This window comes from Hyperoodon ampullatus, assembly GCF_949752795.1.
Source record: "Hyperoodon ampullatus genome assembly, chromosome: 20".
Taxonomy (NCBI): domain Eukaryota; kingdom Metazoa; phylum Chordata; class Mammalia; order Artiodactyla; family Ziphiidae; genus Hyperoodon; species Hyperoodon ampullatus.
In genome coordinates this window covers 24677246-24746969 of record NC_136933.1, presented here as the reverse complement: position 1 = coordinate 24746969, position 69724 = coordinate 24677246, and the positions used below count along the sequence as shown (strand labels likewise).

Below are 69724 nucleotides of genomic sequence, written 5' to 3'. Positions count from 1 at the left end.
CAGTGTCGCTCAAGGTCATGGGCTCAAGACTGGGCTGGGTCTGGAGGGAGACGGTCATTACCCCCATAGTTGCTTGGCAGCGTTTGTGAGGTGAATTAGCAGCTTCAGCTGATGATCTGCATCACAGGTGTCCAGCTTCACTGGCACGACGCCTCACTTCCTCGTCACCAACCTCAGAGGAAAATGCCTGAGCTGGCTGGGCCTCGTGACTCTTCATTTCTATTACTTTTGAAGCACAATGAAAGAACACGGAAAAGAAGCTTAAACTCATTCTAATGATAATAACCCACCTATAACCATCACAGTAACAGCAGGAACTCTGCTCTGTACTTTGAAAGCAGGCCCTCGGGGCCTAGGCCTCTCGGAAACACTGAGAAATGCTTCTGCTGTTCTGTTCACCTCTCTTCCCTTCACTCAGATAATTCCTCTTGCCCCGATGGAAGCCACAGCTTGCTTGAAGCTCCCTGAAACTTCTTCCTCCCCTCCCCTCCTCTTCACCCTCCCGGAAGGGACACATTAAATTACCACGGCCTTTCTTTCATGTGCAAGCTTGACCACCACTGAGGGAAGCAGCCCTAAGGCTGGGGTGGAGGAAGAAAGGTGTGATCCATGCCATAACTTTCTGGGCTTCACTTTACTGACTGTCCCCACCCAGTCCCAACCTAAAAGGATGAAGGAGGAGAGATGGGTAAAGGCAGGATCCTACATGTGGCAGTTTGGAAACATGGCCCCCAGTCCTCTGATACTCCTTCTATCACTAGGTGGCATCTCTGGCCTCTACTCTTGAACTTGAGCCTGGCAACTATTTAACCAATAGAATACAGTGGATGCAAGATAATCACGGTGTCAGTTTGGGGCCCAGGCCTTAAGAAACTGGTAACTTCCACTTCTTGTCTCTTGGCAACCAGCCAGCAGACTGGTTGAGAAAGGCCAAGCCGATGGTAGAGAGGCCCGCGGGGACAGGAACCAAGCCCCCAAGCTCTCAACCAACAGCCAACGCCAACTATCCAGCTATGTGCGAAAGCCATCTTGTAAGTGGATCCTCAGCCCCCTGACGTGCCCCAGCTGATACCTCGTGGAGCCGAGAAGAGGCTTCTCCCATGCCCTCGTTCCTGTCCAAATTGCAGACCTGATCTGCCACATCCGTTTTTCAGACAGCAGTAAATAACTGGAGCGCCAGGGTTCCAGCCTTCCTTGGGGGAGCCCAGGGAGGGATGCTGACCCTCCCCAAGCCCCCTCCAAGTGGCCCCCGGGTCTGCCTCTCACACGAGGATTAAGGGTCTGTGAAATGGGGTCCCAACTGCCAGCCCAGCACTGAACACCCTTCACACACTTTCCAACCCTCTCTCCCCTACAAGCCCCGCGGCATGTAGGGGATACATGTATCCTCTGAGCTTGGGAATCTACCCAGTACTCAAGATCCTTAGCAAAGATCCTTCTAACAGTAAAAATAAATGCGGATCAAGAACTCGTCACCTGGACTTCCCTGGTGGTGCAGTGGTTAAGAATCCGCCTGCCAATGCAGGGGACACGGGTTCAAGCCCTGGTCCGGGAAGATCCAACATGCCATTGCGGAGCAATTAAGCCCGCGAGCCACAACTACTGAGCCCGCGAGCCACAACTACTGAAGGCTGCGTGCCTAGAACCCATGCTCCGCAACGAGAGAAGCCACTGCAGTGAGAAGCCTGTGCACCATAACCAAGAGTAGCCCCCGCTCGCCACAATTAGAGAAAGCCCGCGTGCAGCAAAGAAGACCCAACGCAAACAAAAAAAAAAAAAAACAAAAAAAAAACCCGTCCCCTTGTCCAGCAGGCCCAAGTCTTTACCCCCTGCTGGAGTGGGGCCTTTTGTGGGCTCCCTTCCACAAGTCTGCAGAGTGCTGCGCGCAAGTGGATCCCAGAAAGGGGGGGCGCATTGGGGGGGCAGGTCTAGGAGGGGTGGGGCCTGGGAGGGCAGAGCCTGGGAGGAAGCCCAAGGGAGGTAAGTCTCAGGAGCCATGGGGGGACCCAAGGGGAGAAGGAGATAGGGGTGATCAGTATCAAACAAAAACTAAACATAAACTAAATCAGGGTGGATTTGAGTAAATAGGAGGGAGGAAGTCAAGGCCGCGCTCACAGCCAAATCCATCCCGCTTGTTGAGAAGGGGAAGCGATGGGCAACATGTAGCTAAAGGGGCAGTGGAGGGCCGATAGGGACCCCTTGTTTCTAGCGTGGTTTGGTTTTGAAGAGGGAAGTGGCTAAGCAAGTTTATTCAAGAGAGCAGACCAGGGGAAGAGTTGACCCCTAAGGCCTGGCTGCTCCCTGGGGAGGTGCAAGGGGATGGTACCTGAACTCAAAATGCAGGGGAAGCCCATCGGCGGTGCCAGTGAGCAACGAGGAGATGCTGGGGCCCGAGGGCCTAACCAAGGGGGAAAGGGCGTGCACGAGCCCACTCGGCTCTTTCCGTACAGGAGGGGCTGCGGGCCAGGAGCTGGAAGGGTGGAGCCCGGCGCCGGCCTTGACGTTGCGTTTGCACGCTCTGACACCGATGGTCTTTTACAGACCAATAAAAATAGCATTTTCCAAGTAAAAACATCATTTCTAAATATGCTTTTATTCCTTCTTTATAGAAAAGGGAGAAAACCGCGACTGTCCACACTGAAAATGGCTTTGGGAGGAGGGTTGGCCTCACTCCTCTTCGGAGTCACCTCTGCGTGTTGCCCACTTCGGACCCGCCATCCCGGCTCCTCGAGCGCCACCCAGTGGCCTCAGGGAGGAACATCCCGCGAGCTCAGCGCGGCTCGGGCTAAAACAGCCCTTTGAATTCCGAAGGCGTTTTTCCTGCCAAAGCAAACCTCCGTGTGTCACAACTACTGGAAAAGCAATCCTGAGAAACAAAGCCCTGAGTTTTTTTATAGCAGCAGTGGAAACCGGACCCCATTTCCTTCCTCCAGGATTAGGGCCTCATTGATGCTGGTGGAATAGGTCATTTTGTTTCAGGGTTGACCCGCAGCCATCCGTACTCAGAGAGTGAGAGAGGAGAATTACTTTCGCTCTCCCAGAGATCTTATCAAAGGTTTTTCTGTTCGGATTACCAAACCGTTACAAAGAACTCTCTTAGAGATGTTCCTTTGACTTTTCTTTTTTTTCTTTAAGGTTTTGTTTTTTAATAACATTGAGCCAGAATTTCCCTTCCCTGCGTGGTTGAGAGCAAGTGGGTTTGGGGGCGTGTAGTGGGTGACACTTGAGTGTCTTTCTGTGCCCTCCTGTAGGGGAAACAGCGTCCCTGTTCTCCACCAAGGTACCTTGCCTTCTAGCTGCGGTGACCAAGTGGATCTATACAGTGAGTGCTATGAAATGAATTCAACTTCTCATAAAGGAATTCGGGAGAAACCACTTCAAAATAAAGGCTTAGCCAAATTCAAAACTGAAAAGTCCATAACCAATGATTATGCAAAGTAGGATGGAGGGGGGCAGTCCCTTCCAGGTGGTTCCCAGCACCACCTGAATAGCTGTGAGTAATTGAGTTATTTACCCCTTTAAGGCTTGATGTCCCCTGCAAAATGGTGATAACAGTAATACCAACTTCGTAGGATTATTGTGAGGTGTTTTTGTTTGTTGTTGTTTGTTTTTTGCGGTACGCAGGCCACTGTTGTGGCCTCTCCCGTTGTGGAGCACAGGCTCCGGACGTGCAGGTTCAGCCACTCCGCGGCATGTGGCATCTTCCCGGACCGGGGCCCGAACCCGTGTTCCCTGCATCGGCAGGCGGACTCTCAACCACTGCACCACCAGGGAAGCCCAATTGTGAGTTTTAATGAGATAATATATAGCTAATGGTTATGAATTTTACTCTAAAACAAGTAGTAAAAAAAATGCATTTTGAAGTTACTAAGTCATATTAAGTCAGCTTGCCTGTGTGATGAGATATTCAATCTCAGTCATGTTTGGGTCTCCTCCCATCTCTAGGGTCACACAAGAATCACTGGCATATCTGTAGTGTCCAAAAAACCAAAGTTGGGCCTCCAGCCCTTGTCCATCAGGGGTCACTGCCAAGATGCACGTTGTGCCCAAGCCAGCCTGGTCCCTAAAGACGGTCATTCAGCCCTCTGAATGTAGGGTCTGGCCTCCTTAGGGACTCCTCTGAAGGGTTCAGAATATGCCACCCAAAAATATGACACTCTATTTTGAGCAGAAGGAAGTTGAGAATCAAGAAATACAGGAAGAGTCCTTTGCCCTCCTCTTAACTGCCCAAAAGCAGGGTGTAGATTTCCCTTTGTGACAGTGGCATAAATGTCCCCCCCTCCTGTACCAGGATGAGGAGAGCAACCTTTATCACAGGAGGCAGAGGGCCAGCACCATGATGAGTTTGCATAACAACCTTACTAAAAAAAACCCTTTCATTTCTTTCCTAGTTCACCTTCCCACAACTTGTTATCCCTCAAAGCCCAAATCCCTTTCTTTTGTCTAGTCACCTCACAATTTATCTCCCTTTGTTAAAATGGTATATAAGCGCCCAAATCTAACCACTTCTTTGGGTTTTTTACTTCTTTTCTGTGAAGCCTTGGGCACGTAAAATTAGAAATCGTTTTTCAGCTGTATGCATTTTCTCCTGTTAACCTGTCTTTTGTCAGCTTAATTCACGGGCCTGAGTCACTGAATCTAAGAGGGTAGGGTAACCTCCCAATCAGCAGGTACACATACTCAAGCTACTCCCATCTTAAATTTAAAAGCTGCCTGGACCCCATGACTCTCTCCAGCTTCCTCTCTCTTCTCTCCTTCACAGCCAAATATCTTCTGAAGTTACTCCACTATTTGAGTCTACCTCTATCACACCACCAAAACTACTTTTGCTAAGCTAGCCAATGGTTCCCGTCTCTAAATCCATTAATACTAGTATTCCTCTTACTTGATGTCTCCACACTGTTTACCTAAAACAATAAAACAGCCAGTTACTTTCCCAGCAAAATGGGTTTACTCGGGAACAGCAAAGAATTGCAATTCAGAACACGCAAAACCATGCAAACGATAGACAAGTCCAGAGACAAAAGGAGACGAGGGCTGTTTCATAGACGAGGAGACGGAGTCCATTGGAGGAAACTGGGAGTTTGAGGTGTACTGGTTTTTCATTGGCTGATTGTGGCAGCCTCTCATTGGCTAGGCTGTTGCTGGGCGAGGAGAAATTCATCCTCCTGCTGGGTAGTAAAGTAGTGGCCTTCTTCCTGTTGGAGGTGCAAAGGTACGTCTCTTCCTGTTGGGTCTACAATTGACCCTGAGTGGTAGGGCATGAGAGCGCTCCCTGCTGGCCGCCCCTCTCCAGTGTAAATGAAGTTTCTCTTTATTAATTTTCACAACAGCTTGTGACACAGGGGACTATTCCCTTCTTAAAACATCCTCATCTTCGACTTTCAGGACACACATCTTATCACCACTGTGATTGGACTGATGTGTGACCTCATTCATTGCTTGATGTAAACATTTTCCCTTCATTCTAATGCTCACAAGTCAAGCCAGAACCTTGGCCGTGACATTGACTAGAGCATTCGCTGTACACAAACCTCTGTACTCCCCATGCAGACCTTCCTCCCAAGTGTTTCCCTGAGCCTCTGGGGCTTCTAGAATCCCTTTCAGGAGCAGGGCCACCCCCTTCAGGTTGCTCCTTGGGGAAGCCATTTTCCAGAACCGCCAGCCTGCCAATGGAATTTGTATTGGATTTCTTGAGATACATGTAGCAGCAGTTTCCATACATTTGTTTCCACTTGGAGGGGAAAACCTAATCGCGTGGTGTTAAGAGAATTCAGTCACTCGTGGCCTAAACCTCAGCGTGGGGAGCGGTGGTGGATTGTTCTCAGCTGATTAGATCTCTGCTCTCCTCTGACGGGGGCAGTGGTGGGAGGAGAGCCTTAGGTATCACTCTGACATGGTCTCTGTGCTTCTTTCCTTCTGGGCTTGCTTCCCTGTGGGATCCCCCGGGAGCAAACTGTCTCTTCTCCCAGCACATACTGGTCCTTGCATGAGAGCTTGAGGGCTCTGCCCTGTTGATCTGGCTCCACCTGGATCTCACGGGTCTGTGAAGAACTAGCTGATGCCTTTCCTCCTTTTGCAACTGAACGGTCCACCCCTTCAGCCTCATGTGGACCATGGTGGCTGGGGGCACTTCAGCATTCCTCTCTTTCTCTCTCCTTGTGGAACTTTTTGGATTCCTCTAAGGTCTGTGAGAGACAAGGGGTGTGTGTGTGTGTGTGTGTGTTGGGGGAGGAGGAGGGAATTGTATAGTTAATTACCGGAGCTATAAAAGGCCTTCTCTAGGCTCATTTCTTCTCTTATAAAGGCCAACCCACACTGGGCACTAGTGGGCTGTCTTCTCCCAAAGGTCCAGGCAGAGCCAACACTTCCTCCTCCCCACTCAGCCCCACCCTCACTGGTTTTCACAAGTTCCCTTCTCGCCTTTTCTCTCTGAATTCTCCCTCCCTCCAGTCCGGGAATTGGTCTGCATATGGTGAGGCGGCTTTTTTTTTTTTTTTTTTTCTAGTAGAATATATGCTATCATTCTTAACTCTGTGGTCCGTGGTCTATTCCCCAAATCTTCATATGCAAAGTCAACCTTTTAAGAAAGAAAAGAAAAGAAAAGAAAAGAAAAAAAAGACATGCATCTTTTCAGTAAAGCAGCTGGCTTTTGCAAATAACAAATACTCCAGCTTTCAGACCGTAATGCTTTTATTATAACTTTAACAATTAATTTTGAAATTCAGGCTCTCTTTGCACTCCCTTCAAGGCAGTGAAGCCTTGGGTGGAAGGCTACAGGGCAAAAAGAAAAAAAGTGAGAAAATTCTTGGATTAAAATGTACAAATATCATCTAGGTACGTAATCTTAGATTCTTTTACTTGCTACCTCCCCCTTCTCTCGCCAAAGAATTCATGAAAGGAAAAACCATGAAATTTCTCCAGTCTTTTAAAGTGCCAGGTTTAGGACGTGGAAGCAACCTAAGGGTCCATCGACAGATGAATGAATAAAGAAGATGTGGCACATATATACAATGGAATATTACTCAGCCATAAAGAGGAATGAAATTGAGTTATTTGTAGTGAGGTGGATGGACCTAGAGTCTGTCCTACAGAGTGAAGTAAGTCAGAAAGAGAAAAACGAATACCGTATGCTAACACATATATATGGAATCTAAAAAAAAAATGGTTCTGAAAAACCTAGGGGCAGGACAGGAATAAAGACGCAGATGTAGAGAATGGACTTGAGGACACGGGGACGGGGAAGGGTCAGCTGGGACGAAGTGAGAGAGTGGCATGGACATATATACACTATCAAATGTAAAACAGATAGCTAGTGGGAAGCAGCCACATAGCACGGGGAGATCAGCTTGGTGCTTTGTGACCACCTAGGGGGGTGGGATAGGGAGGGTAGGAGGGAGACGCAAGAGGGAGGGGATATGGGGATATTTTTATAAATATAGCTGATTCACTGTTATACAGCAGAAACTAACACAACACTGTAAAGCAATTATACTCCAATAAAGATGTTAAAAAATAAATAAATAAAGTGCCAGGTTTCCACTTCTTTTCACCCCTCTAAAGTTTCGGGGAAAAAGAGGAAAGAAGAGAAAAACTAGAAGCAAAATCCTAAGCTTAAAAAATTTCTCTGTGCCTCTGTTTTTATGCACTTTCATTGGGCACGACAGGAAAATGGGCTCTACTATTTTCACATAATAGTTGAATTTTGCTTGTTCCAGCATGTATATAAATTACCTGGCTTTTTTGTTAATCCCATCTAAGTGACCATTCCTTTTTTTTCCTTGTTTGATTATTCTGATTTATTTTAAAATTAGAATCCACATTGAGAGGAAAATTTTTTTATTTCCTAATTTATCATTCTTGTCACTTATATGTGACAAGAATGATAAATTATAAGTATCACTTATTTTAACTTATTATTACATTTTATTAATCATAAAATACCCAAATACCTAATATTGGAAACATAACAATAAGCAAGCCGGCAGCTATGTCTTAAGTGTGGACATTCTAAAATGGAAAAAATGCAAAGAAAAATACAGCTCTAAGAGGGGAAGTTTGGGGGCGTGGAAACAAACGCACTTTTCCAAGCCGCCTACTGGATATCCGTCCAGCTAGGGGGTTACAGTTTGTTAATTTAAGGAAATACGACGGAGACCGAAGGTACTGGCGCAGCGTTTATGTTACTGACCAAAAATCCACCCTAAAGGAAGCAGTACTGCCCGGGATGAACTGCGGAAACCAAACCCAAGTCTGCGGGGTCAGGAATAGTTTCAAAGACTGGGCTCCACGAGGCAACATCGAACTGGATTAAACGTTATCATTTACCTTTATTATTAGTATAATACTTTTAAGCTAATATACACCTGCACATTCCTAAATGCACAGAGACCGGACGGCCTCAGAATGCCTCGCTTGCCTACATTCGAGTTTCTGCATAATCAGAAAAAATGGAGGCGATCTTTGTTTACTTTGGCCCCGCTCGAAACCAGCGTCCTCAGGCCGAGGCTCCCAGACCTCGCGGCCGGAAGGCGGCCCACCCGCCCCACCTGCCCCACCCGGCCGCCCCGCAGCCCGCTGTCCTCCGCCGTCCCCCGGAGTAGCGGACCCGGCGCGGGAGGGAGGCGACCGGAGCGCGTGGCGTCACAAAGCCCACTCGGGACGCTGGGGCCGACGCCGAAGCCGAGAACGCCCGGGGCAAAGCCCCCTCCTCTCGCCCCGCCTCCCCTACCCCCGCCGCAGGGGCCGCAGCGTCGCGGCGGTTCGGGCGCCGCAAAGCGTCCTGGGAGAGCCGGCTCGCGCCGGAAGGACGCGCGGGCGCTCGGCGGCAGCGAGGTTATAAAAGGGAAGGAGCCGGCGGCGGGCGGAAGTGGGCGGTTTAGCTGCTCCCGGCGCTGTTGTTTGGTGTTTGCGCTTCTCGAGGGGCGTTCTCTGGTGGGCCGCCGGTGCAGGCCGCAGTGACAGGGCCGCTCGCCCCGCAACCCCCAGCCTCGGCGCAGCGTCCGATCGCGACTTCCGCGAGCCGCAGGCCCAACATGGCGCAGGAGGTGTCGGAGTACCTGAGCCAGAACCCGCGGGTGGCCGCCTGGGTGGAGACGCTGCGCTCTGACGGCGAGACCGACAAACACTGGCGCCACCGCCGCGAGTTCCTGCTCCGCAACGCCGGGGACCTGGCCCCCGCCGGCGGCGCTGCCTCCGCTCACCCGGAGGAGGCCGCCGACGCCGAGAGCGGGACCCGCAGTCGGCAGCTGCAGCAGCTCATCTCCTTTTCCATGGCCTGGGCCAACCACGTCTTCCTCGGGTGCCGGTGAGTGAGCCGGCGTCCCTGAGCTGCTCTCGCGGTTTTGTCCGGAGCTTTCGGCGGGAGGGGAAGTGGTGGAAGCGCGGGAATCCGCGGGACAGGCTGCCCTCTAAGGGCGAGAAGGGCGTCTCTGCCATGGTTAACAGTCTGGAGGTGCCCCCGTTGGGTGGGGAGCTGGCGGTGGAGTTGTTGGCGATGAGCTCACAACGCTCTTGGGGGAGAGGGGCACTGAGTCTAAATTAGGTTTGTACGAAGGGACCCCGCCTCCCAGACCCCGGGCGTTTGTTTACGGCGTTCCAGGAAACACGGTTCCTGGCGGTTGATTCCGTTTCTTGATTACAACCAGGAAATGCAGTTCCTGTGGCCTGTTTTCGTACCCCAGAGGTGGCAGCTTAGCAAAAACACTTCCTAAAGTGTCTTTCCCTTCCTTTTTTCAGGTACCCTCAAAAAGTTATGGATAAAATACTTAGTATGGCTGAAGGCATCAAAGTGACAGATGCTCCAATCCATACAACAAGAGACGAACTGGTTGCCAAGGTGAAGAAAAGAGGGATATCGAGTAGCAATGGTTAGCAGATCATAGATGTGAACATACATAGGAGTTTAGAACTTAAATTTGATGTTATTAGGAATTATCGTTATTACTAAGTTTTTAACAAGTTAGAATTTATATAATGTTATTAATCAAATTGGAATGTTAAACCTAAATTACGTGTCTCTGTGTTTTAGGCTTTGAATTTGATGGTTTCCTTTGACGTCTGTGAGATTTTGAAGTGTGAAATATTGTCTATGCTGTTGATTTTTTAATATTAGAAATTATTGAGGGCACTTCCCTGGCGGTCCAGTGATGAAGACACTGCGCTTCCACTGCAGGGGGCACGGGTTCGAGCCCTAGTCAGGGAACTAAGACCCACATGCCCTGTGGGGCGGCCAAAAAACAAAAAAATAACAAAAAATTTTAAAAATAAAAAGATTATTGATGTTATTCAACGCTGTTTTAAGAAATTAATGAAGTTATTCCACACTTTTTAAAGAATCTACAAATCCTGAAATGTTTTCACCTTGTGCCTGTATTTTAATATGTGTATCTGTCTTGTAGATCTTCATCTGATATGTATGAGGTAGGCTGAGTCACATACGTGTTTTCGTTTTTTTCAGAAGGGTTAGGAGAGCCAACAAAAAAACGAGCCACAGAAGGAAAAAGCAGTTCTGCAGCTGAGCAAGATCACGTGAAAATTCCTGCCAAAACAGAGCGTGCGTCAGCTCAGCAGGAAAGCAGTTCCGCGTGTTCGGGATCAACCACCAAATCAGAGAGTAGTGGGAACTCAGCTCGGAGCTCTGGCGCCCTGAGTCAGAACAGCCCCGCAGGTGATGGAGAGCGCTCTGTTTCCAGCCAAAGCAGCAGCAGCATTCCCTCCCAGGTAACAGCGGTAGGGTGTGGAAAAGCTTCTGAACCAGAAGCTCCAGATAAACATGGGTCAGCGTCGTTTGTTTCTTCGTTGTTGAAATCCAGTGTGAATAGTCACGTGACCCAGTCCACTGATTCCAGACAACAAAGTGGATCCCCGAAAAAGAGTGCTTTGGAAGGCTCTTCAGTCTCAGCCTCTCAAAGCATCTCAGAGATTGAGGTGCCCTTGTTGGGCTCCTCAGGAAGCTCAGAAGTAGAGTTGCCACTGTTGTCTTCTAAACCCAGTTCAGAGACAGCTTCAAGTGGGTTAACTGCCAAAGCTAGTTCAGAGGCAAGTGTTTCATCATCAGTTCCTAAAAACAGTTCCTCATCAGGCACATCTTTACTAACCCCCAAGAGCACCACCTCAGCAAACACGATGCTGACTTCCAAAAGCACTTCACAGGTGGCCGCATCACTGTTAGCTTCCAAGAACAGCTCCCAGACCAGCGGCTCTCTGGTTTCCAAAAGCACTTCCATAGCAAGTGTGTCCCAGCTGGCTTCTAAGAGTAGCTCTCAGACCAGCACGTCCCAGCTGCCTTCTAAGAGTACTGCGCAGGCGAGCGAGAGTTCTGTCAAATTCTCTTGTTGCAAGTTAACCAATGAAGATGTGAAACAGAAGCAGCCTTTTTTCAATAGACTGTACAAAACGGTGGCATGGAAGTTGGTGGCCGTTGGTGGCTTTAGTCCCAGCGTGAATCACGGAGAGCTCCTAAACGCAGCTGTCGAGGCTCTGAAAGCAACGCTGGATGTGGTTTTCGTCCCGCTAAAGGAACTGGCAGATCTGCCTCAAAACAAGAGCTCTCAAGAAAGTATTGTTTGTGAACTGAGATGTAAGTCTGTGTATTTGGGCACTGGCTGTGGAAAAAGCAAAGAAAACGCAAAAGCAGTTGCATCAAGAGAAGCCTTGAAGTTATTTCTCAAGAAAAAGGTGGTGGTAAAAATATGTAAAAGGAAATACAGAGGCAGTGAAATCGAAGACTTAGTACTCCTCGATGAAGAGTCAAGGCCTGTAAACCTGCCTCCAGCATTAAAACATCCTCAAGAATTACTGTAATATGTCCAAAATGTCACTGTGTACAATATCTGGTATTTGAAGAGAAAAACTGGCTTACTTTTGTATAATATGAAACACAGGCTTTCACAAATTTTGTATTGCTTTTTTCCAGTTTTGCAGAAAATTTACTTTCTAGTTCTCTTCACACAGTGGAAGTTGTAAATAATTTGTGAATGACAGTATACATTAAAAGGTTTATGAATTAACAGCATACCAGTATGCTGTTTTATTTGCTGAAAAAAATACTGTCTTCTATTTTTAATGACACATTAGGTACGATGTGTAGTTCTGTAGTCTTAAAATTTTTGTACTACTTTGAATTTGGTGAAAATGTATTAAGTTGTCTACCATGCTTTTTTTTTTTTTTTTCTAGCTGAATAAACTTTCACATCAGAGAAAAGGGGACCATAGTAATTGTCTGAAAGTCTGTGAAACTTAAGGTTTTAAGAATGTTGCCTATAATGTTGAACATGTCTGTTAAAGAATAAAAGAGAAAATAGTTGCCTCAGACTATTTTTATGAGAAGCTGTAAGCATTTTTTAGATATAAAGCAGTGTTAAATACTTAAGGTTATTTTATTCTGAAGTTGTTTGAAGTTCACCATGATTTTGACCTCTGCAGAGTCTTTAAGTGGGTTAATTTATGTTTTGAGGTAAAGTACAATTTACACTTTTTCTTAAGGACGTAAATGTGGGTTTCTATATTGAGCATATTTTGTGACTACTACTACTAACAGATTGATTTGTTTAGATATTAAACGCTTTAAGCTGTTTTACCTTTTCAAGAAGTTGTGGTTTTTCTATCCCCCTCCCCCCGTAGTCAGAACCAATTCCTGCGAATAGGCTTCCTGTCACCTGTCACTAGTCGTTTTAAGTTGCAACTAGGTAATTTTTCATAGCTGATACACAGCTTTTTACGGGTAGACAAGTTAACAGTTTGCAAATCTAGAACTGGGTGGGTTTTTTGTTTACAAAACCTCATAGAAGAACACTGGGCAGAATAAGAGAAGCCAAGCTCAGCTCTTTAATGAGCCTGTTCAGTTGAATTACATTTGTTGGTTAAGAAATGAAATCTTGCTTCTGTGTCTTAGGTGATTCGGACTGTACTATTCTTTGTGGCCTTTTTCTGGCTTTCTAGTTGCTGCACTTTGAGCAGTGATGGCGATAACGTACTGAGAAAAACCAGGAAATGGCCTTGCATGTGGCAGTTGTATTGGAGTAGGAAAATTGGACATAAGTAGTAAAATTTAAGTCATGAAGTTATTTCTATTTTATATTCTAGAAATAATAGAGGATACTTTATATACTTGAATTGAGATAATTGTTTTTATTTCACTAGGTAACTTTTTAAAAAGTTTATTTTTGAGCATGTTAAATTGGATACCAAAGTTTAAAATCCATATTATGTAAATGGGTTGCCTTTATATAATATATTGTGAGGAGAAATAACATGAGTGTTGTGAAAGCAGTTTTAATTACCTCAGTTTCCTCAGCCTTGGAATGTGTATTTTGTGGGACAACGATTGCAAGAAAAGTAAGAATAAATTTCTGTAATGTATCTAATTAGGTGGTTTAGTAATTTCCTGAGTTGGCTAAATTTCCTAAATTTCAAGTTAATATAAAAATTACTGAAAATATTTTAAATCACAGTAAACTTCTTATATGGTGGAATTGCAGGAAGCTGCTTAATGTAAAAACAAACATCTAATTAATAAACATTTTCTATAACTATTAAAAGCGTATAATCAGAATTTAAAGAACCCTTGATTTAAGAGAAATGCATATTTTACAATTCTTCAAAATAGTGTAGTGCAGAAGAAAACAAGCGTTGGAATCTTGAGATAGAATCTTGGCTCTTCCTCTTTAAGCATGTAACTGGAAGTTTAACCCTTTAACTTTATCTGTAAAATAGAAGAGCTGCCTCAGCTGTGAGGATCAAACAAGATAATACATGCAAAGTACATAGCACAGTTGAGGACCTGCTTATATATGTATTCTCATTTTCTCAGAACCTGATGAGTAACTATTGTCATTCGGTCCATTTTTCAGATGAAGAAACTGAAAAAGTAATTTGGTCAAAGATCAAATTCAAGCCCATATCTGATTCCAGAGTCCAAGCTCTTACTATGTTTTATTGCTTATTACCTTTCTCACTTCTCTAAGTGATAACATTTCTGAAAATACCCCTCAGACTGGTTTCCTACTAGTTTTAAGTGACCACATTCCAAAGGCTCCTTTCCTTGAACTGAGTCACATAAGGAGATCTAATGTGTGTACTGCTTCTCCTTAGTATTTGCACGTCTCGAATATTCTTGTCTAGGGAATTATCCCATATGGGTGCAGTTGAAGTTTGTTAAAATGATTTGAAATCAAGTTGACTGAATAGGATATTGAGAGAGGAAATATTGATTTTTCTTCTAAATCAATGAGGTGAATGGTATTGTTAATGAGTTTTCAACCCGAATTTTTGGGGCCTGCCACTGCTGCCATTGGCTGGGATAATTGTCATGAGGATATGTGTAATTCCAAGGCTTTTGGTATGTGTTATCAAAAGCATGATCCATTTTAAATTAGGTAAAAAGGGGCCGTCGTTTTCCCTGCCAAGGACAGCTTTTCTTGGTACGGATTTCTCCTTCCTCTTTGGATTCCTGAGCGATGTCAGTGAGGAAGTAACCAAGGCAAGCAGCAACTGGGAACCAGGTCAGTCTTAAATTTGTGTTATTACTAGTTGAAGGGGAATTTGTAGGCTTTGTCTTAAAAAATGGTGCTGAAGCCCTATATCGACTCACTGCCTAGACACTGGCAAATCTATGGGTATCTGTTTAAGCACGACTTAAAAATAACTTGTGTGGTTGATGATTAAAGAAATTCTTCGTAGCTTTCTACCGTTTAAACAAAAACATAAATTGAGGGTTGTCAAGCCATTAATGTTCCTACTCCCTCTCTGCAAAAAAAAAATTAATAGAAATTTCAGTGAATGTAGCTTAGTTGCTATCCAGCTAGAACATTCCTTTTTCCTTTTCTTCCCTATTACCAGCTTTACTCTATCCATTTTTCTATTCTGTTCTTTAGAAAGACTACTGCAGGAAGATCATTATCTAAAAATCCTAATTTTTAAAGTTCTCTTTATCTGTTCCTTTGTGGTTTATACAGCAAGAAAAGTAGTGTAGTTAGTGGACAAGGTCCCAAACAAAATTGACTAACTTGGAAGGCGGGGGGGAAAGGTAATACTAAACAGGAAAGTGTAGATACAGGGTATTCTTTTTAGTAAAAGCTAGAGATTTCATGTGCCAGTCCTTAACACAAAGCAAGCAAATACTTTTTGTGATCTTGAAACTCTCACGAGTAGAATCAGAATCCTCCTTGGAAGTCATTAGGAACAACCAAACTAACAGCATAAACAGCAAGTATGTGGAGTTATAAAACTGTACCATGATAGGAAGTGGAACTATTATACATAATGCACATACAACTTGAAAAGGAGTGTAAAGACAAAGGCACCAAAGGATCATCACCTAGTGTTTTCCTTATGACTGTTTTCATGTTGGTCAGTTTACCAGGGCTCAGACATGGAAATGATAAAACCCGAACTCTGAATATGTGATCAGTGGTTTTCAAACTTTCTGTTAGTCATATTTCTTCAAAGAAAAATGGAGCCCTGTGTGTGTAAAACAGAGAGGAGCAGACCTACTTTGAAAGAGGGCAGCCACACCACATCGATGGATTCCTCTACCTTCCTTTCTCAATTCCTTGGCACCTCCTTGGACTGGACAGAAGGGGGTTTAGCAACTGTGAGGCCTGGTGTAGATGCCAGCTTCCTTCTGCAACTGGTATTAGAGTGATGTAAGGCAGAAAGTTACCAATTTACTAAATGGAATTCATCTGTTTTAAAGTAATATGCCATATTAGAATTTGCAATTAGTAGGGACTCAGGTCAGGCTTAAGGGACCATCATGCAAATTAACATTTAGATAACACCAAAAATAGCTACCATTTCTTACTTATTGTGAACTATCATTGCAGAAATCCATATATAAAGTCCAGTAATTATTAAATGCCCACATAATGATTACCTAGGTCAAAAAACAAAATAGCAGCAGTACAAGAACTCACCATGTGGGTAGCTGTCATTTATTGGGTGCCTACAATATACTGATGCTTTATGTACGTCTTACTTAAGCCTCCTTACCCTTAGGTGGGTTGGTATTGTTGATCCTATTTCACAGATGAGAAAACATGACCATTTTGACTTGTTTCCCTCAAATCACAGAACAAGTAAATGTTGACGTAGGGACTCAAATCCAGCGTTCTAGAAGACTAAACAATGACTTGGTTCTAATTTAGGGCACTGAATGTGGATGCCAATGAGACATGCTGGCCCATGGTATTTGTTTATGTACTAGAAAATAGTGTAATCACACTTGGAGGAAAATTTGAGACATTTTATTTAACAATTTAAATTAGGAAGTTTGTAAAGAAGTAAACTTTAAGGGAAGTTGCTCAAATGTATCTGAAAAAATCGTTGGAAAATATTTTCTAGACATTATTTGTAGAATTTTAAAGGGACAATCTATCTGCAGAGGCAGTGGTATAATCAATGATGTAACCAATGGTTGAAACAAATTATAAACCTAATGAATCCTGTCTCATTACTCTTCACCATTTGTATATTATTAAATACTTTTCTACACTAGCTGAGGAAAAAAAAATGGTTCTCATGAAATAAAAACTTATAGAGGGGCTTCCCTGGTGGCGCAGTGGTTGAGAGTCCGCCTGCCGATGCAGGGGACACGGGTTCGTGCCCCGGTCTGGGAAGATCCCACATGCCGCGGAGTGGCTGGGTCCGTGAGCCATGGCCGCTGAGCCTGCGCTCCACAACGGGAGAGGCCACAACAGTGAGAGGCCCGCGTACTGTAAAAAAAAAAAAAAAAAAAAACCAAAACTCATAGAGGTCCACAGAGGCATCTCTAGTTTGTCATACCTTTGTGGACTGTCATGGATTACTTAACGAGGGAGTTACACACATGCCCAATAACCTGCAATTTGGAAATCAATATGGGATAAAGTATGTGCACCTCTGTCCTCGTTTTTCATTTCAAAATATTGAATGCGATTAACAAGAGAAATATAATAAAGGTAAATAAGAATACTATTCTGAAAATACTCATTCCTTTACCTTGAAATTCACATTCTCTGGCAGTCATTCTGCCGTTATGGCTCATATAGGGAAGGAGAGAAGGATAATGTGACTTTAGGGAAGTCCACGCAGGGATAGCAAGGAAAGAAAAGTGCACCGTTCCAGCCCTAGCAGATTCTGCGGAGGGTAAAGCAGGGAAGCGGGCATTCCAGGCGAGTGGGTCCTGACCTCGACAGCATGAACTTTGCGTGTGTCCATATTGCAGCGGTGGGAGTAATGACAGTTCCCGTGTAATGAGCCTCCTCATCTATCCCTTGACTGTAATCAAAGAATGCATCCTTCCTTAGGAGGGTCTGAGAGATTGAAACAAAGAGGGCTTGAGCAAGAAATCCTGAAGGCATCGAGACCTTGAACCCAAAGCTGCTGAGCTGCACAGCACGGGGCAGCACTCACATGGGATACCGTGGATGTCATTCAGTGCACTGATGTCCTTGGGGTTGCAGAACAAGGTGGCCCTTTTGGGGATCCCTGAGATTGCTGTACGAGTAAACTTCGAAAAATCTTACTTTAAAAAAGTAATTTGAAATAAATACTGGTGGCTTTTATGAAGCATGGATAGCATAAAAGTTCTAACAAACTGTTAATTGGTGGTACCTATGCTAAAGGTACTTGATAAAGCTCGGGGCACTATTTATACTTGGTCAGGCATTACTTTACCCAACACATTCTTCTAGGGGAGGAATTATTTCGAGACAGTAGCCTAAAATCAAATCATACCAGGTGAAGCACAGCTGCTTGGGTTCTGGTAAAGATTTCTTTTTCTCTGTTCACAACCTCTGTTCCTCTGTTCACAGGAACTAAGCAGATGAAGACTAAACGTTGGCTCAAGTATGGAATAAAACAGGGTCGTCTTTGCGTTCTTTCCTTAATTACCCCAAGTTTTCTTCTGAACATTCTGTGTAAACCCAATGGCTCTTGCTCAGTTTCCCTTTGATATTTCTTTCTTTGCTTCATTTATTTTTTTTCTCAGTTGTTACCTTTTGCTGTTGTGAGCTAACAAATGAATAAAGATTTAAGCTTTTTACTTTCTGAAACCATGGACGATCGTACTTCATACGTCAGACATCCTGTAAATTTCAGTGTAATAATGGTTCTGGGAGAATCGTGAAAGACAGTTGCTGACCCCTTTTTGATCTTTGTCAATATAAAGCAAGAGGGGAAAGGATTGGAAGATAGAAATAATATAAGGTCAGCTCAAGAATTTTTTGTAGACTTTGGTGGCTTTTTATTTTTATTCTTATTATATATTTTTTAATGTCAGGTGTCTTTTTTTTTTAATTTATTTATTTTTTGGCTGTGTTGGGTCTTCGTTCCTGTGCGTGGGCTTTCTCTAGTTGCGGCGAGCGGGGTCCACTCTTCATCGTGGTGCACAGGCCGCTCACTGTCACGGCCTCTCTTGTTGCAGAGCACAAGCTCCAGACGCGCAGGCTCAGTAGTTGTGGCTCACGGGCCTAGTTGCTCCGCGGCATGTGGGATCTTCCCAGACCAGGGCTCGAACCCGTGTCCCCTGCATTGGCAGGCAGATTCTCAACCACTGTGCCACCAGGGAAGCCCTTTGGTGGCTTTTTAGAATTCAAAATTCTATCCTTTCTTATTGTAAGGGAATTTATGCTGCCCTATATCAAAGCAAAGCTTCCCTACTGAGTCTTGGCCTAGAGCAGACAAACTAAAATGACAATAACAACATACTGATTTTCTGTTGCCACTGTAACAAATTACCACAGATCTGGTGGCTTACACAATACAAATCTGTAAGTTAGAAGTCCAGTGAGGTCCCCCGGGCTCACATCAAGGTGTTGGCTGCTCTGCTTTCCCTCCGGAGGCTCTGAAGGAGAGTCTGCTTCCCGTGTCTTTTCCAGCTTCTCGAAGCGCTTGCATTCCTTGGCTCAGATCCTCTTCCTCCATCTGCAAAGCCGGCGAGGGTGGGTTGAGTCCTCAAGCCGCATTGCACCGACCCTGCTTCTGCTGTCACATCTTTTTCTGACCCTGACTTCTCTGCCTCCCTTTCCCACTTACAGGGACCCTCGCGATTATACTGGGTTCACACAGATAGCCTCCCTGTTTTTAAGATCATCTGGTTAGATGGTCATGTGATCAACTTTTTAAACTCCGTCTGCAACGTTAATTCTCCCTTGCCATGTAACGTAATGTATTCACAGGTTCTAGGGATCAGGACACAGATACCTTCGGGAGTCCACAAAGAGGTTGTGAATTCACCACCAACATTTATCTTAAGAATGTTGGCTTTCTAACTTCATAAATCACAAAGTGTTAACTGCCTTACTGCTGAGGAAGACAGTGTGTGGAAGGTGTTACAGCTTAAAAATGAGTTCTACAGAGCAGCGCGATACATTGCTATAAGACGACTTACTGATTTTAAATGATGGCTGATCCCAAGTACTTCCTCAATCATTTAATCCCTAAAGTCTAATAAGGGAACCTCTTTTTACTCCACGGATCCTTCAGTAAGAGACTTTCTCTTAAGGGTCAAATAACAGAAGTAACATAGAAGCTGAGATGGCCAACAAGTTGACAGTTTTTCAAGGCTTCATTTGGATCATAGTAGACAGAACAAATACAACTTTGCCCTAAAGAGGCTGGAGGGTGTGGAAATAGATGGAAAGTAAGTGCTCTGTGGCTGACTTCACTTACCTACTGCCTGACTGACCTCGCAAATGTTAAATGTCAGCTTCTCACTGCTGAGCAAAATACATCTTAAATTTATAGCTCTCAAGTATAGCTGGACAAATAGTCAAAAGGCATGTATAACTATTAAAGCACTCAATTCTACATTCTTCATAGTCATATAAGTATATAATAAATAATCCTAGGCATTTGAAAAATCACACTGATTGACTTTAAACATCTAAAATGTCACTGCAAGTATCTAAAGGGGTAAAAGGGAAGTGTTCGTGAGGAACCTGACAGATGTTCTGCTCCAGATAATACGCATACTTCTAAAATCAGAGTTATGTTTAAAGAAAAAAAAACAAAGTTACAAATCCCAATTTTGTGTACTTCAAAGAAAAATATCTTTATTTGGAAAGAGTATCTTTATTCCATTATTCTACCACTTTCAAAATATTTTTAGGGCACCTCTTTTGGAATTGCCTTTTGTTCCAGAAACATATTCTTTGGAATTGCCTTAGCGATTTAGTGGTAGAAAATCTTTGTATTTTGTCGATTGATTTGAGTTTTACTTTTACTTGAGTTTATGGTACAACGTGCACTTATCAGATGGGGCCTCAAATATCCTCATCAGGTTAGATGATTCACAAGCCCTCACTTAAGGGTTTAAAACTGTAGGACCAGAACAAAGGTGAGTTACTTGTGTTTCCAGGAGTGGGCAATAGCTCTCCAACCAGCTAAAGAGGTTGTCCTGTGCTGGGCACCTTGACTGACATCGGAATTGAGACCAAGAGGCTGGGGGTGTGTGTGGGGAAAGTACAGTAAAGTTCTTAGTGCCTCAGGGATAATTCTCCAGAGGGATGTTTAACCGCAAAATGGGGAAGATGTGCTGGTACAGACGTCCTGTAGAGTGACAATGTGAAAAATTAGCTACTGGGACTCCCCAGTAAGTTCTTCCCAGGGCCCACACTGTAAGACGATGGTCATTAAAGCCACCCAGTTACCCAGGTCCTGGAGCACACCCTCTCCCCGTTCTCAAAGTCTTTTTCGCCAACAAGACCCCAAACAATTATGCCCCAGAAAGAAAAATTATGCCCCTAATTTCTTGGTCATCACTGACTTCCTGGAGAAGCTTTTCTCATTAAAATAATCTCCAATGTTTTGTTCCATTCCAACAGTTGAGAGATGGCAATCACAAACACAGTACATGCTCTAAAATCTGATGTAACCTGTAAAAAGAATAAATCATTCAATCAGTAAACTTGGTGAAATATCAGCCAAAAACATGACTTGTGATATAACTCAAAACCAGTGGATGTCACACTCATGAAAAGGGCTGCTTCCTCAGAAGAGGAGAGAGCCAGCCTCATAAGATTATGTTTTTTCCGGCAAAGTCCATCTCAGGAGAGTCTGACAGCAGCCTACCTCTCTAGTCTTTTCCCACCTTCCTTGAGAAAGTCTCTGTATTGCACACAACACTCTGCCACCAGGAGGCAGCATTAGGGCATTGATTTTTCAGGGAATAAACAAAAACACAGGAAACACAGACAAACATCTTATTCAACAAACATGTATTGGTCCTTTTATGTGCCAAACACCTAAGGAGTTTACATTTACTAGAAAATGGAATGGTGGTAACAGGTATCAAAAGCAAAACTGCCGGGCTTCCCTGGTGGCGCAGTGGTTGAGAGTCCCCCTGCCGATGCAGGGGACACGGGTTCGTGCCCCGGTCCTGGAAGATCCCACATGCCGCGGAGCGGCTGGGCCCGTGAGCCATGGCCGCTGAGCCTGCGTGTCCGGAGCCTGTGCTCCACAACGGGAGAGGCCACAACAGTGAGAGGCCCGCGTACAGCAAAAAAAAAAAAAAAAAAAAAAAAAAAAATCCTTGTCTCGAATTACAACTGATTCATCCTGGGCTAGTCACCATTGATTGGTTTGGGGGTTACATTTTCCTACTTCTCCATATGTCTAGTAGTTTTAGATATCATCCTGGACATAGTGAATGATGTACTGAGTATCTCTAGATGCTCAGTTCTGTTATGTTTCTCTAAAGAGCAGCAATGTTTTTGTTTTGGCATTGTGTTCACTTGGCTGAACTCAAACTCTAACTCGGTGCAGTGCTCTTGGCCTTATCTGGGCTGCCTGGAGTTCACCTTGCACATGTGTGGTTTAGGAATTAGCTAGAGATTTGGGCAGTTTCCACCCAGACTTTAAGGGTCCCTCTCTGTGACTCTCTTCTTTCTGGGATTTCTCCTCCACTTTCCATTTTTGTTCTTTTAATTGCCTCTTCTTCATCTCTTTGGTGAGGCAAGGATTCCCACCCTAGGGTTATGGGAACGGCCTAATACATGACACCCAGCACTTGTCAGGTGAGACTGATAGCAGTTTACTAGTCACGCATACTCATAGCCTGGGGGAGGACACCAGACACCATTCAGGGACACACCAGAGAACACAGTAAACAACCAGGTACTGAGGGAGGCAGATTTTGTATAGTCCCTGGTTCCTGTGGGGGGATGGGATTGGTTTCTTTGAATAATTCCACAGGCTTGCGGGGGAAATGAAACCTGCCACTCAGGTACAAGCAGGAAATGTACCTGGTCCCCGAGACAAGAAGGGTTGTTTGGCTAGGGGATCTTAGGACCATGGGAGCAGATGGGGAAGGGAACTTGGTGTTACGCTGTTCATAACATTCCTGATTCTACCAGATGTCAAGGCAGTACATGATATTAATTCTAGGCCCTGTACCACACTGTGGTTGCCCTGGTCTCCAACCTCTGGCTCTTCGAGCCAGTACATCTGCAAGTTTCTAAGTTTAAGTCATCCTACAAAACTGGGCACTGCAGGCTAAAGACATAAAAATAGGAAACGCCTGAAGTGCCATTTCGTTCTTCCAAGTATTGACTTCCCTCCAGAATTTGCCTTCTTTTGCTTGTTTTCCAGTGCCTTTTGGTATTTTAAAAAATTTTTCCAGAATTTATAGGTGTTATTTGTGGGAGGGTGATTTGATAGGACCTATCTGGCTAGTACCAGAAGCAGAACTTTCAAAGTTCATTCTTAATCTTTGGCTGTAAGCAGTTTAACTAAATAGCTGAAGAAATACCAGATATGATTTATTATTATAACAGGAGTTGGGTGGAGTCTTTGGAATGATAATATAAGAGAATGTTAACTCATAGCCATAATTAATAACTGTAGGGCTCAAAAAATATGGTTACATAGAATACTTACATTTTGATTTAGTGCAAATTTTGATTCCACACAAATAATTCAGTCAAAGTTCTGTTGGACTCAGCACTCATCAGATAAAATCCAGAAAAAAATGTTTTTCATTTCTTTTTTTTTTTACATACTGTGAAAGTACCTATGAAGGAAAAAAGCAAAAGCTATTATTTGACAACATGGTCCCATATTTCCTCTTAAATATGCACCATCTTCCATAAACCATGATTGACTCCTACAAATTTTACTCTCTTTTTCTGCCTTGCTTCTACATTTATTGCTAATTTGATTTTATTTATACTTATGCCTGTAGGCATTTTCCTAACACTCTATATATGTGTTCTATATCCCTACAGAGACTATAAATGTCTCCTGGACATGGACCAAAGATTTGATTCGGTTTAAATCCATACATAGCACATACTTGCATATGTTGATTATTCTTTTTTTCAGTGAATCCTATCAAGTCTTGAATAGACAAATTGGGTTTTAAATTTCTTCAGAACTTTATATATGGTCGTTTCCTTTGGTGATCCCAGAATCACTCACAAGCCTCAATAGCAGGTTACAAACATGGCTAGGACTTATTACAGCAAAGGAGAGAGAGCAAAAGCAACGGGAAAAAGATGCATTGGGGAAGTCCAGAGAGGTCAGCACAGGCTTCCAATGTTCTTGGCCTGAAGCTGCAAGGAATTCTCTCTCTCTGCCTAGCAGCAAAACTACAGGCATGCATGGAATAGCTCTACCTGAGGAAGCCCATTTGAGTCTCAGGGTCCAAGGCTTTTATGGGGAGCTATTAACGTCCACACATTCTGCTATACAATCAGCTATGGCAACTGAGACTCAGGACTCCAACAATGAAACCAGGTGTACGTGTTGTGCAAAGCAACCTGACAAGCCAGTATGGCGTGTTCCATTTCTCCAGGTGTACACAACAAAATCATCACTAACATAAAGAACATTCCACAGGCCAAATTCCCAGGGTTGGCTGGGTCAGTCATGGTTTCCTTGGAGACATGCAAGGAATAAGCAACCAGACCTGCTGCATTAACTCTTCCTCCCAAGGGTCTGTTCATCCTTGCTATCCCCTATTACCGACTCCCGTCTTACTAATAGAAGTGATACAAAGCTAGCTAAGTCCTGGCTTGCGGGAAAATATTTTTAAGACCACTGCACATCTAAATCATTTCCTCTAGTCTCTCTACCCTTCCCAACACATTCCCAGCCTCCAGTTTCTATGGCTGGCTGCTCTTTACAGACAAGCAGGCTATATACATCTAGGAAGCAATAGTTTATGCTGTTTGGAAGAGGAGGCCTAAAAAAAAACCTACAGGGTTATAAACCTTGTATGATTTAAATCTGTATCTTTCCCAACAAACCTGCCCTGCTTCCTGGATCTTCCATTCTGCACAACATTGCCACCACCTCCTTATGGCCCCGTCCCCTAAAAACAGTCACAAAACCCAGCCGATATTGCCTCCTGGAAATTTCCTGAATCTATCTCCTTCCTTCCACATAACCTCATTTCCCTGTTACTCCCTCCTGGCTTCTCCTTCCCTCTCCCCACCCAGGCCATTATTCATTACAGCAGAGCTGTCACTCCCATTCTTACCTAGAAAGCAACCCACCACACACCAAAGAATAATTTCTGAAAAAGATGCCTTACATGAGGTATTGCAACCACTCAGGTCACTATGTTCAATTGTTTTCCTGTCTGTTTCCTGTGTGTTTCCACTAATATCAATTTTATTAAAAAATAAATTCCTATCCCAAATTGAAAACTATGCCCAGTGGAATGGAATCAATTTCTTGGAGTTCTTTGAGCCACGCAACAGAAATAATAATAGCTGCTTCCTGTACCTCATCCTCCCTTTGCCTTATGACATCTGGGCTCTTCTCCCAATCTTTTTCCTTTCTCAATTGCTGTGTTCAGATTCCTCTTCATTAGATACTTCTGCTAAATTTCAATCCTATAGAGAAGACCAAAGCTCAGTAAGAGACATCAGGGAAGGACTCCTTCTGGGGTAGACACAGTTCACAGTTCCCTTCTGAGGTTGTAGGTACAAGTTATAGATGGCATGAACACAGAACATTAGCCTGAATGTGAATTTTTAAAACATTTAACTCATAAAAATGATAAGAGGTATTCCATCTTAACCTAATGTATTCAAGTAAGATCACACAAAAATTTAGAAAGCTCTTAACAAGTTGAGGGCTATACTGAATGAGAAAAAAGCTACACATAACTTCTCCTAAACTGCTACAAAACTTCACAAAAAAATGTATTTCTGAGCCAAAACTGCCTAGATCAGTTTCTAAAGTGTGACGTCTTCAAAAGCTTCAAGCTTAACAATATGGTATTTATTAATTTTATTTTTGTGTAACAATATATTTGCAATTAGAATGCTAGTATGTAAAGTATAGACAATACTAGCAGTAGTAGCAGAAAAATTCTCAAAAAAGTGAACTAAATCTAAATACTGAGCGTATTTACTCATGTGCTCCTTTCCCAGTGGGTAGTATTCATATGCATTTTGTTATTGCAGAATGTATGGAAAGCTTCTTGCTTCTTTTATATTAAAGATAAACAAAGTTTAAATTTTGTTAAAGCAATACGTGTATCAAAAAAATCAAATGTGCAAAATGATATTTGTGAAAACTAAGTCTCCCTCCAACTCCAGATCCCCAGGCGCTAAATCAGAGGCAACTACTACCATAGATTAACACTGGACTATTCTTCCAGAGATATTTTACCTGAAGAGTAAAAGTTAGGCATATTCTGAAGCTAACATCAAGGAACTATATTCAATATCCTGTTATAAACCATAATGGAAAAGAATATGAAAAAGAATGTATATATATGTATAGCTGAGTCCCTGTGTTGTACAGCAGAAATCGACACAACATTGTAAATGAACTATATGTCAATAAAATAAATTTTAAAAAATAAAAATAACATCATGTAAGGAAGTCACCAGGCTCTTTTGCAGTTATTTTTGAATCAACATGCCACTTTTCAAAGATTACGTTAGATAGGCTATTAGTCCAACCCTGTATTAGAACTGTATTTTTTGTTATGCATAAAGGAGTAACATAGTTTCTGTAGATATAATTTAAATATCATGGTCCCTAAACTTTAATTCTCCTGTTGTACTACCACCGTTAATGGCTGAAGTAATCATTCCTTTCTCTGTTTCTTCTATTTTCCCATAACAGTAAGCTTCTTAGCCTCTAATACTTTCCATAGAAATTGTTCCCCATATCTTTTATATCTTTGTTTTTTTTAATCTCTCTAATTCTAGTACTTACTTTCAGCAGGTAACAGAAGAAAATATTTCTACTGTCACTTTCAGGCATTTCTTCAAAGTCGTCTCCCTGAAGATGTCATTTCTGTGACCAAAGGATATTACGCTAAAGGATCTGGAATGTACACCACAGTTAGAACAAGCAAAAGATGCCACACCGTGGCTGCAGATAGATAATGAAGAACACAACCTATGTTTTCTCAAGCAGAAAACAATTGAGGGCAGTCTAGAAAACAAAAGAAAATGAGATAAATTATTTGTTAAATATTTCTAAAATGTGGGTCTTTTATTTTATAGAACCAGCACATTTCAAATTACTTGTAGGGGCTTCGCTGGTGGCACAGTGGTCAAGAATCCGCCTCCCAATGCAGGGGTCACGGGTTTGAGGCCTGGTCTGGGAAGATCCCACATGCTGCGGAGCAACTAAGCCCGTGCACCACAACTACTGAGCCTGCGCTCTGAAGTCCACGAGCCACAGCTACTGAAGCCCGCGCGCCTAGAGCCCAAGCTCCGCAACAAGAGAAGCCACCGCAACGAGAAGCCCGCACACCGCAACGAAGAGTAGCCCCCGCTCGCCGCAACTAGAGAAAGCCTGCGCGCAGCAACGAAGACCCAATGCAGCCAAAAATAAATAAATAAAATAAATAAATTTATAAAATTACTTGTAGCAAAATAAGGTTTTAACACAATTTCCCAGAAAGATATATTGAATAAAGCAAGATATACTGGTTTCCATAGATAAAAGAGTCAGAGAACTCCAATATACGGAAATAAATTAGATAAATAATTTTTTAAAATTTACCCTCAGAAGCTAAATCAATATTCACCAAAGTGCTGGATTAAATTAACCTTGCCAAGAGCAATTAATGTAACAATAGCTCCAATAAAGCCTCATTAAGTAATCAATTAGAATCATTACAAGGAACAAAAGATTCAGCAAAAAGCTCCTCAACAGTAGCTTGAGTTTTATTTTTAAAAGGCCATTCTTATTTTAACTAGAGCTGAAGGCATAAGGCATTTGCCCTTGAAAATAAATGTCTAAAGGATACATATTTCTAGTACTTTTGATTTTATGATTATTTTGGAAATTATTGTTCAGAAAATTCTAATTTTCCTTTGAGGTAATTTTGTCAAATTTGCTGCAAGACTTCTCAGAAAAAGTAATTTTATAATATCCCAAGTTTTTTTTTTTTTTTTTTTTTTTTGGCTTTTCTTTTTTTTTTTTCTTTTTTTTTTTATTTTTTTTATTTATTTTTTTTTTTTATTTTTTGCTTTATCACAAATTTAATCAGTTATATGTATACATATGTTCCCATATCCCCTCCCTTTTGCGTCTCCCTCCCACCCTCCCTATCCCACCCCTCCAGGCGGTCACAATGCACCGAGCTGATCTCCCTGTGCTATGCGGCTGCTTCCCACTAGCTATCTACCTTACGTTTGGTAGTGTATATATGTCCATGCCGCTCTTTCACTTTGTCACAGCTTACCCTTCCCCCTCCCCATATCCTCAAGTCCATTCTCTAGTAGGTCTGTGTCTTTATTCCTGTCTTACCCCTATGTTCTTCATGACCTTTTTTTTTCTTAAATTCCATATATATGTGTCAGCATACAGTATTTGTCTTTCTCTTTCTGACTTACTTCACTCTGTATGACAGACTCTAGGTCCATCCACCTCATTACAAATAGTTCAATTTCATTTCTTTTTATGGCTGAGTAATATTCCATTGTATGTATGTGCCACATCTTCTTTACCCATTCATCCAATGATGGACACTTAGGTTGTTTCCATCTCCGGGCTATTGTAAATAGGGCTGCTATGAACATTTTGGTACATGTCTCTTTTTGAATTATGGTTTTCTCAGGGTATATGCCCAGTAGTGGGATTGCAGGGTCATATGGTAGTTCTATTTGTAGTTTTTTTTATTATTATTTTTTTTTTTTTTTGTGGTATGCGGGCCTCTCACTGTTGTGGCCTCTCCCGTTGCGGAGCACAGGCTCCGGATGCGCAGGCTCAGCAGCCATGGCTCACGGGCCCAGCCGCTCCGCGGCATATGGGATCCTCCCAGACCGGGGCACGAACCCGTATCCCCTGCATCGGCAGGCGGACTCTCAACCACTGCGCCACCAGGGAGGCCCTATTTGTAGTTTTTTAAGGAACCTCCATACCGTTCTCCATAGTGGCTGTACCAATTCACATTCCCACCAGCAGTGCAAGAGTGTTCCCTTTTTTCCACACCCTCTCCAGCATTTATTGTTTCTAGATTTTTTGATGATGGCCATTCTGACTGGTGTGAGATGATATCTCATTGTAGTTTTGATTTGCATTTCTCTAATTAGTAAAGATGTTGAGCATCCTTTCATGTGTTTGTTGGCAGTCTGTATATCTTCTGTGGAGAAATGTCTATTTAGGTCTTCTGCCCATTTTTGGATTGGGTTGTTTGTTTTTTTGTTATTGAGCTGCATGAGCTGCTTATAAATTTTGGAGATTAATCCTTTGTCAGTTGCTTCATTTGCAAATATTTTCTCCCATTCTGAGGGTTGTCTTTTGGTCTTGTTTATGGTTTCCTTTGCTGTGCAAAAGCTTTTAAGTTTCATTAGGTCCCATGTGTTTATTTTTGTCTTTATTTCCATTTCTCTAGGAGGTGGGTCAAAAAGGATCTTGCTGTGATTTATGTCATAGAGTGTTCTGCCTATGTTGTCCTCTAAGAGTTTGATAGTGTCTGGCCTTACATTTAGGTCTTTAATCCATTTTGAGCTTATTTTTGTGTATGGTGTTAGGGAGTGATCGAATCTCATACTTTTACATGTCCCTGTCCAGTTTTCCCAACACCACTTATTGAAGAGACTGTCCTTTCTCCACTGTACATTCCTGCCTCCTTTATCAAAGATAAGGTGACCATATGTCCGTGGGTTTATCTCTGGGCTTTCTATCCTGTTCCATTGATCTATCTTTCTGTTTCTGTGCCAGTACCATACTGTCTTGATTACTGCAGCTTTGTAGTATAGTCTGAAGTCAGGGAGCCTGATTCCTCCAGCTCCATTTTTCGTTCTCAAGATTGCTTTGGCTATTCGGGGTCTTTTGTGTTTCCATACAAATTGTGAAATTTTTTGTTCTAGTTCTGTGAAAAATGCCAGTGGTATTTTGATAGGGATTGCATTGAATCTGTAGATTGCTTTGGGTAGTAGAGTCATTTTCACAATGTTGATTCTTCCAATCCAAGAACATGGTACATCTCTCCATCTATTTGTATCATCTTTAATTTCTTTCATCAGTGTCTTATAATTTTCTGAATACAGGTCTTTTGTCTCCTTAGGTAGGTTTATTCCTAGATATTTTATTCTTTTTGTTGCAATGGTAAATGGGAGTGTTTCCTTGATTTCACTTTCAGATTTTTCATCATTAGTATATAGGAATGCCAGAGATTTCTGTGCATTAATTTTGTATCCTGCAACTTTACCAAATTCATTGATTAGCTCTAGTAGTTTTCTGGTAGCATCTTTAGGATTCTCTATGTATAGTATCATGTCATCTGCAAACAGTGACAGCTTTACTTCTTCTTTTCCAATTTGGATTCCTTTTATTTGCTTTTCTTCTCTGATTGCTGTGGCTAAAACTTCCAAAACTATGTTGAATAAGAGTGGTGAGAGTGGGCAACCTTGTCTTGTTCCTGATCTTAGTGGAAATGGTTTCAGTTTTTCACCATTGAGGACGATGCTGGCTGTGGGTTTGTCATATATGGCCTTTATTATGTTGAGGAAAGTTCCCTCTATGCCTACTTTCTGCAGGGTTTTTATCATGAATGGGTGTTGAATTTTGTCGAAAGCTTTCTCTGCATCTATTGAGATGATCATATGGTTTTTCTCCTTCAATTTGTTAATATGGTGTATCACGTTGATTGATTTGCGTATATTGAAGAATCCTTGCATTCCTGGGATAAACCCCACTTGATCATGGTGTATGATCCTTTTAATGTGCTGTTGGATTCTGTTTGCTAGTATTTTGTTGAGGATTTTTGCATCTATGTTCATCAGTGATATTGGCCTGTAGTTTTCTTTCTTTGTGACATCCTTGTCTGGTTTTGGTATCAAGGTGATGGTGGCCTCGTAGAATGAGTTTGGGAGTGTTCCTCCCTCTGCTATATTTTGGAAGAGTTTGAGAAGGATAGGCGTTAGCTCTTCTCTAAATGCTTGATAGAATTCGCCTGTGAAGCCATCTGGTCCTGGGCTTTTGTTTGTTGGAAGATTTTTTATCACAGTTTCAATTTCAGTGCTTGTGATTGGTCTGTTCATATGTTCTATTTCTTCCTGATTCAGTCTTGGCAGGTTGTGCATTTCTAAGAATTTGTCCATTTCTTCCAGGTTGTCCATTTTATTGGCATAGAGTTGCTTATAGTAATCTCTCACGATCTTTTGTATTTCTGCAGTGTCAGTTGTTACTTCTCCTTTTTCATTTCTAATTCTATTGATTTGAGTCTTCTCCCTTTTTTTCTTGATGAGTCTGGCTAATGGTTTATCAATTTTGTTTATCTTCTCAAAGAACCAGCTTTTAGTTTTATTGATCTTTGCTATTGTTTCCTTCATTTCTTTTTCATTTATTTCTGACCTGATTTTTATGATTTCTTTCCTTCTGCTAACTTTGGGATGTTTTTGTTCTTCTTTCTCTAATTGCTTTAGGTGCAAGGTTAGGTTGTTTAGTCGAGATATTTCCTGTTTCTTAAGGTGGGATTGTATTGCTATAAACTTCCCTCTTAGAACTGCTTTTGCTGCATCCCATAGGTTTTGGGTCGTCGTGTCTCCATTGTCATTTGTTTCTAGGTATTTTTTTATTTCCTCTTTGATTTCTTCAGTGATCACTTCGTTATTAAGTAATGTATTGTTTAGCCTCCATGTGTTTGTATTTTTTATAGCTCTTTTCCTGTAATTGATATCTAGTCTCATAGCATTGTGGTCGGAAAAGATACTTGATACAATTTCAATTTTCTTAAATTTACCAAGGCTTGATTTGTGACCCAAGATATGATCTATCCTGGAGAATGTTCCATGAGCACTTGAGAAAAATGTGTATTCTGTTGTTTTTGGATGGAATGTCCTATAAATATCAATTAAGTCCATCTTGTTTAATGTATCATTTAAAGCTTGTGTTTCCTTATTTATTTTCATTTTGGATGATCTGTCCATTGGTGAAAGTGGGGTGTTAAAGTCCCCTACTATGATTGTGTTACTGTCGATTTCTCCTTTTATGGCTGTTAGTGTTTGCCTTATGTATTGAGGTGCTCCTATGTTGGGTGCATAAATATTTACAATTGTTATATCTTCTTCTTGGATCGATCCCTTGATCATTATGTAGTGTCCTTCTTTGTCTCTTCTAGTAGTCTTTATTTTAAAGTCTATTTTGTCTGATATGAGAATTGCTACTCCAGCTTTCTTTTGGTTTCCATTTGCATGGAATATCTTTTTCCATCCCCTTACTTTCAGTCTGTATGTGTCTCTAGGTCTGAAGTGGGTCTCTTGTAGACAGCATATATATGGGTCTTGTTTTTGTATCCATTCAGCCAATCTGTGTCTTTTGGTGGGAGCGTTTAGTCCATTTACATTTAAGGTAATTATCGATATGTATGTTCCTATTCCCATTTTCTTAATTGTTTTGGGTTCGTTATTGTAGGTCTTTTCCTTCTGTTGTGTTTCTTGCCTAGAGAAGTTCCTTTAGCATTTGTTGTAAAGCTGGTTTGGTGGTGCTGAACTCTCTCAGCTTTTGCTTGTCTGTAAACGTTTTAATTTCTCCATCAAATCTGAATGAGATCCTTGCTGGGTAGAGTAATCTTGGTTGCAGGTTTCTCTCCTTCATCACTTTAATTATGTCCTGCCACTCCCTTCTGGCTTGTAGAGTTTCTGCTGAGAGATCAGCTGTTATCCTGATGGGGATTCCCTTGTGTGTTATTTGTTGTTTTTGCCTTGCTGCTTTTAATATGATTTCTTTGTGTTTAATTTTTGACAGTTTGATTAATATGTGTCTTGGCGTATTTCTTCTTGGATTTATTCTGTATGGGACTCTCTGTGCCTCCTGGACTTGATTAACTATTTCCTTTCCCATATTAGGGAAGTTTTCAACTATAATCTCTTCAAATATTTTCTCAGTCCCTTTCTTTTTCTCTTCTTCTTCTGGAACCCCTATAATTCGAATGTTGGTGCGTTTAATGTTGTCCCAGAGGTCTCTGATATTGTCCTCTGTTCTTTTCATTCTTTTCTCTTTATTTTGCTCTGCATTAGTTATTTCCACTATTTTATCTTCCACCTCACTTATCCGTTCTTCTGCCTCAGTTATTCTGCTATTGATCCCATCTAGAGTATTTTTCATTTCATTTATTGTGTTTTTAATCGATGCTTGATTCATCTTTAGTTCTACTAGGTCCTTGTTAACTGTTTCTTGCATTTTGTCTATTCTATTTCCAAGATTTTGGATCATCTTTACTATCATTATTCTGAATTCTTTTTCAGATAGACTGCCTATTACCTCTTCATTTGTTAGGTCTGGTGGGTTTTTATCTTGCTCCTTCTCCTGCTGTGTGTTTTTCTGTCTTCTCATTTTGCTTATGTTACTGTGTTTGGGGTCTCCTTTTTGCCGGCTGCAGGTTCGTAGTTCCTGTTGTTTTTGGTGTCTGTCCCCAGTGGCTAAGGTTGGTTTAGTGGGTTGTGTAGGTTTCCTGGTCGAGGGGACTAGTGCCTGTGTTCTGGTGGATGAGGCTGGATCTTGTCTTTCTGGTGGGCAGGTCCACGTCTGGTGGTGTGTTTTGGGGTGTCTGCAGACTTTTTATGATTTTAGGCCACCTCTCTGCTAATGGGTGGCGTTGTGTTCCTGTCTTGCTAGTTGTTTGGCATAGGGTGTCCAGCACTGTAGCTTGCTGGTCGTTGAGTGAAGCTGGGTGCTGGTGTTGAGATGGAGATCTCTGGAAGATTTTCGCCGTTTGATATTATGTGGAGCTGGGAGGTCTCTTGTGGACCAGTGTCCTGAAGTTGGCTCTCCCACCTCAGAGGCACAGTACTGACTCCTGGCTCCTCAATTTGGGATGATTTGTTGTCTATTCATGTATTCCACAGATGCAGGGTACATCAAGTTGATTGTGGAGCTTTAATCCGCTGCTTCTGAGGCTGCTGGGAGAGGTTTCCCTTTCTCTTCTTTGTTCTCACAGCTCCCGGGTCTCAGCTTTGGATTTGGCCCCGCCTCTGCGTGTAGGTCGCCGGAGGGCGTCTGCTCTTCACTCAGACAGGAAAGGGTTAAAGGAGCAGCCTCTTCGGGAACTCTGGCTCACTCCGGCCGGGCGGGAGGGAGGGGCACGGAGTGCGGGGCGAGCCTGCAGCGGCAGAGGTCGGCGTGACGTTGCACCAGCCCAAGGCGCGCCGTGCGTTCTCCCAGGGAAGCCGCCCCTGGATCCCGGGACCCCGGCAGTGGCGGGCTGCTCAGGCTCCCGGAAGGGCGGTGTGGACAGTGACCTGCGCTCGCACACGGGCTTCTTGGCGGCGGCAGCAGCAGCCCCAGCGTCCCACGCCCGTCACTGGGCTCCGCGCTTTCAGTCGCGACTCGCGCCCGTCTGTGGAGCCCCTTTAAGCAGCGCTCTTAATCCCCTCTCCTCGCGCAGCAGGAAACCAAGAGGGAAGAACAAGTCTCTTGCCTCTTCGGCAGCTCCAGAGTTTTCCCGGACTCCCTCCCGGCTAGCTGTGGCACATTAGCCCCCTTCAGGCTGAGTTCTCGCCGCCAGCCCCAGTCCTCTCCCTGCGCTCTGACCGAAGCCCGAGCCTCAGCTTCCAGCGCCGCCCGCCCCGGCGGGCGAGCAGACAAGCCTCTCGGGCTGGTGAGTGCCGCTCGGCACCGATCCTCTGTGCGGGAATCTCTCCGCTTTGCCCTACCCAGGTATGTGGGGAGTTTCTTGCCTTTTGGGAGGTCTGGGGTCTTCTGCCAGCGTTCAGTAGGTGTTCTGTAGGAGTTGTTCCACGTGTAGCTGTATTTCTGGTGTATCCGTGAGGAGGAAGGTGATCTCCGCGTCTTACTCTTCCGCCATCTTACCCGGAAGTTCATATCCCAAGTTTTTAATTGTTTTTTCTATGGGTACTTTTCTCCTTTCCAATGATTATCAGCTAAGATTAACTAATATTTGTTTTACTTTTAAATTTTTAAGTGTACACTTACTTCCTGAATTGCTGTGTGACACTGGGCAAGTTATTTAACTTCTCTGGGTCCCCATATCATCACCTGTAAAAGAAAAAATTGGTCTAGAGGTGAGTTATAATAGGGATTCTCAACCTCTTCCCCATCCTTCCCTACAGACATGATGGTTATGATGAATTAACATCAGCAGCAGTGGCTCATCCAGCTACTCAGTGAGGCTGCCTGTTGCCTGCTCTCTCTTCCTTTGAGGGAAATCACTGAACTAAGATTAGTTTTAGCTATACAAAGTCTATGAGTCTATAGTGATCAGAAGATTAAAAATGACCATCTGAAATTGTGTAACCTTGAGATGAAGCTTTTTCTTTGCTTTTCTTTTTTTTAAATGATTTTATTTATTTATTTATTTATTTATTTAGGCTGCGGTGGGTCTTCGTTGCTGCGCACGGGCTTTCTCTAGTTGCAGTCAGTGGGGGCTACTCTTCGTTGTGCTGCGCGGGCTTCTCATTGCGGTGGCTTCTCTTGTTGTGGAGCACGCGCTCTAGGTGCGCGGGCTTCAGTAGTTGTGGCGTGCAGGCTCAGTAGCTGTGGCTCATGGGCGCTAGAGCGCAGGCTCAGTAGTTGTGGCGCACGGGCTTAGTTGCTCCGCGGCATGTGGGATCTTCCCAGACCAGGGCTTGAACCCGTGTCCCCTGCATTGGCAGGCGGATTCTTACCCACCGCGCCATCAGGGAAGCCCCTTCTTTGCTTTTCCTTCATCCAACCTCTCTTTATTCAGCACTGTGCAGGGCTCTGATACAACAGACACAGTTCTTGAATAAAATTATCTTTTTGAGGTTCTTAGTAAAAAAAACAAAACCACACATAATTTAAAGAGGATGAAGTCTATGCTAACATGGCTTTCAACACCTTCCCTCTTTACCACCCTTCTCTGTCCCTTTGATGAAATTAATAGGAAAATCTCTACCACAAATTAAGAGTAGCATATGACAGGCCTTGTACCAAGCTTTAATCTCAAACTTGCAAAGGTAAGAGGTCAAAGCTTCAGTTTACATGTTTTGGCTACTCCAAGATTCTAGGCTATTGTTGGGTTTATTGATTATCTACAAAAACATTTTAAGGTAAGGTAGCTCACTAAGATAAAGGGGTATCCACAAGGACAGAATGTGCTGGCATCTCTTTTATCACACTTATGGATCAAGCTATTACATTATTTGTACAGGTTAAACTATTTACACCCACAATATCAACCATTTAATTTTAGACAGATTTATTGTTTCACCAGCAAAATTAAACTAGAATTTCAATTTTGAACATCAGTATAAATCTCTCTTCCCTAAATTTTAAACCCTTTCCCCTGCTTTTAGGAAACATAATTGCATAATTCAAACTCCTTTAATACTGTGACCTACTTCCTCCTCTTGATGTTATAAACGGCTCATGTAACTATGGTAACCATCCAGGGAAAATTGAATGTTTTTCTGGTCAGCAATATGCAAAGTATACCATACGTGTTATTTTTCTCTCTGGGATAACCAAAGTGGATAATACGTGTTTGCTCTTCTTCTTGGTTATGGGAATGACATTTTATCATACTGAAAATTCTATGACTATAGACCCAGTCATTCACAGTACCTTCATTAAAAGGTTTAGGATCCTCTTTTGCTGTTAGTGGTCATTCTAATTGCTGCACAGTACTATAACCCATAGGATGATTGACTGTATACACCCATCTGCGCTGCCTACCTCATAAACTAAATGTACAGGCTAACAGTACTCAGATTAGCAACATTCCATCTCGAGAATCTGGTATTTTCTTAACTTTGTCCTTTAGTCCTAGACAAAGTGTTTCCTTAAAACAAAAAACTAAAATGGAATCATCTTGGGAGTACACTTAGATACCAAGAAGACTTAGTTCCAGTTTTTAGTGATTTTATATGTCTTCTTTTTTGCTTTATTTTTTCTACAATTAAGGTGTACTACTTATGCAATAAAGCAATCAAAAATGCTTTAAAACTGACCTCAGTGGAGCTGTAGACTGTTCGTATTTGTGGTTACTGTTGTCGCCTATTGTACTAATGAATTGATTTAAAGTTTCAGGTTTTTTCAGTACAATTTAAAATGCTTCACTTGGACTCTCTAGAACAAATTACACTCTAAAGCAAATGCCTAGATTTTTAAAGGATTTATTTATTTGCATTAGGTATAATTACATTTCTACAGTGGACTATCAATTGGTGACCTTTCAATATGAGGATTTTGTTTAAAGTGATTTTCTTGAATTTCCCTACATTTTGAACAGTGCTTTTTAACAATCCAAATATCTTCCTTAGAAAAAACATCGCTATCTGCTTCCCTGAATTAAATAGGGAATTAACTGCCTTTTACTAGTTTAGAAAAGACCTCACTAACCAAATGCAGTGTGGAATTTGTTTAGATCCTGTTGAACAAACCAAGTGTAAAATAATATTAATGAGACAATGGGGAAATTTCAATTGTCTGGATATTAAATGACAGTAAGATAATTTTTGGATGGGATAATGGTATGGTGGATGTTTTAAAAAAGTTCTCTCTTATCCGTTCATATTTAAAGTACAGAGAAAATGATAATAATCCAGCAAGGATAAGGGAGTGAAATATTAAGGGCCGTATAGTGATAAATGTTCAAGCTGGGTGAATGGTATATTAGGATTTATTGTACTATTACCTCTACTTTTGTGCGTGCTTGAAATTTTCCATAATAAAGTTTTAACAAATATCAAAAAGAAAAGAAGGACTTCAAATTTAATTGTCCTGACTCAAGCAGTAGCTGAATCTTCTCAGGAGGTATCTTTAGGAAACCTTCAGAACGACTTGCTAGTTTGTTTTCCATCAGAGTTTGAAGTGGTTCCCCTTACAGTATACATAAGGGCCTACCAGAGATCTCTTAAACATTTCCACCAGGGATGTGTCACAGTAACTGATTTAGAAATTAAAGTGAATCTCAGATAGTTCTACTAATTTGGGGGTGTCAGTTACTTATCTTTTTTAAGGTTACTTCAGAAAATATACTTAAGAGCAAATAAGATGACCTCTTGCTTTATTCATAATTAAATATCACCAATTAACTTCTATATTGTGGAGAATTGGGGACTTCTAAATATTGCATTTAGCAGGGTACAGGAACCCAATTTCAAAAGGTCCCAAATTTCCAGTTAAGTGATTACTAAAAAGAAAAGGACATGATAAATAACCAAAGTCAAAGGGCTGAGTCTGGGGAGTACAGTGATTGTTTTTTTTTACTCTCCTCACACAATCTGCTTTCACAAGTACCGCAGGAGTAAGTCTTTGATTAACTTTTATAAATTAACATAGCAAAAAAAGCACATGTCTGACAATTCACATACACACATAGATTACCATATGAGAGTGTTCTTTATAGGTTTAGATCAACACAAGCTGCAAAATCGTTATTTAGACTTTTTGCTTCCTTTCAGCCGGTTCAACAGAATTATGAAAGGTCAAAATAATGCTCTAAAAGGTCTTCATTTCCATACTCATCCTTCCTTCCTCATCCTGCTCATGGTTCCTGGAAGGAGTGCTCGAGGTATTATGAATCATTGCGTTTTCTCACTTCTAGTTTCTAACCATGTGTTATATCTGCCTGCAGACCACTTCTCAGGCTGAATAAAATCCATATGTGCGTCCTGTGTCTAATCTGAATCAATAAGTAATAAGGCATCTTGCATTGTTTGGGGCCTTCAATTAAAAACTAGCTGATTTAAATCTATGACTAAACAAAAATAGTAGGGTTTAAGTAAAAGGTGATTAAAATTCAATTCTTAACAGTGACTTTTTTGACAAGACCTGGCTGCTTCATCTGATTTAAAGAATGACAACAAGAAAATCCCTAGACGGTTCTCAGAAATACAAGACACTGGACTGCCTGGGTTGACTTAATATTCAAGTGGTCAAAACCTCCAAGTGTCACAGGATAATAATACAAGACAATCTCTGAGTCCTGAGCAATATTATCTTGTTCCCAAGACTCAAATTTCCAAGAGTGGTTTGTTTCGGTTTGAAATTTAAAATATCCCCTAGATCAAGGTCTAGATTTCTCTTTCCCTGTCAGTGGTTACGTACCATTAACAGCTGTTTCAAAAGTGCCCTAAATAGGTCACCATACAGGTGCCCCACCGCTGCAAACCAACTGGATATAAGGAGAAATCCCAATTTATCGCCCCCTCACGTTTTCTTTTTAACTCAAATGTACTACTCACAATAGTGCTTGTTTACATAGGCATTCCGTTAAAATTCTCCGCGTATTCGTTCTCTTTACACCCATTTCTTTGAAAAATACACGCTGTTATATACACTGAGTCCATCTGGAATTAAAATCAACTCCTCTGCTTGGCATTTCATTTAACCCCAGATAGGAATTAAACCCTGTCGGCTGGTCACGTAGATGAGGACGTGGGCCTGATTCCTGATTCGGTCTGTCCTGGCGTCTCCATCACCCCTGGACCCCGGCCCCCAGTGGTTTTCAGTCTTACGTAGATGTTAAGGTGGTGGTGCCCCTCACGCCGCCAGGAAGCCCTTGCCTACGTTTAATGTTTAAACGTTCTGATTCCCGGGGGGGGGGGGAACTTTTTTTTTTTTTTTTAAAGGTTGTCTGTCGGACAAACAGGTATGGGGCTGAATGAGCCTAAACTAAACGCGATTCCTCAGGAGCCCTAGGGTGGACAAAACCTGCACGTCCTGGTGCGGCGGGAGACCCCCGCGTCTGCGGAAGGGCGGGAGCTCGCAGAAACCAGGAGGGAGATTCAAAAAGCGGACGGACTAAGGGAGAAAGAAACGCAGGGGGCCGCGAGGGCACCGCCTACCTCGGCGATCAGCCCCGGTGCTCCGGGAGCCCGAAGGCCGCGGCGGGAGGAAGACACAGCCAGAGGGCGGTGCCGGCCCGGCGTGCACATAGCCGCCGCGCATGCCCGGAGCCACGCTCGCCTCACGCCCGCCGCGTAGTCCCCGCAGGACTCCCTCCGGGTCGCTGCGTAAGGTGGCCGCCTGCTGCTCCTTTTAAGGCTCGCGAGGGGCCGCGCTACGTCCATCTGATGGGGAAAAAGTCGGTAACACCGGGCCGAGGGAGCTGGGCCAAGCTTCCCCCTCCCTGTGGGAAGGACGGAAGGAAGGGGTCAGCCACCTGCCCTCTCAAGTCCCATTCAGACGTTGAGCGAAGAGGCGGACCCGACAGTGCTTCCCCTTTAAGGGGGGGCGGGGCGCAGCCTACCGTTTGGCCGCCCTCCGCACCCTCCCCGCGGGCCAAGAGTTGACAGACCAATCGCCCGGGTGGCGGAGGGAAGGCGGGAGAATGCGAACCCTTCGGCTGGGCGGTAGGGGCGGGCCCCCGGCCTTATAAGGAGGGAGTCCTGCGCAGGCGCAGAGGCGGCCGCAACCGGAGGGGCGGGGGCGGTCCAGTGAGAGACTCTCTGACAGGCACCGAGGGTGATTGGGAGGAAAGGGGCCAGCGAGAGGCTTGTCATGGGGATCTGAGGTACGAGACGGCATTGGTAGCATCTGGTGACTCCGAGGGGGACAGGAAGTGTCAACGCCCGGGACCCCGGCGCCAGCTCCGCTGGGGGGATCCCCGCTGCTCTAGTCCTGGGGAGGGAGGGGGAAAAGGAGGGAGCCCCGATCTCGCCCCGCCCCTGGGCTTGTTACCGCGGGGGCGGGGAGTGAGGGCTTCTTTTGCGGGGAGTAGAGATCGGGGGACTCGGCTGTACCCTCTCGAGCGGCTGCCGGTGTCCCCGCGGCGCCAGGCTGCCGAGCAGAGGAGCCGCGGCGGCCGTGGCTGTTGCATGTGTGGCTGCTGGATGAGGAGGCGGCGGCGGCGGCGGCGGCGAGGAGCAGCAGCGGCGGCAGGATGTTAGGGCAGCAGCAACAGCAACTCTACTCGTCGGCCGCGCTCCTGACCGGGGAGCGGAGCCGGCTCCTCACCTGCTATGTGCAGGACTACCTCGAGTGCGTGGAGTCGCTGCCCCACGACATGCAGAGGAACGTGTCCGTGCTGCGAGAGCTGGACAACAAATATCAAGGTAGGGGCCGCGGGGCTGCCGGTAAGGTCCTCCCCCACTCGGGTCCGCTGGCCGCCGGGCACGATCGCTCGGAGCCCGCCCGGGGAAGTGCCACTTTCCATTTCTCCTGTGACAGTCTCCCCGACTGCACAGAGGGGGTCTGGTGTGTGGGACGGGGAAACGGGACTGGAGACCGGGTTCGCGGCCCTCCCTTCCCCCGCTGCGGTCGGCGAGGACTTCTCGGGGGTCTCAAGGGTGAGGGTGGTGGCCGCTCGTCAGTCCCCGCTGCAGACCCAGCGGCTGAGGAATCAGCCATTTTAAGCAGCAAGCATTTGTTCCGGCCCTCGCCTGCCCGGTGCCGCAGACCCTCCTGCCCCGGCCGGGGAGCGTGCAGCCGGGCGGGGGCTGTGGGGAGTGAGCGGCCGGCCGCGGCCGGACTCCCGCTGGCCTCCGGGGCCTGGCTTTCCCCAACCCCCCTCGGGCCCCCACCCCCTGAGAGCAGATGCATTGGAACGTGCAGGGGGGAGGGGGCGCGAGAGGGCTGCGAAGGCGGCCTCCGGGGAGGTCCCTCCCTCGGCTCTCCGGCTCCCGGCTTGGGAATAGAGGAGGCTTTCCCTCTCCCACCCCAGGGAAAGTTCCGGGCCACAGCCGTTCCCAGCTCTTTCAGCCAAATGGTTAAAAGGCTAGGGGTCCCCGCGGGGGAAGGGAGAGGGGTGTGTGTGGCGGGGTGGGCCCCCCGCCCGTGCTGGGGGCGGGGCCTGCGGTCGTGACGTAGGATATGGGCGGGGCGCGGACGCGCGCGCTCCCGCCCGTCTGGAAAATGGCTGGTTGCAGGAAGGCTTGGGCGACACTGGCTGTTCGGGAGGGGACCGTGCGGGACATTAGTTCGTCCTGAGCGGAGTTAGTGTTGGGATTTGGGACATGTTTGTTTGATTTTTCGACTTTTTCCCAATCACTCAATCACGACAAAGACACAGTCAGCTACTGTGATCGTCGCTGGCCCCTGCACCGCGTAGGTTCCGGGCCTTGCGTCACTTCCGGGCCCCTGGAGGATGTGGGTTAGTTGACTGGGCAACCGCCTGGCGTCTCTTAACCCCTGGGTCCCTACATCGCCAAGTTTAAGTGCGGAGGCAAAAGCCACCCTTTGTGGTCAGACCCAAGGAGCTAGGGTTGATTCCCTGGAATCAGCTTTTCTGAGTATTATTTACTATTTACCATTGGCCCTTTCGCCTGTAACTACAAGGGGAGGAGTTTAAATGGGGAGCCGTTTGGTTTAATAACCCTGAATCAAGGAACAGACCTTGGACATAATGTGGAATCAGCCATACGGACATTAAAAAGATAACTTCTTGGACCCATTCTCTGTTTTTCGACACGTCGCTAGTTTTATGATTTAGTGTCTAAGGAACGCATTTCTGGGGTGATATTTTCGGACCTGTAGCCTGATAGAACATTTAAGTGTCTCTGTGTTTTTTCACCTATAATTTATTTCTGCCTTTTGAACCCATATGACTGTCAGGACTGATCTCTGTTGGAGGGAAGCGAACTAATACGATTACTTACTGTGTGTCAGTTGCTGCATCACGTCCAGAATATTATCTCATTTAATCTTCACAACTCAATGCAGTAAAAATTCATTTTGCAGACAAATTAAAATTTACAAGGAGTTTAAGTAACTTGTCCAATTAAATGGGGAATGTTTGACTCCACAGCCTGGCTTCTGCAGGTGCACATGCTCGTTTTTAAATTATTTAAATCTTTTTTTTTTTGTTTTTTTAAATAAAAGCTCTCCAAAGGTATTTTCTATAGACATGGAGCACATACCTGAATTGTAACCTAAAAATGTTATATATTGTACATGTGTGCTTAAGAATTGTATGTTGAACATTTTTAGTTTTTCAAATAATCATAACTCTGAAGTTTGTAAAGCTTGCAGGCTTTTACATTTCTTTAAAGACATGTTTGCCTTCACGAAAGTTAAGCTATTTTTTTTTCGTTTGAATTGGGGAGGGGCAATTTGTTCCAGGGAAATCTGCCATCTTGACCATCTAGAGTTGACAGAAGCAGCTTTGGTAACATGAGAAACAGTAGTAGGCCTTGAAAGATCGAGAGGTTTAAAAAAATTTTAGCCCCATTAAAATTGTAGTTCTTCTGAAGAGTAATACAAAAACAGTGATCTAGTGTTTACTCTGCACATGCTTACTAAGCTCAACGTTCAGTTTTCTATTAGCTTTATATACTTGTGTGTTCTTGGTTTTTCATGTTTTTTGTTTCTTTGCTAGTTCTTAACTATTTCCTGTTTTTAGATTTAATACCTACAGCAAAATTCGATGATATAAATTATATAGGTAGTCAAAGAAATTTCTCTCCTACCTATTTGAGACACTTTCAGAAGTTACTGAAGAACCTCAAAAGTAGCCTTAAAGGGCTTCCCTGGTGGCGCAGTGGTTGAGAGTCCGCCTGCCGATGCAGGGGACACGGGTTCGTGCCCCGGTCTGGGAAGATCCCACATGCCTCGGAGCGGCTGGGCCCGTGAGCCATGGCCGCTGAGCCTGCGCGTCCGGAGCCTGTGCTCCGCAACGGGAGAGGCCACAACAGTGAGAGGCCCGCGAACACACACACACACACACACACACACACACAAAAGTAGCCTTAAAAACATAGAGAAATGAAGAAAACAATTTCACAATTGAATGAAGTATTTATTATGGGGTATGGTTATTAGAGAACCTCAAGTTTTGTTCCAGTATTCTCGTTCCAGTATTTCTCGTTCATAGTTCAAAGGTAAATAACCTTTGAGCTAAAATTTTTGACTTAATTTTAAGTGCCTTCCACGCAGCTGAGTAGAAAGTGCTTGAAGAGCAGAGCCAGCCTGACAGATAATGGCAGAGTTCAAAGTCTGGGGTTGATACCTGTTGAGCTTAATTTTCTTCACATATAAAAGTGGTGGCTTCCTCATGGGATTGCTGTGGGGATTACTGAGAAAGTCACATGGAAGAGGCTCAGTAAGTGTTATTTCACCGGGTAATTAGGGTGTCTTAAAAATGTGAATTTTTACTTCATGTATAATATCAATGTGCTGCTATGAAATAATATATTTAGCTTCTAATTCCTGATTATTCGATACAGAATGTTTGGAATAAGTTTTGCTTTTATTTATTTATTTTATTATTATTATTTAATTTATTTATTTTTGGCTGTGTTGGGTCTTCGTTTCTGTGCGAGGCCTTTCTCTAGTTGTGTCAAGCGAGGGCCACTCTTCATCGCGGTGCGCGGGCCTCTCACTATCGCGGCCTCTCTTGCCGCGGAGCACAGGCTCCGGACGCGCAGGCTCAGTAGTTGGGGCTCACGGGCCTAGTTGCTCCGCGACATGTGGGATCTTCCCAGACCAGGGCACGACCCCGTGTCCCCTGCATCAGCAAGTGGACTCTCAACCACTGCGCCACCAGGGAAGCCCCCTGCTTTTATTTTTTAAACCTCACATTTTGTGTGTTTGAGGGGAAAATATATAATTTCCTTATTTTTCCTGGAGGAAAATTGGGTTCTTAAGAAATCCACTTACATACCTAGCTGGGGAAATGGGCTAGATGTGAACGTTGTTTAAAAATATGCTCTGCAGGTATGAGTACCCTCAAATGTGTGGGAGCACATTGTCATGAATCCCGGGTTAAATAGTTGTCCGTCAAGTGTGAGTACCTGCACTCTCCAGGGAGGCGGGAATTCACAAGTTGTGTTGAATACTTGCTCTATGTTACCTTACTCACAGACACCCCCAGTGTATGTATTTGGTCGTCTAACATTTCTGTTGTCGTTAGAGCAGTGATATTAGAAGATAGAACAATGATATGGCATCGGGTGTGATAAATTCCAGTTAATTTTTGTTTCTCCACCTTTACTAAGACAGAACTCTTTCAGATAGCATTGTATCTCATAAGGACGAGAAACAGAACAGATTTGAATAAGACATCTATGTAAATCTTGGTGACATCTGGAACTATATTTTCAGATATTTGTATACCTTCTAATGACTCGGCCATTTTTAATTGATGTAAGTGGGTCCTCATGCTATACAATATCTAAATCAGCAGTTCACAAAGCTGAGAACCAACGGCTGAGTTATCTACAAAAGCACAGTGATCCAATGCTGACTTTACTATAATTTTGTTAGTAGCTTAGTCAGTTGATGCCAGAACCTGAACCTAAACCTGCTCCGGAAATAGTTTGATTTTCAGACTCTCCCATGTGTTGAAATAAAAGAGCCATTCAGGCTAATATGATGGGAAGCTAAGAGTTACTTGTGTCTGCTTTGTTAAGAATGTCCAGGGGATGATATGAAAGTCAAGGTATAGCGTCTCTCTAGAGTTCTGTAGCAAGTCATCGATTGAACCGTAAATCCTGTAAACACAGTTGGACAGTAATCTAGCGTAGTCCTGGAACCTTTTTAAGTTTTACGGCTGGAGTCCAGCATGGAAATTTTATATACAGGGTAGTTTTGAGGTTTACCTGAAGTATAGGTGATATGGCACTGGGTGAACTCTAAAGTGGCACAGAGTGTTCCTGCCCAAGTAAAGACTTTTAATAATTAGCCACACATCTCTTATCCTTTCTAATATAGATTAATGAGTATTAAGAGAGTTTTGTGTTCATTCTTTTTATTAGTTTATCTCTAAATGTACTTTCATGTTGGATAATATGTGGTCTTTGTAAGGGAAATGAAATGTTTTTCATGTACTCTTACGTATGGAGGAGTGTGGTTTTATGGTTTGAGTTCATTCTAACTGTACCAATTCTGTGAAAAATAACTAACTTGAAAAATGTGCTACCATATATTTTCTTTTCCTTTTTTAGAAACATTAAAGGAAATTGATGATGTCTATGAAAAATATAAGAAAGAAGATGATTCAAACCAGAAAAAACGCCTCCAGCAGCATCTCCAGAGAGCATTAATCAATAGTCAAGAATTGGGAGATGAAAAAATTCAGATTGTCACACAGATGCTCGAATTGGTGGAAAATCGGGCAAGGCAAATGGAGCTGCATTCACAGTGTTTTCAAGATCCTGCTGAAAGTGAGCGAGCCTCAGATAAAGCAAAGATGGATTCCAGTCAACCAGAACGATCTTCGAGAAGACCCCGCCGACAGCGAACCAGTGAAAGCCGTGATCTGTGTCACATGACGAATGGGATTGAAGACTGTGATGATCAGCCACCTAAAGAAAAGAAATCCAAGTCAGCCAAGAAAAAGAAACGTTCCAAGGCCAAGCAGGAAAGGGAAGCTTCACCTGTTGAGTTTGCAATAGATCCCAATGAACCTACATATTGTTTATGTAACCAAGTGTCTTATGGGGAAATGATCGGATGCGACAATGAACAGTGTCCAATTGAATGGTTTCACTTTTCATGTGTTTCACTTACCTATAAACCAAAGGGGAAATGGTATTGCCCAAAGTGCAGGGGAGATAATGAGAAAACGATGGACAAAAGTACTGAAAAGACAAAGAAGGAGAGAAGATCGAGGTAGTAAAGGCCATCTGCATTTTAAAGGGTTATTTGTCTTTTATATAATTCTTTCAGAATTTACTTTCAGAAAATGTTTTAGGGTAAATGCATAAGACTATGCAATAATTTTTAATCATTAGTATTAATGGTGTATTAAAAGTTGTACTTTGTCTGTGACCTTAATTTTCTGCACTGAATTACCAAATATTTTAAGCCAGGTAATCTTCAGATCGCCTGATGAAAGGATCAGGGAGTAGGGAAGGGTGGTGTGAACATGATAATAACTTCACAAACCATGCCTATTTCCTTTTCACTGAAAATGCAATGCTAATTTTGGGGTAAACACCAAAGTTTTGCTAGCATTTTAGTCTATGTGCTTAAAAAAATTTAGATATAGTTGGAGTTCTCTGTAAGCATTCAGATTATCTTGGATAATTTAAAATATGAACACTATACCATTCAGAGCTTCTCTCCTCCTGGCCCCATTTATACATACACTTGGTCATCTCTAGTCTTCCAAGAATTTAAGGAACTAGAGATAAGAATAATTTGGGATTCCATGTGGAATAATGTGCTCTTATTAGAGTATTTGCTGCTCTATTTTCCATAGTAGCATTTTGATACACTGTCAGTAGCCCATTTATAAGTACCTTGCTGCTGCGTCATAGCCGCATTCAGTCTAGTGCTTAATAAGGGAGTTGTTTTGTTTTAATTGGGACAGGTAGGAACAATTAGGATACCAAAAATGCTGCCATTGGCTTATACTGGCAAAATTTGGGTTATGCAGTATTATGGTTCAAGGTTGAGCAATTTAAAAAAGACATTTAATAATATTTTTCATGTTGACCCATGGCTGGGATGCCTAGCCACAGGCCTATCAGCGGGAAAAGGGCATATACTAGTCTTTAAATATTGCCTTTATGTCAGACAGTAGTTTAAATAGTTTTGCTAGTGGCTATAGGTCATTTCTGTCCCAATCAGAAATTATATATTATTTCAAGTAATAGTGTATTTACTTTCTTAACTTTCTGGTATTGGTGCTGTTTGGTGTCTTCACGTTTAAGGAACTAATTTCATTATAACAATGCAATTAATAATGTATTTGTAAATTGAATTTTCCAAGATTCTAAAATTGAATTTTCCAAGATTCTGATATTTTAAGGGTAAGCATCTTGATGGACATATGTCCATATGTTTGGAGAATTTTTTGGTTTTTCAGGGGTGGGGGGCAGTGGATTGACTAGTCCTTAAAATCTATGTGTAACATACTTTTTATTCCTCATTTCTTCCTAATCTGATGATCTTGATTCTTTTTGGTTAACATGTGAAAAATCCTGTTTGCTTGTTTGGAAAAAGAAAAAAAAATGTGTTTTTCTCTTCTAGCTCTCCTGTGTGACTTTTAGGCATATCATTTCACCTCATCCGGCTGTCAGGCTACCCATCTGTAGTATGCAGTTGGCTTAAATATCTCCAAGTTTCTTTTGAAATCTACAGTATTTGCACTGTAGTGAGGATTTTAATAATCAAAGGACTTGTTTTTCTCTTTCATTAATTTTGTCCTTCATTCTGTGGTGTGAGGACAGTTTAAAGGTGAGCTTAGAGACGGGTAAATGCACAGTATTTTATTAGCTTCTGTCCTAAGGATATTTTGATTGATGACTGGAGTTGATTATATTGAGCAAGAAATACTGAGTTGTGAAGAAATCCTTTTCTCCCTTGAGAATATAGCATTTTGTCTTAGTGATTATATCCTTGTTACGAGGATAGAGCTGTTCACCTGACACCATTAAAAACATCAGTATGTGCAAAGCCCCCCAACGCTTCCAGATGTGACTCACATACAGGTCAACACTTTCATACATAAATTTGCATCAGCATATGGGGAAAAAATGAACTTACAAATAGAAGTCCCAAAATTTGGATTAGGCTTGACAGGAAAACAAGCATGGAAAGTCCTGGAAGATGTGTTCTCTTTGAGAATGGTTTGTTTGGTTTTTCTTTTATAAATTTATTTATTTATTTATTTTTGGGTGTGTTGGGTCTTCGTTTCTGTGTGAGGGCTTTCTCCAGTTGCAGCGAGCGGGGGCTACTCTTCATCGTGGTGCGCGGGCCTTTCACTGTTGCGGCCTCTCTTTTCGCGGAGCACAGGCTCCAGACACGCAGGCTCAGTAGTTGTGGCTCACGGGCCTAGTTGGTCCGCGGCATGTGGGATCTTCCCAGACCAGGGCTCGAACCCGTGTCCCCTGCATTGACAGGCAGATTCTCAACCACTGCGCCACCACGGAAGCCCTCTTTTTTTAAGTATAATAGATTTCATATACTATTTCATACCGTGCTTACCAACTCAAACTATATACCAGTGGTTCCCAAACTTGTCTCACGTTGGAATTACCTCAGGAGCTTCAAAAAATACACTTGTGTCCCACCCAGCAGTTGTGACCTAATTCATTTGGAATGTACTTTTAGTATTAGAATTTTAAAAAGATTCCTAGGTGATTGTAATGTACAGAAAAGTTACAGAACCACTGCCATATTATGAAAATTTGAACTTATTGAAAACCACTAGTGGATTCTCTACATCCAGGTTTGTGTGACTGAAGCCTATATAAGTGTGGATATGTACATGAGAGTTTGTCCCCTGTCCCCAAAAGTTCCACCAACAATACTTGAAGACTCAGTACTTGAGTGCTTCTTGTGTGCTAGGCACCGTTCTAAGTAGCGATGGTTTAACAAGAAGAAACAGTCCCTGCTCATGGACCAGACATTCTAGGGGCAGAGTTATGTATATATATATGTATCTCCAGGTAATGGTGTTAAATCCCAAAAGGATAAGGAGAGCGGAGTAAGGAGAGGGGAAATGAGTAGAAAGGGAGGTGAGTCTTCTACTTAACGTGGTTAAAGAAGGTCTCTCTAAGGAAGTGATCCTTGAGCTGAGACCAGAAAGAAATAGTGAAGTGAGGCAGGCAAAGATTTAGAGGAGGGAGGAACAGAACAGTCTTGTCAGTTTGACTAGAGCATTTGATGTAATGTGGGAGGGGCTTCTTGGAAGCCATGATGGAAAATTTGTGCAAACTTACCATAGGGAGCCTTGGTGAAGATAGGGAGGTATAGGAGACTGTCAGAAGTCTTTGTACCAAAAATATTGCTGGCTTAGACTAGGATGGGAGCAGCGGAGGTGGTGGTAGGTGGTAGGACTGTGCCTGTGTTTAAAGGTACAGCCATCAGTAGGACTTTGGTCCAGAGATTGGAAAGCAAAGGGGTGACAAGGATGACTTGGGTTTTGGGCTTGAGGGATCAAGATTTCTGTTTTGCACTTAGGTTCGAGGAACCTGATAGAGATCTAGTGGGACGCCAGCGTGGAGTTGGGGGGCTGAAGTTAGGGGAAGAGACAGGAGATAAATATTTGGGAGTTAGTCTGTGAAGGGAGTTTAAAGTCATGTGACTGAAATCACTCACGTAACTAGATCTGTGCTTGTCACATTTTAATAAGCATGTGAGTCACCTAAGTTTCCAAAAATGCAGATCCTGATTCAGTAGGTCTGGCATGGGGTCCGAGACGCTACCTTCCTAACAAGTTCCTCAGTGATGCCAACGCTGCTGGTTCAGGGACCACATTTTGAGTAGCAAGCACCTAGTTCCAGGAGAGGGAGGTGTGGGCCTTGTGGTACCCCAACATTTGAAAGGGGCCAGCCGAAGGAGACTCCCAGATCTCTCGGTGAGATAAACCGGAAAAATGTGACACACCAGAAACAAAAGTGAAGAAAGTGTTTCAAGAAGGGAGTGATCTCAAGTGCTGGTCAAGTAAGACGAGGACTGTGAATTAATGGTTCGGCAGGGAAGATTGTTGTTAAGTTTAACAGGCTGCAGGGCGGATTGGGAGCAGAAGGGGACTGAAGCAGAGCCAGCAACTGGGCGGCTCCGGTTCTCACATAAAGGGAAATAGAAGTGGGATGCAGTTGAGGGTCAGGGGAGCTCAGGGGGGATTCTAACTTGGAAGGAGAAAAACATATTACGCGCCGATTGGACTGTTCCATTGGAAGGGGCCGGATGACAGCTGTGGGGCGGAGCGGATTATCGTGGCGGCGGGCAGGCAAGAAAGAGCGAGAGCTGGGGCGAGGTTAGCCTCCAACAGGCCCAGGGACGGTGCCAGTCCCCGTGTCAGAAGGGAGGGCAGTGTGTTTGCTCATCTATTCAAGTACTTATTGCGGACCTGTTGTACCTCTTATTTACAAGGCACTATTTTACGTACTGAGGCTAAAGCAGTGACCGGAACAAAAGTCTGTAACTTAGTGGTGCGTAGGTTCTGGAGTGAATGGATGTAAAGGCAGATAGCTTGCTAGGTTTTGTACTGGGAAAATGGGATCGTTCTCTTCCAAAGCTTCCGCGTTGCCAGTGAAGGCCCGAGACGGGAAAAGGGTTGGAAGTCTGCAGCTGTTGGTGGGAGGTGTGTGTAAACTCTCACTGGGGAGATGAGGCAAGTGAATGGGCCCGGAGTGCCAGTCAGAGCTGAGGGGCAGCTGGAGTCTTTGGTCGTAACTTCAAATGGACTTATTCTGTTGCCTGGATGCAGGTGTGAAGAAAGTGTACAAAATAACTTAAAATTTCAAAATCTCTGCACAGTAAGCCAGAAAATGGCCCCATCTTTTTTATGTACACAGCAGGTGGCTTCCTCTGAGGGAATCTGTTCTCATCTCCCCCACCTGAAATAAAAGGAGCCCGTGTTCCAGGAGCAGTTGGTATTAATAAGCTCGACAGCTCTCCAGCCCTTGAATCAAGTCCTGGTTTGATGTCACTCAAAATCTATTTTAAGTAAAATACAAGTTATCTTGAAATTACTATGTTGCCTAAACTCTATATCAATGAGAGAAACCAAATCTCCTTTATCACAACCTAAATGTGAAGGCAGGGCTCTGGACCAGGATTGCAGCTGTGGGCTCCTCCGGTATCACAGTCAGGTCACCTGTCCTTGGCCTGCAGTTTGTTCAGCTGTAAAACGAGTGATTTCAGATATGGTTATTCTGAAAAGGTGGTTAGTATTCATGCCCCTTAACATTACTCATAGGAAACAGTTCTGGTCACAAAGTTCACTAACTGGTTAGTTCACTAACTAGTTTATAAAATAACAGACTTTTTTTTTTTGGCTGCGCCACGTGCAGAATCTTACTTCCCCGACCACAGATGGAACCCATGCCCTCTGCAGTGGAAGCACAGAGTCCTAACCACTGGACCGCCAGGGAAGTCCCTAAAATAACAGCTTTTAATTCGTGTATGTGGTAACTAGACTTTTAAGCAGCATTTTCTAAACTCCAGACGCTAGAATGAGCCTGATGGGTTTTTGCCATTTCCGTAAACCCTTCTAATTTTATATTTAAAAGTCTTATTTACTCAATACTTTTCTTTAAAAAGTGACTAACTTTGTGATGTCAGTTTATTTTTAAAAGGGAGCATATCACTTTGGTAAACGGAAAATTAGTATCAGTCTCTGTGAGTAAAAGACTGTAGGGCTTCCCTGGTGGCGCAGTTGTTAAGAATCCACCTGCCGATGCACGGGACACGGGTTCGAGCCCTGGTCAGAGAAGATCCCACATGCCACGGAGCAACTAAGCCCGTGTGCCACAACTACTGAGCCTGCGCTCTAGAGCCCGCGAGCCATAACTACTGAGCCCGTGTGCCACAACTACTGAAGCCTGCTTGCCTAGAGCTCGTGCTCTGCAACAAGAGAAGCCACCGCAATGAGAAGCCCGCACACCGCAATGAAGAGTAGCCCCCGCTCGCCGCAACAAGAGGAAGCTCGCGCGCAGCAACGAAGACCCAACGTAGCCAAAAATAAATAAATAAAATAAATAATTTATTTTTATTTTATATTTTTTAAAAAAGACTAAAATATAATGAAAACAAGGCAGTGTTATTAAATTCCACCTCTGTAGTATTGCCTGTGAAAGCAGAAGCCAAAATCACCTCTCTTTTTGAAAAGGTGTGATTAGTACATAATATTAAGTAAGGGTAAAAAACATAATAAGCACCGAATTGAGTCTTTCTGCATGATGTAACTGAAAGGATTTAAAGAGGATTTTGAGCACTTCTTTACCGTTCTACTCTGGGAAACACCTAAATCAACCGAAGGTTAACCACTGCAGTTTCAGTCTTGTCTATCAGTAGAAAACAGAACTATTAACATGTCTTAATTTAAAGGCCTTTATTGGGCTTCCCTAGTGGCACAGTGGTTGAGAGTCTGCCTGCCGATGCAGGAGACACGGGTTCGTGCCCCAGTCCGGGAAGATCCCACATGCCGTGGAGTGGCTAGGCCTGTGAGCCATGGCCACTGGGCCTGCACGTCCAGAGCCTGTGCTCCGCAACGGGAGAGGCCACAACAGTGAGAGGCCCGCGTACCGCAAGAAAAAAAAAAAAAAAAAAAAAGGCCTTTATCTAGCTACATGCAGATGCAACGTGCCTCTTGCTAAAGGTCTCTGTAAACCCCATGAGGTATTGACCAGCCTTATCTGTATTATTATTAAGAGTAACTGATGTGATCCTGACTCCACAGTTTTATTTTCGTCTGTTTTCTAACCTCAGGATAAAAAACTGCAGCCCCTCCAATGTCGCTCTTCGGGAGTTGAGAGAGATTTCTGGGCAGCCTTGTCCACAGTCACTGCTGGACCTGTAGACCCAAAGAAATCCCTAGAATTTTCCAGATAATTTCCTCAGTCACCCACTTGCTAGTGGATTCTTGATTTAGCAGTCTCCGTTATTTAAAAAAATTCCATTTTCCTTATGAATTGGATAACACCACTATGTCCATGCCTGCCATAAACACGGAAGGAATGAGATGTTTGGTGTAGCAGTATATTTTGGTATATTGGGTAGCCGTGTACCTATAAGCACTGAGGTAGTCTTTCACATGTGAACTGTATTGGATAAAAAAATGTCTTGCCTTCTCAAGTATGTCCTTCAATCCTTTCTGGCATATGGTAGGACATAAAGATTTGATGCTTTCATCCTTTGACTCTGCCTGATAGCTTGTATCCCTCTTTCAGTTTATTGTGTGTTAGAAAAGCATTTGGTCAAATTTGTGTCTAGCTTAAAAATAAATAGATTCGAAGAGAGGATCTAGTGCCTGGGCATCAATGTATGGATTTGTTTTTTTCAAATATGTGAATTTGTTTTCTTTGCTGTTCTCAGTTGTCTCCAGATAGCAGTGTTTTGCTATATACTTGCTTTGAACAGCAAGATCTAATTATTTGACCACCCTTAACTTATTTATATAGGACACTAATCTTAGAAACTACCCACATATAAACAATGCTGCTGGACCAACTGGCTAGTTTTCTCCCCAGGGGCTCAGGTTCTGGATGAGTAACGTGGGATCGTGGCCTCAGTGGGAAGTAATGGTTTTGGTACCCAGAGGATAACTTGCTGTTTTACTTACCAAGGATGTAACATGGTAGCAGATAAGAATCCCAAGCCTTTAGACAGACTTTTATTGTACTTTTGTGCCTTTTGAGACATAACATGCTCCAAATGGCAGAAAGTTTCTTCTGTGGTCTTTAGAGCACGTTTGCCTTTTGGCTTTTATAAATTTATATTTCCTATCAATTTGAAAAAGGCAAATTCTCACAGATTAAATGACTACATACTGTAGCAAAATAGTGATTGAAAAGGTACTCAGTTTTGACCACAAAAAGTTTGTAGTAGGTTCGGCCCTGAATTTATGGTGCTTAAGTATTGCATTGAATATTTTCTACATCTACATCAGTTTAGTGTTGCTTCAGGATAATTCTGACTAAATTTAAGGTGTAATTTAGTGGAATTTTTCTAACTTCACCATGAAAAGCAGACACTTCCAATGGCTGGTTAAGAGAAGGAAAAAAGACAGAAGAATCTAGATTATTTTCTTTCTATTTAAGTCTTTATTAAAATTCATCTTAAATTAATTATAGTTCTCTTTACAGTAGTAGATTAAATTCTTAATGATCTGGAACTGAGAGATTTTAAAACTTTTTTTTAAAATGTCAATTTCACATCATTTGAAGATCTGAAACAAGACGTTGCTCCTTTTGAGCTAACAAGAGTACATTTAGGATTCTCGGAAAGTACTTTTGTGAAGAAGTACTTTATGTGTGACAGAGTTTGCTGTACCTTAGCAAGTCGTTTGTTAATCCAGTGAGTTGCAAAATAGTAGCTAAAGGTAATTTTTTACTACTTTACATGTAGGGTTACGGTAGACGATTTGCTGGGTTTTTTGGTTTATTTGTTTTTACCAGATCCTTAAATCTTTGTTTTACTTGTGATGCTCCACTGAGTTCTGTCCTTCTGAGGGGGCAAGGATGCAAATGCTATGCACTAAAAGAGGATATTACTGTACACAATCATTTTTAAATAATCCGCAGGCATAAACTGAGTGTCATTTATTTCCTTGACATATTTTCCCATTTCAGACCTACCTCATCCTGACTCTTGACATTAATAAGACAATTCAAAGATAATTTAAGTAGCCTGAAAAAGTAATTTGCAAAAGCGTACCACATAGAACATAGAACTAGAAGAGCATTCCTGTGGTAACTAGGTAACATCTTCCATCTTGGGGTGGGATTATGCTCCAAACCAGAGTTTCCCAAAGTGTTCCATGGATCCCAGAGTGCTAATCTGCCCAAGAAATCTGGGGTACTTTGCATGTTATACCCCACCTCTTAGAGATTCAGAAGGTATATATTACAGGTTCTGAGAAATCGTGCCACTATAATGCCAATTCAAACTCCTAATACCTACTTCCCCTATAATACCCACTCATATCCCAAGGCAGTAGGAGGCCTTTCACATTTGGGGGGAATATTGCCCTAAACCATACTAGGAGAAGATGGATCATATTCAAATGTTCTGGGTAATCGCACTGTAGAGGGAGTTACACCCCAGCTCCTCCCCTTCCCATATCCTCAGTATTGATACCATTCATACCATTGTTTAGGAGGTATGTGTCAGGTATAGGGACTTACACCTTCTTTCTGTTTGTTAGACAGTAATACTCAATTGGGTTGAGGAAGTGTATGTGTTTTAAGCCTTCCTTAATGAATCTGATGCAACAAATAACAATACTGTCCAAATACGAATTGTCTATCAAATATAACTGGGTTATGTAGCCTATTAGCTCAACCTCGAAAATAATTTAAGTTGTTCAGTTTCTTGATTGGTAGAATTGGCCTAGATTTCTAAGGTACACAGGGACGGTAACCTTCGTATTTTGATCAGAGAAACCCTAGAAGAGACCACTGTTAATAATCTTGTACCCGTTTCTGGGAAAACATGGACTACAAAGGGCAAGTAATAATGAGGGTCTGAACTGAAGCCACATTTTATCATTACCATATGGGTCAGGTAGCTGGGAGAGCTGACCTCTGCTCCCTGTGGGCTCTAAAGTTTATTAGAATTAACGTCATGGTGCTTCTAGAACCTGTAAAGATCAACTAAACTGTTTTCCTTGGAGATTTTCATTGTTATCTCAAAGTAAGATAATTTGTTTCTGTAAAACGCATTTACTGAAAAGGCAGAATTGCTTAACCAGTGTCATGGTCAAACAATGTCTATGAGAGGGTAGGGAAATATCTTCCGTAGATAGAACAAAACCCTGGATTGTGCATGAGGCACATGGCCTCTAGAGAAAGGGGTCGCCGATTGCCTGAGAGCCACAACTCCAGACAGTGCCACTGACAAAGTTCCAAATGTACCACATCTAGCACAGATCAATGAGAGAGAGGGAAATCTTTTAGTCTGTTTCACCTCGTCATTAGCTGGGGTCTTCAGGAAGATCAATAGCCATGCAGGGTAAGATAACTAAATTATTCCTGGAACCAGAAGATTAAGTTACAGCCATACTGGATGTGCTGATGTCCACATACTGAGAGGTAACTGGCTCCCAGTTAGTCCCTATAAATGTGTTTGATAAAGCTAGTTTGAGAATAGTTTAATGTTTATTCTGAAGGGAATAAAGTATCAAGTCCAGGAGAGGATGATGTGCAAAGGGAAATTTTCCTTCTCCCCTTTCACAGTCGTGTTCATTTTACAACAACAGAAAAAAAGGCAAAATTCGCCACCTACCGCCATCTTCCTCTGATGCATGACCTCCAGTTTTATAGCTGCTGGGGTGCCATATATTCTAAAACAATGAGAAATAACCCACTTTTTACTGTAACTTTTTGTTATAGTCTTGGGCACCGTGCGAGATTGGAGAGTAACCATTTGGTTGCCTCAAATTTGTGTGTGTGTGTGTGTGTGTGTGTGGTATGCAGGCCTCTCACTGTTGTGGCCTCTCCCGTTGCGGAGCACAGGCTCCGGACGCGCAGGCTCAGCGGCCATGGCTTACGGGCCCAGCCGCTCCGCGGCATGTGGGATCTTCCCGGACCGGGGCACGAACCCGCGTCCCCTGCATCGGCAGGCGGACTCTCAACCACTGCGCCACCAGGGAAGCCCAGTTGCCTCAAATTTTTAAAGCTTCTGGGGCACCATAGGGAACATTTGAAATACTGATACTGAGAAACCGCCTTTTCTCAAAGCACCATAAAATTCACTCCCAACTCTTTGTCATGTTTAATACAATTTAACTTATTTTTAATAACATCACCTTGATAATATTTTAATCAATTGTGAACAAATGATTGCAATACTCAGTTCAGAAGAAAGTTTTAAACTGAGAGAAATATCTATTTTTATTGCAAAGAAGTATAATAGGGTAATCAAACGACTCTTAAGAATAAAAATACATCATTAGGATACTACCTTGTGGGGGAAGTGGAATGGAAATATAATTTCAGGGAAAAATATTAAACTTCTATTTGTTGGTATTTTTAAATGTATGGTGTGGGGTTTATATTCCATTGAATGTATTTGAGTGATGTAATGGTTTTATTTTAAAATGCCAGTCTAGATAATATGCCAGAAATGATGTTCTTTGCACTCATGTAAGCTTATGATGAAACATCTTAGAGGTCAACTCATGTGTGTAAGAATATACAACGGTCTTTCCCAAAAATGTAGGGGATACGAGAGCCTTGATCGCCTCACCTCAAATGATCTAGCCCACCTCAGCCACGCACTTGCATGATGTTATCTCAGACTTTGTGACTCCCAAAATCTACCTACTACCCCAAATAAATTCTCAGTTTCTAGCCTCCTACCCTCTGACCACCACCTCCCGTCATTCTAACTCACTCCCAGCTCCACCGTGACCTGAGCGATTCTTCAGCACCACCAGGACCTCCAAAATATTCCCACCAGATCTTCCCACCCTTTCAGCTTCTCAGGTTGCCTTTTTCACTTTACCTGACTCAGATTCCATGGCCCGTCGTGCCCATCACCTGCCTGCATACCTTCTCAGCTCCTTTGCTTCTTTCCCTCCCTCAACCCTGATTAAATCCAACTCACCCCACTTGGCTTCTGCAGCTGGGTGGCTCGAGAGAGAAGCTACATTAATACACAACTGTGCTGACCGTTCGTTCCTTCCGGTCGTGACAAAGCCCAAGCAACCCTGCTACGTTTTCTGAGTCACTTTGCTCTTTCACTCTCTGAGACCCCTAGTCTACTTTTTCTCCTTTTTTCAAACCTCCAGTACCCGTCCTCCCTCCGCTCTCACAAGGTGATTAACTCGTTTCTTATTTCACTAAAAACAACAACAACCAAGTTAATCAGAGATCCCCACCTGCCAGTTCTCCTGGAACCATTGGCCTCTCTGCTTCCGTCTCCCCATGACAGATGCCAGTCTGTTCTCCAGGTCCACCCCTCTGCTTGTGCACCGGAAGTCCCTTCTGTCTCAGTTATCCATGCTCCCCCTTCCGCTGGACGTTTTGATCGCCATGTAATGTTGTTATACTTCCAATCCTGAAAACAACCACCACAAAAACAGTGACAATAAACAGCCCACATTCCCTGCCAACTAGGTGTCCCGTTTTCTTTGCTTACCGTTATGGAGAAACTCCTCAAAAGTGTTGTCTATGTTTGTCTCCCTTTCCTTCCATTCTTTCCCTAATGGCTTTGTCTCCAGCGTTCCAACGAAACTGCCTTCACGTTACCAAATTCAAGTCAGTTCTCTGTCATTATCGTTTCCTGCCAGCGTTTAACACAATCACTTTTTCTTAAAACACTGTTTTTTTTTTCCTCTTGGCCACCAGGGTACAAAGTATACTTGCTCTGGAATCTCCTCCAACCTCACGGACTGTTCCGTTTCATCCAGCTTTGTTGGATAGGTCCCCGGTTCCTGTCCTTCAAATACCAGAGTGTCCTAGGCAAAGGCTTCAGAGGTCTTTTCCATCTACACTCGCTCCCTAGGGAATCTTGTCCTGTACGGTGGCTTTAAACACCCTTTATACTCTGATGACTCCCAGATGTACTCAGCAACCCAACCCTCATATCCAGCCTTCCACATCTGCCTGCTTTCTCAACATTCTCTGCTGTTTGTCTAATGGACATCTCAGACCTTGACGTGTTAGCTCCTGATTTTCATACGCCCTCCCAGCCACCAACTTACCCTTTCCTAGTCTTCCTCCTCACGGTAAAGGGCAATTCCGTCTTCTAGCTGCTGAGGCCGAGTTGATTCCTTTTCCTTTTGTTCTCTTTTACTCCAAAACAAATTAGTAAATTCTCAGGATTTTTTTTTTGGCCACATGACACTCAGGGTCTTAGTTCCCCAACAAGGGATTGAACTCACACCCCCTGCAGTGGAGGTGCAGAGTCTTGTGTGTGTGTGTGTGTGTGTGTGACTGTCCTGGAGTTTCTTTCTTTTTTTTTTTTAAAATTATTTATTTATTTATTTTTGGCTGCGTTGGGTCTTCGTTGCTGCGCGTGGGCTTTCTCTAGTTGCGGCGAGCGGGGGCTACTCTTTGTTGTGGTGCGCGGGCTTCTCATGGCGGTGGCCTCTCTTGTTGTGGAGCACGGGCTCTAGAGCACAGGCTCAGTAGCTGTGGCACGCAGGCTTCAGTAGTTGTAGCACGCGGGCTCTAGAGCGCAGGTTCAGTAGTTGTGGCGCACGGGCTTAGTTGCTCCACGGCATGTGGGATCTTCCCGGACCAGGGCTCGAACCCGTGTCCCCTGAGAAGTGCAGAGTCTTAACCACTGGACCACCAAGGAAGTCCCTGTAAATTCACAGTTTGACCTTCAAAATGTAGTGGGCAGCTTGCTGCTCCCTGGTCCTTGCCTCCTCCAGACAGACCAGTGTCAGTCATGGCGTCCAGGACCATTGTAACAACCTCCTAACCCATCTTCCTGTTTCCACTGTTGCCTTATGTTTCTTTTCCACAGAGCAGCTAAAGAGATTTAGCAAGTCATTCTTTCAGTGGCTTCCCATCTTATAGTAAAACCCAAGTCCTAAAGAGAGCCTCAAAGGCCCCACTTAATCTGGCTTGAGTTCCAACTTCTCCTGGCAATTCTTCTTCTGCTCATTCTGTTACAGCCACATCAGCCACTTCTGTGTCCTGAGCACATTCATCGCTCTCTGGCCTCCGGTCTTTGCACATCCTCTACCCTCTGCCGCAAGGTTACGCTCTCAGATGTCCATTTCACTGGCTCCCTCTGCCACCCAACTACTCCACAGATACCTGTTTTATACTCTGCAATGTCCAATGTTCCTCTGACCCATCAAAACTCTTACCCAACGCCAGCTAGGTTAGGAGGAAGACCACAATCTGCGAAACTCTAACTAAAGGATGGTTATCAGGACTTCACCTTGTCAGAGAATTTTACTATTGTTATATTGTTAGTTCTGCTAATGTGACATTAATCCAAGCGAAACTTGCATCTGTGGAAATTTGAGATCGTAAAGAAAGACGATTCAGAATAGGAAAAAACACCAATGAAAAGAGAAATTGTTCCAATGACGTGTTATCCTCCTATTACATTTAATGTTTCTTCATAACATATGGTTGGTTGTTTGTCTCCTACCACTAGAATGTAGCTCCTTGGGAGCAGGAACTATGTCGGATTTTTCACAGCTGTATTTTCAGTGCTAGAACAGTGCTAACACGTGAAACTCGTTGATAAATATTTTTTGAATGAATGTCATGAAACTTTTGTTAATCTAGTCCAGTGTCTTTGGTTTTTAAACATATCATTCCTTCTCAGTAGGCCTATTAGGATGAAGATGCTGAGTGGCCCAGGTGTTTGTACATATCACTAAGTATGCTGAGTGATTCTGGTTGGGGAATCTGCTTGTCAGGGCATGATGGGAGCATTTAGTTCATGCCTTCTTTCTCTAAATTTAAAGGCTGATACATTTAGTTCAAGTTTTGGGAGAAAACATGTTTTGGAGAAAAACACAGGAATGCATTTGGTTCCAAAGCAAGAAGTAAAATTTTATGTTGAGTAGAGGAAATGAGAAATCAATTTTAATAAAGCGTATTTCTATAACACAAACCCCTGTTATGGAGGCATTAAATGGACAGTCAGTATCACAAAATACGAATTGCCTACTGGAAGTCTGGTCTGAATAAAGGAAGGCGGGGCTCTCTGAAATTTTACTTGAACCAACTATGACCTCAGAAACAAAATTTGTCAGATTCTGTAATGATCAAGCCACACACACCAGGCTTGCTGCTTGTCCACTGGGAAAGTTGAAGGGTCAGCTTAGGGCTTTTGATTTCCTGTGTCAAGATGTAGGAAACCATCCTCTGCTATGCAGACATCACAACTGTATTACTGTGATCAGGGAAGCCCTTTCCCAGGGGTGGCCTCTGTCAGTGTACAAATGCTTTCTTTTCCAGAGTATTGTTCTCCACATAAAGAAGCCGAAGAGCAAAGAGCAAATGTGCAAGGTCACGGTACGTTAGAAGAAATGTACAAAATGCTATGTTCCAGGAAGGTACTGCCACCAGTCTTGTATGTTTTGGGGAAAGGGAGGTATAGAAACAAAATATCTGGCAAAAGTGCTGCAGTTACTTTCCCATGCCAGACAGAGTTAAGTGTTTCATGGATTCTTTACTGCTGAGCTACAGTGACCTGCAAAAGTCTTCCCAATCAGTTTGAAGGAGCCCTCATCAGTTGGTTAGCAGTAGTGCTGAAGATCAAACCCCTTTGCTACTGCAGTTCTATTTTGTGTGTGTGTGTGTGTGTGGTACACGGGCCTCTCACTGTTGTGGCCTCTCCCGTTGTGGAGCACAGGCTCCAGACACGCAGGCTCAGCGGCCATGGCTCACGAGCCCAGCCACTCCACGGCATGTGGGATCCTCCCAGACCGGGGCACGAACCCATGTCCCCTGCATCAGCAGGCGGACTCTCAACCACTGCACCACCAGGGAATCCCGCTACTGCAGTTCTAATGGGACTTAGACACTCTTCACAGACAGGCGTCCGGCTTTCTGACTGTTATTCTATGCAGATAATTTTGCACAAGATCAAAACAAGTTATTGTTGGTCAGCTCATCAGAGACTGGGTTAAAAAGTTCTACAAAGAGAACTTACCTTTCTGTTTTTTGGGCTCCAAAGCTGGTTTTCCCCACTTTCTTAGTATGGAGTGAAGTACTTGGAAATTTTCAGGCTATGTCGAGTTGGGGAAGCAGAGATCCACGCTTCTAGATTAGATCCCAGGTCAAACACAGGCTCATCACCAACAGATTGCAAAGAGTGGGATGTGCAAGGCTTAGTCATTATTCAGCCCTTGTTAAGAGTGCTCTAAAGACTTGGTGGTAGTGGTAAGGAATTCTAAATGAGTTGGCATCTTTTCTGCTTCCTTCCAGAATACTCCATAGTCTCCTTGACTTTTGTCATGATTGACAGTGTTGTCATTTCTCTAAGCTGTCTGATTTTGCCTTCATTCAATACTTATTGAAAATTTTCCATTTTCTATTTCAGCTCATTTTCTAGTTGCCTTTTGTTCAGTTTTCCTGTCCCAAGGAGTCCAAAAGAGCTGAAACAATACAGGGGATAAAAGAAAGTGATTTAAAGAGGCCCATCCACTTAAGTGGCCCATCCACACAAGCCTGGAGTTCCCAGAAGAGGCCTATAGCAGCACAGGGATTGATATAGTAAGGTAATTTAACATCTCTTCTGCCCACCCAGGAATAGGAAGGATGCCTCTAACTCCTTTATCTCAAAACTGCTGTCAGTTGTATCAGACCCACACTTGAGGACCCTCAATCTAAAGAACTGACTTGATGTGGATCTGCACCTAGTGACAGAGGATGGTCATTCTAACCTGCTCCTCAACTTTACAGCAGTGCTGTATTTATTGTATCCCTCCTACCTTTGTGTTCTTCCTAAATTTGGAGTCATCAACTCACTGCCTCCATCCAATAATAACAATTCTGCTTCTTGGATTCTCAGTTCCCCAGGAATGTAAAGTTCTCAAGATGGAATTTTGAGGTCACCACATGGCCTTTGCTGAAATATAGACATGGAGACCCACAGCTCGGGGATCACTAAATAAGTCAAGTGGAAAGGGTTTGGAATGTTTATCCACTCAATCAAGAGGATCCTCATAAGAAGAGGATATTTACATGGTGCCAAAGTAAAACCCCACACATTATTGACTCACTTCAAAAGGAAACGTACCAGGACTTCCCTGGCAGCCCAGTGGTCAGGACTCCGTGCTTCCACTGAAAGGGGCACGGGTTTGATCCCTGGTCGGGGAGCTAATATCCTGCATCCCACATGGCATGGACCAAAAAAAAAGGAAATGTACCAAGTCAGTGGAAAGAGTTGGCTGTCAGCACTTTAACCAAACACATCATGACTAACAAGGAGACAGTTCCCTGTTATGTACCTTGTGACACGATGTCATCTGAAATACCCAACACCTATGAAGATTTTTGTCAACGTGTTGAATCTAAATCAAATCAAATGTATCTAGATCTAACATCTAGAGGGGGTAGAACAAGTTCAATTACAACATAAGAAAACAATCAGAAAATTCCAGAATGTGAGATAACTGGCATGGACATTTCAAAAAGTTAATGTTTTAGAAAACAAGGGGGTGGAGAGTCATTCTGGGTAATAGAGACCTACACGAATGCAATGTGTGAACCTCGATTGGATCCTAGCTTGAAAAAAAAAAGCTACAGAAGACATTCTTGGGGAAATTTGACCACAACTGGATATTAGATATCACAAAATTATTGTTAATTTTCTTAGTTGTGATCACGATTACGTAGGAGACTATCCTTACTCTTGGGAGATGCATGCTGAAGTACTTAGGTATGAAATTTCATAATGTTTGCAACTTATTTTCAAATGGTTCAAAAACAACAAAAATAGTATACACATACATATAACTATGGGCAATTCCTAGATCCAGTTAGAGAATGAGAAAGTATTCATTATACTCTTCTTTAGCATTTTTCCTATGTGTACAATAGTGTGTAATAAAAAGTTGGGGGAGAAGAGTTTATAAAACAAAACCAAAAAAGCAGGGATGCTTTCCAAAAGATAGCAATTGCCTTTCCCAGCATAGTCAAGTCGTGCTGCAGACTTCGTGTATCTGTTTTTGCATGAGATCTTCTCCACACTGGACCACAGAAACAGCCTAGTCTTGCACACATACCACTAATAGGATTCCAAGACCCTTAACTGTGGAAATATACTCATTCTATGGAGCCAAAGGGCCTCTCTCAATCGAGGCAGGAATAATAAGGACTGATACACGGTTATGAGTTGTATGATGCTCTTTGTTCTATAAAAATGTGATTAATAAATTCGTTACTTTTGGAAATGTTGCAAGAGGTTTCAAACCTTTGGGAGAGAGAGTTGTTTTACTTTATTACAGAGATTGCTCTAGAACAACCTCCATTCTGCTTTCCAGCCTACTGTTTGCGTTACTTTATTTCAGCTTCCTGGCTCAGAAACCTCCTGATTTCTGAAAGCCTATGAAAGACACTTGAGATGAGTGGACGATCCCCTCCAGCCCGGTCAGAGCCTGGCTCTTTCCATCCCGGGTGAGGAGTCTGCTTTGGGACACCTGGCATTCTCACTGGCTGGGCCTGGAGAAATCCTTCCAGATGATTCTGTATGAGATGCCCAGACGCCGACCCTAAGCCTAACCAGAAACCGGGACTCCTTTGCTATGGTACCATGCTGAAAAAGCCCTGCGTAAAGGAACCTGTCTAATGAGGAAACCTAGCAATTACTCAGCTGGAGAAAACCAGATGTCTTAATCCTCGTGGGAGCTAGCTGGACAACTCTCTGAAGTGTCCTCCCTGTAGGCAGATGAGTTTCTGTTTTGGTGTCAGTCACATGCCCACCCCAGAGGAGGGGGCCCGTAAGGAGGAGAATTCCAGAGGAGGATCATGATTTGTGTTTCCTCCTCAGGCTCTGCTCGAAACAGGCTGCAACCACTAGACACTGAACAGAACTCTGGGAAGAGCAGGCTATCAGCAGTGGGACGGAGCTGATTAGTCTAGCATATTCTGCTTAGAGACAACTCATGTAGTATGTAGACAATTCATGTATTGTTATAGTGTATAATGGAGCAGAGAGACGGGGGGCTTCAACCAAGCAGCTTGGCTTCAGCAAGGAGGGCAGTCGTGCTCCCAATTACTTTGTACCCACCGCTTGGTTTAATCATGTCTCATCCCTCATGCTGCCGCTGACATTTCAGGTCTCTCACTGTATTTATTTCCAGTTAATAAATGCTTGGCTGGGACTTCCCTGGTGGTTCAGAGGTTAGGACTCCACGCTTCCACGGCAGGGGGCACGGGTTCCATCTCTGGTCAGGGTGCGGCGTGGCCAAAAAACAAAGAAACAAAACAAAACCAAAAAAGCAAGCAAACAAACAAACAAAAACGGGGGAAAAAAAAAAAAAACCTTGGCCATTCTAAGTGCAGCTCCAGGCTAGAGTCGGGCCAGTTTGTGTTTTTTTCTCTCCACCCTGTTTTTTTTCCCGGAGATTGTTTCGTGTGTGAGCTGGAGTTGTTTCCAGATAGGGCTGCTAGGTGGGACATTGCTAGAAGAAGTGATGTACAGGAGGCAAAACGTTACCTCTACCCTATTAGGGTCTCCAGTTGGGCCTGAGAATTAAGTTGACATAAACCATTAACAGGAGAAAAGCAGACAGATTTTCACATGTGTGTGGGAGCCCCCATAGGAAAATGAAGACCCACAGAAGTACTTAGAACCAAATACTTATATGAAAAGTTGGACCAAGAGTAGTAAAACTGTGCAAACATGACAAGACAAAGGGACTTGGGCAAGGGCAGCCCATCGTGGAGAACTGACTAGAAAGATAAGCGTTAGTTTAACAAGCTTTGTCTGTACAGATTCCCCTTGGCCTTGAGTCCCATCTCTGGCGATTAGAATGTTCTTTTCCTCCTGGGGTAGTAGGTCATCTTTCACGTGGGAGCTTCATCTCCTGATTTCAGGGAGAGAAAGGTTGGAGCACACTTCTTACACCCGCTGTTTTTCATATGCCTTTAACTTAAGGCATATTGTTAGGTGGTCCAGTGGTTAGGACTTGGTGCTTTCACTGCCGAGGGCGAGAGTTCGATCCCTGGTCAGGGAACTAAGATCCCGCAAACTGATCGGTGCGGCCCAAAGAGAAAAAAATAAAATCTCAAATGCCTTTAACTTAAGATAATCCTTCTGCCAAAATGTCACCCTTCAATCAGATAACCCCTCACCCCGTGAGTCTTCTCTGTGTTCGCATCGCGTTAGTTCTGAGGGGGAGCAGGGAGAGGGGTGACCGAGAAAAGTGTCCTTTCACAGCTTATAACCTTACAGGAAGGATGGACACACACACACAACTGTAGGGAAGTAATCAGGGATGGGGTCCTCATCGCCCCATCCCCCAAACCCCCCACCGCCTGTGCCTTCAGCTACACCCTCTGTCCTGCTTCCTGTTTGCTCTTATCCTAAGCCAAGCTCTCCACCTGTGTCCCATCCCCTTGCTTGTGTTATTAATGACTTGCTTCTTCCAGGAGGCTGCTCTCATCCCTGCCTCATCACTGTATCTCTGCTGGACCATTCTTCTCAGTCTACAACCAGTATGATCGCACACATCTCTGAAAATCTCTACCTCTCACCCACAACCATCCAGTCCTCTGTTCTTCCCCAAGACCCCCTCCAGCTAAACTACCCGAAAGCTTCTTGCTGCCCTACAACCATTCTTCACATGGCAGCCTGAATGATTTACATATATGCCATATGTGTGTGCATATGTGTGTGTGTGTATCCTCTGCCTCAAATCCTGTACCTCATCATCAGTGTCAGTACCATGAAATCTAAACTCTTTATGATGTGTGGGCCCTGTTAGCCTCTGACTTTGCTTTGCAGCCAGTTCCTGCTGGCTCTCAGGATTCAGCTCCAGTGACTGGATTATGCAGGGATAACAAAAGGGAGTCAACATTAATAATCCCAGCAAAGAAAGAGGACTTGACCTGGAGCAGTGGGTCTGGGATTGGGGTTAGGGGGGGACATGCCCAGGTGCGCAAATATTAGAGAAATTTCAAAAGGAGATGCAATAGGGGTTGTCCTTGATTTCTGCCTTGAATTCTTTGTGGACCTTGATTTTAGATCACAGATAATGACGAATTATCTGGAAAGGCCAGGTTGTGAAGTTTTGTCTCTCAGAAATAAAGAACTGGCTTTCTGTTGAATATTCTAAACCTAGGCAGGTGGTCACTGAGAGCCACAAACTCTGAACAGCCTTGTTGTGAGCTGTTCATCCTGTGTGTTCATTTGTTGACGGACACAGGAACTCTAGGAGGAAAATACAGATGTTAGAGACAAAATATGGAGAGAATGCAGCACTTAGGCAACCATCTTCCCCCTTTAACTTTCAAATCCTCTCGGTTGTCACTCTTTAGCCTTCATGAGAAATTACCTGGCAACAGCTATGTATTATTTGGCCAGAGTATCCATGCAGGCATTTCGGATCACAAGGAAAAAGTCACAAAAATGCATTTTAAATACTTTTAAAAGGTTGCCGTTAGTGTTTTGTCTAAAAGGATACACAGGAAACTCATGCTTGACTCTGGGGAAGAGAACCAAAGGCCTGGAGGTCAGGAGTGGGAGGGAGGGGTATTTTTACTCTACATCCATTTATATATTTTGAATCTTGTATGTGTTTACGTGCTGTCTACTCATACAGAACTAAGTTTTGTAAAATGACAGCTTGAAACGGTCAGAAAAATTACATCTATTTCTTTACACTTACTGCAATTTAATATGCAAATTTTAAATATTTTTTTCTCCAGATGGGCAAATATTTTGCAGATGGTTGAATGTGTTCGTGGTCCCGGACGTAGAGCTGGGGGCTCTCGGACTGAGGTCAGTGATGGATGCCCTTGGTTCTGCCCAGACTTGGGCAGGTCCTGGGGCTCTGGTGAGTTTCACGCCTATCCTCTGTCAAATGTGGGAACATGGATGATCTCCTTAACCCCTCTCAGCTTGGACATTCCATGAATGCTTATGTCTATTCATTTCACAAAGTGAAAAAGCATCTTTCAACCTTTCTATTGGAAGAGATGTTTCAATCAGCATCGCCTGTGAAATTTCAACTTGAAGACAGGCTGAAGGCTTGATTTCAGAGCTAATCCCCTAGTCCTCATCAGCATTTCACACCCTTGAACTTGGTGGATTTGCTGAGCAGCTAAAGACCTCCGCACCTGGAACTTGCTGGGGACTTATAGGCCTGCACACGCCAATCCACACGGGTTGAATCTGAATATGATACAAGTTCCCACCCTCAGGAGCCAACACGGATGGAAAATATTAATGCTTCCTTCAAATGCAAGTCTTTTTTTTTTTTTTCTTTTTGGAAGAAAGATTTTTAGAGAAGATTCTAGTTATTGTGCTACAAGAGAAAAAGAATTCTGTTTGCAAATGTCCATTGAGTCATCATAATATCAGAAGTAAATAAATGGGGAAAAAAGTGTTTATTTAAGAGAAGAATAAAAATTGAGTCAAATTTTTTCCTTCAGCAGCAACAAGTCTTTAGTCCTAACAGATCCTTAAATCTAAGCCCACTGATGTCAGCGGGATCCCAGTGTTATTTCCTTGCAGAGCCTGCTGGGCTGAACTCAGTCTTGGACTCTTCACTGTAAACCTTCTAGAACGTTTCAGTACTTTAATTGCAAGTGTTGAACCCGGACCCGGGTTACCATGAGAATCTGCCCTTCTTGGTCTCAGAGATTTTGTGTTTACATTTTTTTTTTTTTTTTTTGGCTGCATCGGGTCTTCGTTGCTGGGCGCGGGCTTTCTCTAGTTGCGATGAGCGGGGGCTACTCTTCGTTGCGGTACGCGGGCTGCTCATTGCGGTGGCTTCTCTGGTTGCGGAGCACGGGCTCTATGAGCGCAGGCTTCAGTAGTTGTGGCATGCAGGCTTCAGTAGTTGTGGCATGCAGGCTCAATAGTTGTGACTCGCAGGCTCTAGAGTGCAGGCTCAGTAGTTGTGGCGCACGGGCTTAGGTGCTCCACGGCATGTGGGATCTTCCCGGACCAGGGCTCGAACCCGTATCCCCTGCATTGGCAGGCCGATTCTTAACCACTGTGCCACAGGGAAGTCCCTGTGTCTACATTTTTGACTCGACACAACGTCTCATAAATTCTTAATTGCTCTTGTTTACAGTAATGTGGGATGGACATGACAGAGAGTCTTGATAAAAGAAGGTCTTTCCAATGGTCTTTTAAGGCATTTGAATATAGACACTTTATGCCTATGAAATCACATCTAATTTTTCTGTTTCTTGTTGCCCAAGGCCTAATAGTCCCACACATGTAGTTAACATATTTAAGCAACGGCCCCTGTGTTCTCTGTGCTGCACGAGGTCGGTTTGTCCGAGGCAGTTAAACTCCCTGGGGGAAGGTATGGTGTGAAGGAAAAAGGTAAGGACGATTCGCTCTGGTAGAGGTTGAGCTTCTCAGAATAAACCTCTGGATAACCCAATGGGGGGATTTCCGAGAGGTTGGATTTGTTGCAGACAACTTCGGGAATTGGAACCCAGTCTCCTGACCTGCCCCGCAACCCACAGGAAGAGCCAAGCTGGCCCCTTGGGAGGGTGGGGATGGAGAGAAAGTCTGAGCGCTGTGCTGGTTCCTATCGGAGCTACACACCAGACTTGGGGTGTACGAAGGTTTGGGGGCAGAGACAATAGGGGTCTGGGAAAGGGATGTTCAAAGGGAAAAACATGTATATGAGAACACAGATACTCAGACTATGGCTGGTGTTTTCTTACTGCCCTTGACAATGAGAGCTTCTTGGAGGCAGTGAGGACCTTGGGACCCTGGATGAACCCCCGAACTCTTCTCAAATTTCTCTCCTAGAAATAAGTAAATAAGTTAAATAAATAAATGAATAAATAAATAAAATTCCAGTTCTTTCCATCCCTGGGCACTCCATGCTCTGTGGAAGGGACTCCAGAAATCTGGATTTTGGCAGTACTTTTTCTATTTCTGTTTTTTTTTTAATTTTTATTTCATATTGGAGTATAGTTGATTAACAATGTTGTGTTAGTTTCAGGTGTACAGCAAAGTGACTCAGTTATACATATACATGTATCTATTCTTTTTCCAAGTTCTTTTCCCACTGAGGTTATTATAAAATATTGAGCAGAGTTCCCTGTGCTATATAGTAGGTGCTTGTTGGTTATCTATTTTAAGTACAGCAGTGTGCATATGTCAATCCCAAACTCCCAATCTATAGAACTATTTTTGTTTCTTTTCACGTACCATCACGAGAGAGACCCCTTTCACATTAGGAGCAGTTGAACGGGTCTGTTTTTCCACAGCTCTGACCCCTCTCCCATGATAGGGGGGCAAAGCCTTCTTTGTTGTATCAAAAGTTATTTTGCTGCTGCGCTAAATTCACTGGTGGTGTGCACAGCATGTTATAAATTATGCACCAATTATATGGCTGAGTTCCTTATCCCCCTTCTGAAAATATGCAGTCCTTCCCAAACAA

At 43.3% G+C, this 69724-nt stretch overlaps 2 protein-coding genes and 1 long non-coding RNA gene across 3 annotated transcripts; 2 read left to right on the top strand and 1 right to left on the bottom strand.

Annotated features, from left to right (window-relative positions):
* Positions 1-9035: 9035 nt before the first annotated feature.
* CDKN2AIP (CDKN2A interacting protein) lies at positions 9036-11805 on the top strand (the record flags this gene model as incomplete). The annotated part of the gene is made up of 3 exons (XM_079726538.1): positions 9036-9307; positions 9739-9869; positions 10460-11805. The coding sequence occupies 3 exons, from the start codon at positions 9036-9038 to the stop codon at positions 11803-11805; spliced, it is 1749 nt and encodes a 582-aa protein (XP_079582664.1).
* Positions 11806-22961: 11156 nt separating this feature from the next.
* LOC307068636 lies at positions 22962-39206 on the bottom strand. The gene is made up of 5 exons (XR_013811465.1): positions 39177-39206; positions 34339-34401; positions 26161-26271; positions 24712-24821; positions 22962-22993 (listed from the first exon to the last, which is right to left on the bottom strand). It is a non-coding gene; the product is annotated as an uncharacterized lncRNA (long non-coding RNA).
* Positions 39207-40213: 1007 nt separating this feature from the next.
* ING2 (inhibitor of growth family member 2) lies at positions 40214-46038 on the top strand (the record flags this gene model as incomplete). Its single annotated transcript, XM_079726684.1, has 2 exons — positions 40214-40385; positions 45213-46038. The coding sequence occupies 2 exons, from the start codon at positions 40214-40216 to the stop codon at positions 45881-45883; spliced, it is 843 nt and encodes a 280-aa protein (XP_079582810.1). The 3' UTR covers positions 45884-46038.
* Positions 46039-69724: the final 23686 nt, after the last annotated feature.